We start from the raw sequence: 72,089 nt of genomic DNA on the forward strand, positions 1-72,089 counted from the left end.
CCTAACAACTCGGCTCTCGCCCAATCTCTTCCCGCTCGAGTTCCGTGATGCTTGGGTAACTCTATTTCTCAGGCAGAACACGCCGCTCCCGAGCTCTGCCTCGGTCGAGCGCGTGTTCAGCTACGGGTCGGACATCCTCAGGCCTAAGAGGTCGGCCCTGGCTGCACCGAACTTCGAGGCCCTCGTCTTCATGAAGGGCAACCTCCAAATCCTCAAGAAGGCCCACGAGGTGGAGGAGGAAGACGAGGACTAGTCAACAGACTGCTAGTCTGTTGACTAGTAGACTCTCTTGTCAAAGAAAGGACGGGTAAATTGATTTTTCTTTAATGTAACTTGCATATATTAAAATTATATTTAAATTAACTGTAGCGTAGAGTAGAGTCGAGTGGAAAACTTTATTTCAATAAATTTTGAATAAATTTTATTTAAATAAAAATGTATATTTTTGATCTTAAAAGCTTTGTTTGTCTTTGTAGTAGTTAGAAATGGCTATTTAGGCTTAAAAAGCATTAAATTCCCTTTAGAAACGTCAAAAATCGCTTTTAAAACGTCGAAGCGCTTTTAAAAAATCGAATCGAAGCGGATAAGCGGATAAGCGGTAAGCGGACTAAGATTTTCGGCCGCTGAAGCGGATAAGCGAATCGGACTACACGGGCTGGCGGAGCGGATAAGCGGTAAGCGGACTTAAAATTTTCCGAATCGTGCCCACCTTTATACATACATACATCCACACATACATACATACATACATACATACATACATACACACACACGTACATACATACACACATACATGGGACATTCAAAATGCTCTCGAATTTGAGATGTAATATTCCAAGAAACACAAACGTTTATCACATTTTAATGTGTGGATACATAATTATTATCAAGGAAATAATTTCGTCCAAGTCCTGATTTGTCCTAATATTGATACATATTTAAAATTGCCGTTTCTTGGACAATTGTATCTTTTACCGTGATGTTTTTGCCCACACTGTGATTTATTCTTTGCAAAATGCTAATCAGCATATAATCAATGATGAATTCTGCACAATCCTTGCTGAAAACATTAATGTGATTTGAATTTTTTTTTGCGAAAGTTTCATCATAACTTTTATCAGCTTCTTCGAATAAAGTTGTACTGGTTGCATCATTTTTGTGTTTGAAGTCTTACTCCAAGAGATGAAAAGGAATTTGAGGTCACCTAAAAAATCTAATAAATCCATAAACTACAACAAATAAAGTGAATTTCAACGCACTGAAAAGTAAATAAAAACAAGGAGCTGATACAATCGGTCCCCCACCTTTTGGATGGTATGAGGCGTCGATCTGTGTGATATGAAAGCTAAATCTTGAACGGTTTTTAAAAATATTGCGTACACAACACAAGTTACTGAGATGGTTGACGTGGCAACATAATTCAGCCAATCACAGCTGTAATCCAATTAGGTTGAGGTAACGTCGGGAGGAATCGATATCTACAACATGAAAGGTAAAGGTTCAACGGTTTTTGAAATATTTTGTACACAAAAATATATATGGACAAATCATTGGTCAGTCGGTCGGAGCTCATTTTAATGTTCCCTGTCTCCGACCATGTCGGAGGCGTGACGGAAAATAATGTGTCTGAGAGATTAGGACATTATTACCTTCGCAAAAGCGGAAGGTTATGTTTTGATCGCTGTGTATTTATTTGTATGTCTGTGTGTGTGTGTGTGTATGTTATTCGCATAACTCAAAAAGTATTCAACCGAATTGCATTTGGTGGGATGATTGGTTATTATACGGGACACATTTGATTAGATTTTGGGAGCAATCGGGTCAAAGGTCAAGGTCAAGGTCACGAAAAGGTCAAAATCGTATTTTTACCATAGCGCGGTCAATTTTTATCCAATTGGCATGCAACTAATGCCAAAATGTTCAGAATTCAATGCCCGATCTTGTGATATACGACATGACCCAGTGAAGACATTACCCTTGTTAGCGGTTGGGGGTCAAAGGTCAGGGGGGTCACGACCTTGCAAAATGTGCGTTTTTTGTCATAACTCGGTCAATTCTTATCCGATTTGCATGAAATCAGCACCAAACTGTTCACTGTTCTGTTCCCTACACTCCCATGCCAAGTACAGAACAGTAGCTGCGGCGAAGGTATGCGCTCTACCGAGTGCCCGTTCTAGTTGAACATTAATCCCTGTCTGTTCTCGGTCTCTTATAAATAAATGGCTCTGATCTTACAGAGGGGGTAAACAATATAGTCCTCTAAATATTCGATCCAACAATGAGAATTTCTGTATGTTGGTGTGATTTTTCGTTGTGATTGATCAGAATCGTCAATGATGACCATATTGTTCCTGAGGGCCTTTGAATTTAGGGAAAGGATTGAAAAGTTGGCGGAGACGGAAGGTCAAATGAATGAAAAGCACTCATTGATCCCGATGAAAATCGCTCACAAGTGTTTACGGAATAAATCACGGTCTTCTCTCGGTTTCACCAATGTAGTTCTTCCTGCAGGAGAGGGGAAGGGAGGAAGAGGAACAGGAGAGAATGCAGGATGTAGGGAGGACAGGATGAGAAGCAGGAAAGAGAATATTAACCTTCACCATTGAGAGATTAACCTTCACCATGGCGGATTTAACCCTTCTTCACCAGTTTGGTCAGCCGATCAGAGATAACTTCATCTGAAATAAGTTTGGTCAGCCAATCAGAGATAACTTCACTTTAAATAAGTTTGTTCGACCGATAAGAGATAACTTAATAAATAAATAAGTTTGGTAAGCCGATCACAGATAACTTATCAAGAAATAAATAAGTTTGGTCAGCCGATCAGAGATAACTTCACTTTAAATAAGTTTGTTCAGCCGATCAGAGATAACTTATCAAGAAATAAATAAGTTTGGCAAGCTGATCAGAGATAACTTATCAAGAAATAAATAAGTTTGGTCAGCCGAACAGAGATAACTTAACAAGAAAGAAATAAGTTTGGTCAGCCGATCAGAGACAACTTATCAAGAAATAAATAAGTTTGGTCAGCCGATCAGAGATAACTTAACAAGAAATAAATAAGTTTGGTCAGCCAATCTGAGATAACTTAACAACAAAGAAATGTTTGGTCAGCCGAGCTGGATAACCTGACATGAAATGAAGACTATAGAATTATAACCAGGCGAAGTCACATTTTTGTCATTTCGAGAAAAACGCGAAAAATATTTTGAAAAACGTGAAAAACGTGAAAAACGGGGAAAAAAAAAAAAAGTGACAGCCTGGTTATAATTCTATGGTCTTCAAATGCTTTGCAAAATGTAAAGGGAACTGCATAACTATATCAAGTATCAGCATATTGGAGCGGTTGCGGTATGCGGTTGCAAAAGTGGTGACCAAGTAGTGACATGCTGTAATCGTGATATTTTGACACTTTCCTTTGCAAATCTGTGTCTAGATTGATAAAATGCCACAAATTCTCTGCATTCATAATGAACATGATCCAAGATTACACTTGTAAGAAGTTACTCAACAATTGAATTTCCCCATAAGTCTCAAGTATAAATAACACTGTCGGAGGACATCACACACTTTCTGAAAATGACAAGGATGATTGCTCTGCTATTCGGGCTGGTGCTGCTGGTGACGATGGGAGGTGAGTGATTCTTCAGGTAAAAATTAAACATCCTTGTTTATCTTCATATCACATTTCTTATTTCTCATTTCCATTTCCCTTAAACCTCTTTAGCATCTGTTCGCATCAATGATTGGGATGGAGTGATGAACTATGATTGTCCACCTTATCAAACGATCAGTCGCCTCCAGAGGTAACTTTAAATCATGAATAATAACACAAGTTGTTATTACAGAGTTCCTTCTACATAGATGTCGACCCTTGCGATATTTTATGACAATTAATCATTCTTCAAAGTCGTTATCAACATTTTCTTATCAATGGCCTTTGATGCTCATAAATAATCTTCAGAGGTTGATTTTGCTATTAGATTTTGAAAGACACTTTTTGCTCAATACCTGTTTTGATAAACTTTAATATATTTGGACTGTTGTTGTTGTTGTTGTTGTTTCGTATGCAGCCTGTGGCTGCTGGTTGCATTATTTTTCTTGAAGCGCGTTTGTGCCGCTGATGCAGTGCCCCAATTACCAGTGAGCTGGTACTCAATTTTCCGACCTCGGATGGATGACAGTATGAGTCAACCCTCCGGGCATTAATTCAACAATCGACCGGGATTCAAACTCAGGATCCGAGGATCCCAAGCCGGCACCCTAACCGTTAAACACCAGGCTTGTCTGGGGCTATACAACAACAACAACAACAACAACAACAACAACAATTGTCGGATTGGTGCTTTACTTGTAGATGGGATGCATGTTGTATTACAAAGTTCCCTGGATGGACATTCAGCTGGGTGTCTTGTCTACCTCAGCATTCACTGGTCGATATGAAAGATCCCACAGTGTCTTTTTACGATGATTAGGAGAGTTATCACTGGCACCCTGGGTAAATTATAAACGACTGCCCAAATAACCTTCAGTCAATAATCAGGCCTATACGGCCGGTTCTTGAAAGTCTTGGGCCAAATACCTCCCCCGGCCGACCCCACAATAATGGGGGGATAATTAGTACCGTAAAAGGAGAATCTACCGTATAAAACACAATGTCAGTTTGTGTGTTTGTGCAGATGCCTGTCCCTCCATCTGCCCCCCTTCATTGACCTTTAACACCCGTTAAAGGTCAATCTTTTAACACGAATCTGCATTCACTATGGTCTATTTTTGAGGATAAAACAAACTCGAAAATTTTTTTCCATAAAAGAGTAATTACATCTCTTCTATTGGAATTGTAGACGGTGGCTTGCAAACCGAGCCTCAAGGGCGGTGTACAGAAAGGTTTTTTGAAATACCTATAAATACAGGGTGCAGGGAGGTGAAATTCGCTGCACATGATGTGCAACATGCGCAGAGTAAACCGAGTGTTCATTAACGTCCGTATGATGTGGAACAAACAAAAGAGACATAAGCACACGTTACACAAGGCCGAGGCTTCGGACTTTGGCACGCTCACGAGGCTGCACCGTCGAAAAATTATTTCAACCCGTTATATTTGACGGACTTTGTATGAGTAAGTAATATAGTTCAGCCAATTGTAATCCCAAAGTAAGTGTTTTGTTGAGGGTTTATGAAAATGCTATAAATGGTTATTTCCATCATCTATTTCACACAAACCTGCCTCACCATAATTACCTTTCTTGTATGTTTTCTATTCCAGTTATCATCGCAACGCCAAAGAGGACCGTGTGTGGGATGTAAATTGCAGAACCACCTTCGGAATAGAATCCCAGCCATTATGCCATATGACAAATTATGTGAATTGGTTTGATGAAGCAATTGTGTTTAAATGTCCCCAAAACTCCGCTATTTCTGGCCTGCATAGTTACCATGACAACCGCCGTGAAGACAGAAGGTAAATCGATTTTGGAAGTTGTTCATAAGGATACTAGCGAATGTGCACGGTGAAATGGAAATTTTAAACAGTGAATTATGTGATCATTTGTTGCTACATTCCAGGTGTTTGATACGGACATATTGTTTCCTCCGCCACCAAAGGTGGATGGAGGTTATATTTTCACCCCTGTCTGTCTGTCTGTTTGTCTGTAAACACGATATGTCAAAAAGTTGTGGATGGATTCGGACTAAATTTTGCTGAGAGGTCGTGTATGTGGCAAGGACGAAATAATTAGATTTTGGTGAAGATCCGGATCCGGCTACAATAATTTTTTAAGTGATTCTTCACCATTGAGAGATAGGGCCAAAAACGATTCTTAGCAGGATATCTCAAAAAGTTATGGACAAGTTATGACTAAACATGGGGAACGAGTTGGTTTGGTGACAAGAACAAGCTGATTCGATTTTGGTTCAGGTCCGAATCCAGATCCGGCCTATCAGTGGGACATGAAAAGGACGAATTGAATAGATTTTGTGAAGAATTTTTTTCGAGTATTTTTCAAGTGATTCTTCACCATTGAGAGACAGGGTCAAAACGAATATATATATAATCATGATATTTCAAAAAGTTATGGACGACTTGTGACAAAACTTGTTGGATGAGTTGGTTCGGCGAAAAGAACAAGCCGATTAGATTTTGGTTCAAGTCCGGATCCAGATCCGACCTTTCTGTGGGATACAAAACGTAAACGGATCAGCCTGGTGGAGGTATGCTCTCTACCGAGTGTCGGTCTAGTTGATGTTATGACGAGATCAATGTTGATGTGGACATGGCCTTACGATTGAATTGTTGATATCGAGTGTACACCTCGAAGCTGAGTTTTTTTGTACACAAGGTCGAGGCTCATGGAAGAGATAGAGCAGAATGGAAGGAACCAAATGGAAAACGGGAAACACCAACAGCAGAGCAGAAGTAAGAGTGAAAGGGAGATCACGGGAAGAGGGAAGCATAATTGGGGTGAAATAGCTGCACAAAAGCTATGTTTGGTTAATGAAGAAATAATATACAATGATGTAAGAATGCCCTCTTGCTGTGAAGAATGGGAAGAAAGGGGAACGGGAGGACACAGAGTTGCGTTCGAGAAGGAGGGGGTGGGGAAGCGGGTTGAGGACTTGGGGTGGCGAGGAGGTTCAAAGATCTGAAGTGGAGAGGGGATTGACACCCTGGGTTTAGGGTTGGGAGGGGGTTGAGGACTTGTGGTGGAGGAGTGAGAGTTGAGGACTTGTGGTGGAGGGGGAGGGGGGGAGAGTTGAGGAACAGTGGTGGGGGAGTGAGAGTTGAGGACTTGTAGTGGGGGAGGAAGAGTTGAGGACTTGTGGTGGAGGAGGGAGAGTTGAGGACTTGTGGTGGAGGAGGGAGAGGGGAGGACTTGTAGTGGTGGAGAGAGAGTTTAGGACTTGTAGTGGTGGAGAGAGAGAGTTGAGGACTTGTAGTGGTGGAGAGAGAGAGAGAGTTGAGGACTTGTCGTGGTGGAGAGAGAGTTTAGGACTTGTAGTGGTGAAAAGAGAGAGTTGAGGACTTGTGGTGGAGGATGGAGAGTTGAGGACTGGGGGGAGGAGGTTGAATTAATCAAGGAAAATATTTTGGGAACATGTCCGGTAACTAAACTAGAAAGCCCAATGATCGGTTGGACCTAAATCCAGACATGAACCAAAATGGAAATGGCTTGTTCTTGTCACCTAACCAACTCATCCACCTACATTGCCTTCAGAAAGTATTCATACACCTTGGCTTTTTCACATTTTGTTTTTTACAGACTGAATTTAAAATGGCTTGAATTGAGATTTTTTTGTTACTGATCTACACATAATACCTCATGATGAATGTGAAAGTGGCTTTTTTTTTGAAAATTTCACAAAATAATTAAAAATGAAAAACTAAAATGTCTTCAGTCAATAAGTATTCAACCTCTTTGCAATGACACTCCAAATTGAGCTCAGGTGCATGCAATCTCCTTTGATCATCCTCAAGATGTGTCTTTAATGTGATTGGATCCATGTGTGGCCAATTCAATTGATTGGACATGATTTAGAAAGAAACACACCTTTCTATATAAGGTCCCATAGCTTACAGTGCACGTCAGAGCAGAAACTCTTCCATGAAGTCCAAGGATATGTCCGTATAACTCAGATAGAATTGTGAGGAGGGATAGATCTGGGGAAAGGTATAAAACAATTTCTCGAGTGCTGAAAGTTCCCAAGAGCACAGTGAGCCCCATCATTAGGAAAAGGAAAGAATATGGAACTACCCAGACTCTTCCTAGAGCTGGCTGTCTAACCAAACGGAGCAATCGGGCAATCAGGACTTTGGTCAGAGAGGTGACCAAGAACCCAATGACCACTCTGACAGAACTACAGAATTCCTTGACTGAGATGGGAGAATCTGCTCGAAAGACAAGTCTCTGCAGCACTTAGCAAATCTAGGCTTTGTGGGAGAGTAGCCAGACGGTTTCCACTCCTGAGAAAAAGGCACCTGACAGCACACCTGGAGTTTGGTAAAAAAAAAAGTCACATGAAAGACTCTGAGAGCATAAGACAAGAGATTATGTGGTCTGATGAGACGAAAATTGAACTCTTTGGCCTGAATGCAAAGCGCTACGTCTGGCGGAAACCGAGCACAGCTCATCGCCCGTCTAACACCATCCTTGCTGTGAAACATCGTGGTGGTAGCCTCATGCTATGGGGATGCTTTTCAGCGGCAGGGACTGCGAGACTTGTAAGGATAGAGGAAACAATGAATGGAGCCAAATACAGGCAAATATTTGAGGAGAACCTGCTTCAGACTGCAAAAGACCTTAGACTGTGGCGAAGATTTATGTTCCAATGGGACAATGATCCCAAGCATACAGCCAAAGCAACACTGGAATGGCTTCAGAACAAGAACATGAAAGTCCTTGAGTGGCCCAAACAAAGCTCAGACTTGAATCCCATTGAGAATGTGTGGAAAGACTTGAATATTGCTGTTTACTGACACTCCCCATCCAACTTTACAGAGCTTGAGCAAATCTGCAAGGAAGAATGGGAGAAACTCCCCAGATCCAGATGCGCAAAGCTGATACAGACATACCCAAGAAGACTCAAAGCTGTAATCGCTGCCAAAGGAGCTTATACGAAGTATTGATTCAGGGTTGAATACTTATGTAAATTCTATATTCCATATTTCATTTTTAATTGCTTTGTAAAAATTTCAAATAAAAAATCCACCTTGGCATTACGGGGTATTTATGCGTATATCAGTTTTAAAAAAATCTCAATTTAATCCATTTTAAATTCAGGCTGTAACAAGCGAAAATGTGTAAAAATCAAGTGGTGTGAATACTGTCTGAAGGCACTGTATCAAATTCATCCACGAAGTTTTGTTGTCATAATCTGTCCACAACCTTTTGAGATATCTTGCTATACATTGTTTTTGCCCTATGACTTAATGGTGAACTAGAACGGCACTCAGTAGAGAGCATACCTCCGCCGAGTTGGCCATATCACTTAATGGTGAAGAATCACTGAAAAAATTAAATAAGTCTAATATCCGAATCCATATTCAGATCTTCACCAAAATCGAATCCATTTTTCCTTGTCACACACACAACCCGTCCAATAAGTTTCGTCCAAATCCGTCCACAACTTTTTAAAATATCCTGCTATGTATAGTTTTTGGCACGATCTCCCAATGGTGAAGAATCACTTAAAAATTTCTCGGAGCCGGATCCGAATCCGGATCTTTACCAAAATCTAATCTTTTCTTCCTTGTGACATACGATACATCGCTGCCAAATTTCGTCCGAATCCGTCCACAACTTTTTGAGATATTCTGTTCACAAACAAACAAACAGACAAACGGACAAACAGACAGGGGTGAAAACATAACCACCATCGACCTTTGGTGGCAGAGGTCATGAAGAATCACAAAACAAATTCTCTGATCTGGATCTTCATATTTACCAAAGTTGAATCAAACCGTCCTTGTGACACACCCAACCTGTCCACCAAGTTTCGTGTGAATCCATCCATAATTTTGAGATATCCTGCTCATCGAGAAACAAACAAACAAGGAATATGTCATGCATAACACGACACAGTACTTGCGAAATCCCTAAAATAAGTTGTTGACCTTTGGTCTATGTTGACCTTTTGGCCTAGGTTGACCTTAAAAACACCAGTCTTGTATATTATAACACCAGTCTTGTATATTATAACAACAGTCTTGTTTATTTATGATCAGTATTCATCAAAATTAAATAATTAATTGTTTGTTTACCTTGCTCCTTATATTGTGATTTGCGTTTGTAAATACATGGCAACAATTTGATACTGCAGTGGCAGATTATCAGGAATGGAATATTTATTCCCGTTCTTGAGGTATTCCATGATGTTTTGATAAATCATACAGATGGCGCTTCAAGTGCTGCTCACAGAAAGGTGTGACTTTCACTTCCTGCAAATGGACGGGGTTCTTGAACGATTGGGACAGGCCGCTTCAGTGGACGACCCCATGGAATGAATTCCTGGTCGGAGTGAACAGCATTCACGATAACAAGAGAGAGTGAGTTTGGAGGGTATTATTGAATTTTATTATATATAATTCAATGTGTATAAGCATAAGTTATGGTGCATTCTACCTTCCCCTCCTTCTTCCCCACATCACTGTATTTCTCTGAGTCGACCTCTATTTTGTCCCTCTCCCTGGTGTCCCCTTCCTTTCCCCTCTCTTTCTACTCTTCTTTTCGTTCTGTTACGTCCTGATCCGTTCTGTGTTTAGCTCTTCCATGAGCCTCGACAATGTATAGGAAAAAAAATACCGAGTTTTTATTTCATTTCCAGGTGAAAAGTTTAATTTGAAAATAAATGATGATTTTTCGTTGAATCGAACTGACCTTTTTCATTCTGTTGTCGTTTTTGTATCCACAGAGATCGTCGCTGGAAATTCCAGTCATGCAAGATGCAAAAAGAAGAATAATGAAAAACAATTAAAAGTGCTTGATAAGTTGTAATACCTTTGCAAGCTTTAATACAGGGTGGGCCGTAAAAAGGTAAATGACACAAAAAATCGTAAGTCAATGACCAGTGACAGATATACAATATGAATTAATGTGAAATTTGTAAAGAAAAACCCCAAAGTGAATCCGCCCAGCTTTGTGTGTAATCACACAAGTGCAGCACCAGCGTTTCTATAATTCACATAAAAGTGCTTTCAAACACCTCACCCCATGAAGCTGCACACTGAAAACAACAAGCAACAAAACAACTAAACAGGTTGGTACAAAATTACTTTGGAATCAACATCCAGTACCAAGCATGAAGCATTTAGAGTTTAAAGCTTTCAAACTTTCACTGTCACTCACGGAGCAGTAGTAAACATCCGCAAAGTAAATTGCAGCACAAGTGTTTTTTAAGTCCTCAAGTTTGAAATATGTGATGATAATTATAAATAACAAAAAAAAAAAACCTTTGGAAGGTTTAATGTTCAAAACTAACATTACAATAGCACTTTAACATTCATCGCACTTACGTGCTGCCATTTTTAGGTCCACCCTGTATAACCAATACTGCTGTACTTTCTTCAATAATGAATTTACCAAATGTATTCTTTTTTCAATCAATTTCTTCCACCAACCTAAGCCAACACTTCCCATACATCCACACAACACACACACATACATACATACATACATACATACATACATACATCCACACAATACACACACACGTACATACACACATACATACATGGGACATTCAAAATGCTCTCGAATTTGAGATGTAATATTCCAAGAAACACAAACGTTTATCACATTTTAATGTGTGGATACATAATTATTATCAAGGAAATAATTTCGTCCAAGTCCTGATTTGTCCTAATATTGATACATCTTTAAAGTTGCCGTTTCTTGGACAATTGTATCTTTTACCGTGATGTTTTTGCCCACACTGTGATTTATTCTTTGCAAATGCTAAACAGCATACAATCAATGATGAATTCTGCACAATCCTTGCTGAAAAAATTAATGTGATTTGAATTTTTTTTTGCGAAAGGTTCATCATAACTTTTATCAGCTTCTTCTAATAAAGTTGTACTGGTTGCATCATTTTTGTGTTTGAAGTCTTACTCCAAGAGATGAAAAGGCATTTGAGGTCATCTAAAAAATCTAGTAAATCCACAAACTACAACAAATAAAGTGAATTTCAACGCACTGAAAAGTAAATAAAAACAAGGAGCTGATACAATCGGTCCCCCACCTTTTGGATGGTATGAGGCGTCGATCTGTGTGATATGAAAGCTAAATCTTGAACGGTTTTTTTAAATATTGCGTACACAACCCAAGTTACTGAGATGGTTGACGTGGCAACATAATTCAGCCAATCACAGCTGTAATCCAATTAGGGTGAGGTAACGTCGGGAGGAATCGATATCTACAACATGAAAGGTAACGGTTCAACGGTTTTTGAAATATTTTGTACACAAAAATATATATGGACAAATGATTGGTCAGTCGGTCGGAGCTCATTTTAATGTTCCCTGTCTCCGACCCTGTCAGAGGCGTGACGGAAAATAATGTCTGAGAGATTAGGACATTATTGAACATTAATCCCTGTCTGTTCTCGGTCTCTTATAAATAAATGGCTCTGATCTTACAGAGGGGGTAAACAATATAGTCCTCTAAATATTCGATCCAACAATGAGAATTTCTGTATGTTGGTGTGATTTTTCGTTGCGATTGATCAGAATCGTCAATGATGACCATATTGTTGCTGAGGGCCTTTGAATTTAGGGAAAGGATTGAAAAGTTGGCGGAGACGGAAGGTCAAATGAGTGAAAAGCACTCATTGATCCCGATGAAAATCGCTCACAAGTGTTTACGGAATAAATCACGGTCTTCTCTCGGTTTCACCAATGTTGTAGTTCTTGCAGGAGAGGGGAAGGGAGGAAGAGGAACAGGAGAGAATGCAGGATGTAGGGAGGACAGGATGAGAAGCAGGAAAGGGAATATTAACCTTCACCATTGAGAGATTAACCTTCACCATGGCGGATTTAACCCTTCTTCACCAGTTTGGTGAGCCGATCAGAGATAACTTCATCTGAAATAAGTTTGGTAAGCCGATCAGATATAACTCAACATTAAGTTTGGTCAGCCAATCAGAGATAACTTCACGTGAAATAAGTTTGGTAAACCAAGCAGAGATAACTTCATGTGAAATAAGTTTGGTCAGCCGATCAGAGATAACTTCATGTGAAATAAGTTTGGTAAGCCAATCAGAGATAACTCAACATTAAATTTGGTCAGCCGATCAGAGATAACTTCACGTGAAATAAGTTTGGTAAGCCAATCAGAGATAACTTCACGTGAAATAAGTTTGGTAAACCAAGCAGAGATAACTTCATGTGAAATAAGTTTGGTCAGCCGATCAGAGATAACTTCATGTGAAATAAGTTTGGTAAGCCAATCAGAGATAACTCAACATTAAATTTGGTCAGCCGATCAGAGATAACTTCACGTGAAATAAGTTGGTCAGCCGATCGGAGATAACTTCATGTGAAATAAGTTTGGTAAGCCAATCAGAGATAACTTAACATCAAGTTTCGTCAGCCCATCAGAGATAAATAACTTCATGTGAAATAAGTTTGGTCAGCCGATCAGAGATAACTTCACTTTAAATAAGTTTGTTCGACCGATAAGAGATAACTTAATAAATAAATAAGTTTGGGAAACCGATCAGAGATAACTTATCAAGAAATAAATAAGTTTGGTCAGCCGATCAGAGATAACTTAAAAAGAAATAAATAAGTTTGGTCAGCCGATCAGAGATAACTTAACAATAAATAAATAAGTTTGGTCAGCCGATCAGAGATAACTTCACTTTAAATAAGTTTGTTCGACCGATAAGAGATAACTTAATAAATAAATAAGTTTGGTAAACCGATCAGAGATAACTTAACAAGAAATAAATAAGTTTGGTCAGCCGATCTGAGATAACTTAACAACAAAGAAATGTTTGGTCAGCCGATCTGGATAACCTGACATGAAATGAAGATAATAGAATTATAACCAGGCTAAGTCACATTTTAGTCATTTCGAGAAAATAGCGAAAAATATTTTGAAAAACGTGAAAAACGGGGGGAAAAAAAAGTGACAGCCTGGTTATAATTCAATGGTCTTCAAATGCTTTGCAAAATGTAAAGGGAACTGCATAACTATATCAAGTATCAGCATATTGGAGCGGTTGCGGTATGCGGTTGCAAAAGTGGTGACCAAGTAGTGACATGCTGTAATCGTGATATTTTGACACTTTCCTTTGCAAATCTGTGTCTAGATTGATAAAATGCCACAATTTCTCTGCATTCATAATGAACATGATCCAAGATTACACTTGCAAGAAGTTACTCAACAATTAAACTTCCCCATAAGTCTCAAGTATAAATAACACTGTCGGAGGACATCACACACTTTCTGAAAATGACAAGGATGATTGCTCTGCTATTCGGGCTGGTGCTGCTGGTGACGATGGGAGGTGAGTGATTCTTCAGGTAAAAATTAAACATCCTTTTTTATCTTCATATCACATTTCTTATTTCTCATTTCCATTTCCCTTAAACCTCTTTAGCATCTGTTCGCATCAATGATTGGGATGGAGTGATGAACTATAATTGTCCACCTTCTCAATCGATCAGTCGCCTCCAGAGGTAACTTTAAATCATGAATAATAACATAAGTTGTTATTACAGAGTTCCTTCTGTAGATGTCGACCCTTGCGATATTTTATGACAATTAATCATTCTTCAAAGTCGTTATCAACATTTTCTTATCAATGGCCTTTGATGCTCATAAATAATCTTCAGAGGTTGATTTTGCTATTCGGTTTTGAAAGACACTTTTTGCTCAATACCTGTTTTGATAAACATTTATAGATTTGGACAGTTGTTGTTGTTGTTGTTTCGTATGCAGCCTGTGGCTGCTGGTTGCATCATTTTTCTTGAAGCGCGTTTGTGCCGCTGATGCAGTGCCCCAATTACCAGTGAGCTGGTACTCAATTTTCCGACCTCGGATGGATGACAGTATGAGTCAACCCTCCCGGCATTAATTCAACAATCGACCGGGATTCAAACTCAGCATCCGAGGATCCCAAGCCGGCACCCTAACCGTTAAACACCAGGCTTGTCTGGGGCTATACAACAACAACAACAACAACAATTGTCGGATTGGTGCTTTACTTGTAGATGGGATGCATGTTGTATTACAAAGTTCCCTGGATGGACATTCAACTGGGTGTCTTGTCTACCTCAGCATTCACTGGTCGATATGAAAGATCCCACAGTGTCTTTTTACGATGATTAGGAGAGTTATCACTGGCACCCCGGGTAAAATATAAACGACTGCCCAAATAACCTTCAGTCAATAATCAGGCCTATACGGCCGGTTCTTGAAAGACTTGGGCCAAATACCTCCCCCGGCCGACCCCACAATAATGGGGGGATAATTAGTACCGTAAAAGGAGAATCTACCGTATAAAACACAATGTCAGTTTGTGTGTTTGCACAGATGCCTGTCCCTCCATCTGTCCCCCTTCATTGACCTTTAACACCCGTTAAAGGTCAATCTTTTAACACGAATCTGCATTCGCTATGGTCTATTTTTGATGATAAAACAAACTTGAAAAACATTTTCCATAAAAGAGTAATTACATCTCTTCTATTGGAATTGTCGACGGTGGCTTGCAAACCGAGCCTCAAGGGCGGTGGACAGAAAGGTTTTTTGAAATACCTATAAATACAGGGTGCAGGGAGGTGAAATTCGCTGCACATGATGTGCAACATGCGCAGAGTAAACCGGTGTTCATTAACGTCCGTATGATGTGGAACAAATAAAAGAGATACGAGCACACGTTACACAAGGCCGAGGCTTCGGACTTTGGCACGCTCACGAGGCTGCACCGTCGAATAAACTGTTTCAACCCGTTATATTTGACGGACTTTGTACGAGTAAGTAATATATTTCAGCCAATTGTAATCCTAAAATAAATGTTTTATTGAGGGTTTATGAAAATGCTATAAATGGTTATTTCCATCATCTATTTCACACAAACCTGCCTCACCATAATTACCTTTCTTGTATGTTTTCTATTCCAGTTATCATCGCAACGACAAAGAGGACCGAGTGTGGGATGTAAATTGCAAAACCACCTTCGGAAGAGAATCCCAGCCATTATGCTATGAGACAAATTATGTGAATTGTTTTGATGAAGCAATTGTGTTTAAATGTCCCCCAAACTTCGTTATTTCTGGCCTGCATAGTTACCATGACAACTACACGGAAGACAGAAGGTAAATCGATTTTGGAAGTTGTTTCATCAGGATACTAGCGAATGTGCACGGTGAAATGGAAATTTCTAAACAGTGAATTATGTGATCATTTGTTGCTACATTCCAGGTGTTTGATACGGACATATTGTTTCCTCCGCCACCAAAGGTGGATGGAGGTTATGTTTTCACCCCTGTCTGTCTGTCTGTCTGTTTGTCTGTAAACACGATATGTCAAAATGTTGTGGATGGATTCGGACTAAATTTTGCTGAGAGGTCGTGTATGTGGCAAGGACGAAATAATTAGATTTTGGTGAAGATCCGGATCCGGCTGCAATAATTTTTTAAGCGATTCTTCAACATTGAGAGACAGGGCCAAAAACGATACTTAGCAGGATATCTCAAAAAGCTATGGACAAGTTACGACTAAACATGGTGAACGAGTTGGTTTGGTGACAAGAACAAGCCGATTCGATTTTGGTTCAGGTCCGAATCCAGATCCGGCCTATCAGTGGGACATGAAAAGGACGAATTGAATAGATTTTGTGAAGAATTTTTTTTCGAGTATTTTTCAAGTGATTCTTCACCATTGAGAGACAGGGTCAAAACGAATATATATATAATCATGATATTTCAAAAAGTTATGCACGACTTGTGACAAAACTTGTTGGATGAGTTGGTTCGGCGAAAAGAACAAGCCGATTAGATTTTGGTTCAAGTCCGGATCCAGATCGAACCTTTCTGTGGGATACAAAACGTAAACGGATCAGCCTGGTGGAGGTATGCTCTCTACCGAGTGTCGGTCTAGTTGATGTTATGATGAGATCAATGTTGATGTGGACATGGCCTTAAGATTGAATTGTTGATGTCGAGTGTACACCTCGAAGCTGATCTTTTTTGTACACAAGGTCGAGGCTCATGGAAGAGATAGAGCAGAATGGAAGGAACCAAATGGAAAACGGAAATCACCAACAGCAGAGTAGAAGTAAGAGTGAAAGGGAGATCACGGGAAGAGGGAAGCATAATTGGGGTGAAATAGCTGCACAAAAGCTATGTTTGGTTAATGAAGAAATAATATACAATGATGTAAGAATGCCCTCTTGCTGTGAAGAATGGGAAGAAAGGGGAACGGGAGGACACAGAGTTGCGTTCGAGAAGGAGGGGGTGGGGAAGGGGATTGAGGACTTGGGGTGGCGAGGAGGTTCAAAGATCTGAAGTGGAGAGGGGATTGACACCCTGGGTTTAGGGTTGGGAGGGGGTTGAGGACTTGTGGTGGGAGAGTGAGAGTTGAGGACTTGTGGTGGACGGAGAGGGGGGGGGGGGAGAGTTGAGGAACAGTGGTGGGGGAGTGAGAGTTGAGGACTTGTGGTGGAGGAGGGAGAGGTGAGGACTTGCAGTGGTGGAGAGAGAGAGTTGAGGACTTGTAGTGGTGGAGAGAGAGAGAGAGTTGAGGACTTGTAGTGGTGGAGAGAGAGTTTAGGACTTGTAGTGGTGGAAAGAGAGAGTTGAGGACTTGTGGTGGAGGATGGAGAGTTGAGGACTGGGGTGAGGAGGTTGAATTAATCAAGGAAAATATTTTGGGAACATGTCCGGTAACTAAACTAGAAAGCCCACTGATCGGTTGGACCTAAATCCAGACATGAACCAAAATGGAAATGGCTTGTTCTTGTCACCTAACCAACTCATCCACCTACATTGCCTTCAGAAAGTATTCATACACCTTGGCTTTTTCACATTTTGTTTTTTACAGCCTGAATATAAAATGGCTTGAATTGAGATTTTTTGTCACTGATCTACACGTAATACCTCATGATGAATGTCAAAGTGGATTTTTTAAAGAAAATTTCACAAAATAATTAAAAATGAAAAACTAAAATGTCTTGAGTCAATAGGGATTCAACCTCTTTGCAATGACACTCCAAATTGAGCTCAGGTGCATGCAATCTTCTTTGGTCATCCTCAAGATGTGTCTTTAATGTGATTGGATCCATGTGTGGCCAATTCAATTGATTGGACATTATTTAGAAAGAAACACACCTTTCTATATAAGGTCCTTCAGAGCTCACAGTGCTTCAGAGCTTCAGAGCTTCAGAGCTTCAGAGCTCACAGTGCACTTCAGAGCAGAAACTCTTCCATGAAGTCCAAGGATATGTCTGTACAACTCAGATAGAATTGTGAGGAGGCATAGATCTGGGGAAAGGTATAAAACAATTTCTCGAGTGCTGAAAGTTCCCAAGAGCACAGTGAGCCCCATCATTAGGAAAAGGAAAGAATATGGAACTACCCAGACTCTTCCTAGAGCTGGCTGTCTAACCAAACTGAGCAATCGGGCAAGAAGGACTTTGGTCAGAAAGGTGACCAAGAACATAATGACCACTCTGACAGAACTACAGAATTCCTTGGCTGAGATGGGAGAATCTGCTCGAAAGACAAGTCTCTGCAGCACTTAGCAAATCTAGGCTTTGTGGGAGAGTCGCCAGACGGTTTCCACTCCTCAGAAAAAGGCACATGACAGCACACCTGGAGTTTGTAAAAAAAAAAAAAAAAAGTCACATGAAAGGCTGAGAGCATGAGGCAAGAGATTATGTGGTCTGCTGAGACGAAAATTGAACTCTTTGGCGTGAATGCAAAGCACTACGTCTGGCGGAAACCGAGCACAGCTCATCGCCCATTTAACACCATCCTTCCTGTGAAACATGGTGGTGGTAGCCTCATGCTATGGGGATGCTTTTCAGCGGTAGGGATAGGGAGACTTGTAAGGACAGAGGAAACAATGAATGGAGACAAATACAGGCAAATATTTGAGGAGAACCTGCTTCAGACTGCAAAAGACCTCAGACTGTGGCGAAGACCTATGTTCCAATGGGACAATGATCCCAAGCATACAGCCAAAGCAACACTGGAATGGCTTCAGAACAAGAACATGAAAGTCCTTGAGTGGCCCAAACAAAGCTCAGACTTGAATCCCATTGAGAATGTGTGGAAAGACTTGAATATTGCTGTTTACTGACACTCCCCATCCAACTTTACAGAGCTTGAGCAAATCTGCAAGGAAGAATGGGAGAAATTCACCAAATCGAGATGCGCAAACCTGATACAGACCTACCCAAGAAGACTCGAAGCTGTAATCGCTGCCAAAGGAGCTTATACTAAGTATTGATTCGGGGGTTGAATACTTATGTAAATTATATATTCCATATTTCATTTTAAATTAACTTGTAAAAATTTCAAATAAAAAATCCATCTTGGCATTACGGGGTATTTATGTGTAGATCAGTTACAAAAAATCTCAATTTAGTCCATTTTAAATTCAGGCTGTAACAAACGAAAATGTGTAAAAATCAAGTGGTGTGAATACTGTCTGAAGGCACTGTATCAAATTCATCCACGACATTTTGTTGTCATAATCCGTCCACAACCTGTTGAGATATCTTGCTCTACATTGTTTTTTGCCCTATGACTTAATGGTGAACTAGAACGGCACTCAGTAGAGAGCATACCTCCGCCTAGGTGGCCATATCACTTAATGGTGAAGAATCACTGGAAAAATTAAATAAGTCTCATATCCGAATCCATATTCAGGTCTTCACCAAAATCGAACCCATTTTTCCTTGTCACACACACAACCTGTCCAACAAGTTTCGTCCAAATCCATCCATAATTTTTTGAGATATCCTGCTATGTATCGGTTTTGGCCCAAATCTCCCAATGGTGAAGATTCACGTAAAAATTTTTCATAATTCTCATATCCGAATCCATATTCAGATCTTCACCAAAATCGAATCTATTTGTCCTTGTCAGACACCCAACCAGTCCACCAAGTTTCGTCCAAATCCGTCAACAACTTTTTTAAATATCCTGCTGTGTATAGTTTTTGGCACGATCTCCCAATGGTGAAGAATCACTTAAAAATTTCTCGGAGCCGGATCCGAATCCGGATCTTTACCAAAATCTAATCTTTTCTTCCTTGTGACATACGATACATCGTTGCTAAATTTCGTCCGAATCCGTCCACAACTTTTTGAGATATTTTGTTCACAAACAAACAAACAGACAAACGGACAAACAGACAGGGGTGAAAACATAACCACCATCCACCTTTGGTGGCAGAGGTAATGAAGAATCACAAAACAAATTCTCTGATCTGGATCTTCATATTTACCAAAGTTGAATCAAACCGTCCTTGTGACACACCCAACCTGTCCACCAAGTTTCGTGTGAATCCATCCATAATTTTGAGATATCCTGCTCATCGAGAAACAAACAAACAAGGATGTTGTCATGCATAACACGACACAGTACTTGCGAAATCCCTAAAATAAGTTGTTGACCTTTGGTCTATGTTGACCTTTTGGCCTGGGTTGTCCTTATAAACACCAGTCTTGTTTATTTATGATCAGTATTCATCACAATTAAATAATTATTCGTTTGTTTACCTTGCTCCTTATATTGTGATTTGCGTTTGTAAATACATGGCAACAATTTGATACTGCAGTGGCAGATTATCAGGAATGGAATATTTATTCCCGTTCTTGAGGTATTCCATGATGTTTTGATAAATCATACAGATGGCGCTTCAAGTGCTGCTCACAGAAAGGTGCGACTTTCACTTCCTGCAAATGGACGGGGTTCTTGAACGAATGGGACGGCCCGCTAAAGTGGACGACCCCATCGAATGAATTCCTGGTCGGAGTGAACAGCATTCACGATAACCATAAAGAGTGAGTTTGGAGGGTATTATTGAATTTTATTATATATAATTCAATGTGTGAGCATAAGTTATGGTGCATTCTACCTTCCCCTCCTTCTTCCCCACATCACTGTATTTCTCTGAGTCGACCTCTATTTTGTCCCTCTCCCTGGTGTCCCCTTCATTTCCCTCTCTTTCTACTCTTCTTTTCGTTCTGTTACGTCCTGATCCGTTCTGTGTTTAGCTCTTCCATGAGTCTCGACAATGTATACGAAAAAAAATTCCGAGTTTTTATTTCATTTCCAGGTGAAAAGTTTAATTTGAAAATAAATGATGATTTTTCGTTGAGTCGAACTGACCTTTTTCATTCTGTTGTCGTTTTTGTATCCACAGAGATCGTCGCTGGAAATTCCAGTCATGCAAGATGCAAAAAGAAGAATAATGAAAAACAATTAAAAGTGCTTGATAAGTTGTAATACCTTTGCAAGCTTTAATACAGGGTGGGCCGTAAAAAGGTAAATGACACAAAAAATCGTAAGTCAATGACCAGTGACAGATATACAATATGAATTAATGTGAAATTTGTAAAGAAAAACCCCAAAGTGAATCCGCCCAGCTTTGTGTGTAATCACACAAGTGCAGCACCAGCGTTTCTATAATTCACATAAAAGTGCTTTCAAACACCTCACCCCATGAAGCTGCACACTGAAAACAACAAGCAACAAAACAAGCCAGCAACAAACTAAACAGGTTGGTACAAAATTACTTTGGAATCAACATCCAGTACCAAGCATGAAGCATTTAGAGTTTAAAGCTTTCAAACTTTCACTGTTACTCACGGAGCAGTAGTAAACATCCGCAAAGTAAATTGCAGCACAAGTGTTTTTTAAGTCCTCAAGTTTGAAATATGTGATGATAATTATAAATAACAAAAAAAAAAAAACCTTTGGAAGGTTTAATGTTCAAAACTAACATTACAATAGCACTTTAACATTCATCGCACTTACGTGCTGCCATTTTTAGGTCCACCCTGTATAACCAATACTGCTGTACTTTCTTCAATAATGATTTTATCAAATGCATTCTTTTTTCAATCAATTTCTTCCGCCAACCTAAGCCAACACTTCCCACACATACATACATCCACACATACATACATACATACATACATACATAATACACACACACGTACATACATACACACATACATGGGACATTCAAAATGCTCTCGAATTCGAGATGTAATATTCCAAGAAACACAAACGTTTATCACATTTTAATATGAGGACACATAATTATTATCAAGGAAATAATTTCTTCCAAGTCCTGATTTGTCCTAATATTGATACATATTTAACGCATTATAAAATTGTAAAACATTGCTTTAAAAAGGGAACCGAAAAACAACAACAACCACAGTTCCCGAAAAAGGCCAACCCCCGCTTGCGGGGAAAAATGGCCTCTAAAGGTGGTTTTTATTTTTATTTTTATTGATACATATTTAAAGTTGCTGTTTCTTGGACAATTGTATCTTTTACCGTGATGTTTTTGCCCACACTGTGATTTATTCTTTGCAAAATGCTAAACAGCATACAATCAATGATGAATTCTGAACAATCCTTGCTGAAAAAATTAATGATTTGAATTTTTTTTTTGCGAAAGGTTCATCATAACTTTTATCAGCTTCTTCTAATAAAGTTGTACTGGTTGCATCATTTTTGTGTTTGAAGTCTTACTCCAAGAGAAGAAAAGGCATTTGAGGTCACCTAAAAAATCTAGTAAATCCATAAACTACAACAAATGAAGTGAATTTCAACGCACTGAAAAGTAAATAAAAACAAGGAGCTGATACAATAGGTCCCCCACCTTTTGGATGATATGAGGCATATATCTGTGTGATATGAAAGCTAAATCTTGAACGGTTTTTAAAAATATTGCGTACACAACCCAAGTTACTGAGATGGTTGACGTGGCAACATAATTCAGCCAATCACAGCTGTAATCCAATTAGGTTGAGGTAATGTCGGGAGGAATCGATATCTACAACATGAAAGGTAAAGGGTCAACCGTTTTTGAAATATTTTGTACACAAAAATATATATGGACAAATGATTGGTCAGTCGGTCGGAGCTCATTTTAATGTTCCCCGTCTCCGACCATGTCGGAGGGGTGACGGAAAATAATGTGTCTGAGAGATTACGACATTATTGAACATTAATCCCTGTCTGTTCTCGGTCTCTTATAAATAAATGGCTCTGATCTTACAGAGGGGGTAAACAATATAGTCCTCTAAATATTCGATCCAACAATGAGAATTTCTGTATATTGGTGTGATTTTTCGTTGTGATTGATCAGAATCGTCAATGATGACCATATTGTTGCTGAGGGACTTTGAATTTATGGAAAGGATTGAAAAGTTGGCGGAGACGGAAGGTCAAATGAATGAAAAGCACTCATTGATCCCGATGAAAATCGCTCACAAGTGTTTACGGAATAAATCACGGTCTTCTCTCGGTTTCACCAATGTAGTTCTTCTTGCAGGAGAGGGGAAGGGAGGAAGAGGAACAGGAGAGAATGCAGGATGTAGGGAGGACAGGATGAGAAGCAGGAAAGGGAATAATGCAGGGAAGTGTAAGGTGAGGGTTCTTCAATAGCAGACAATACCGTCCTTGACAACATAAAGGAGAGCTTTCTTGAATATTTTCTGTGAGGTGGAATTAACATGGACGACCATGTTTACACTTGACAAAACACGATGTAACCGATTCAATAATACATGTGCTGCCTCCACACATATATATCCATACATAACATTTATCTGTTGGCTTCGTGTTTTTATCCAACGTAGTGCTATTCCCATAATCAATATCGTGTTTCATACACACTTCATCAACCCTATTTAGAGGTTTAGACCAATGTTTGGGATTGTCAGCCTCATCTAATCTTTTATCCAAGTTTGTCCCTGGACCACAGAAAGAATACCCCAGAAGGTGTAATTCCCCGGGAATTCCAGTTGTTGTAAATTTACTAACCGACAAAAACTTTTGAATATCTCCCCCGTTTTTATGCTTTGAAATGAATTGACACTTTTTCGAGCCACACACTAAACATATTCCCTTTTCATAAACTCTATTATTTTTACTTTTAACATACGAGATAATTTTAGTATAAGTTTTAGTTTTACACTTAATACAATAACCCATTGGATTTAAGAGAAAAATTCATACAGAGTGCGAAAACCTTTTTGGTTTCCAACATATACATTTCTATTTTGATTTTTAAAACATAAAGAATCCTTAGGAATGCCTTCACTCTCTCCTCCATTTATTTTGGGGAAAAAATGCATGTAAAACTTTAACTATGGTCAATAACATCAACATCAACTCCATAATCTTTTCCTTCTTCCTTATCCCCACTTTCTCGTTTAAATGTCCTCCCTGAAATTGAAGGTATTGATGAAGTTATGCTTGAAAATAATATTTCCATTTGACTTTTAATTTCATTATTTTCCTCAGTGCGTTGAGTTTGATTTATTTTCCGTAATACCTCCAATCTTTTATTAATCTCACTGGTTTCGATATTTTTATATTTTTCCTCCCTCTCTCCTTTCTCCCTTGCCTCCTTCTCCTTTTTCTCACTCTCTTCCTTCCCTATTTTATCCCTTGCCTCCTTCTCCATTTTCTCACTCACCTCCTTCTCTCTTTTCTCCCTCTCCTCCTCCTCCTCCTCCTCCTTTTTCTCATTCTCTTCCTTCGCCCTTGCCTCATTTTCTTCTTCAACTCCTTCCTCATCCCTTACTACCCTTGAACCATCTCCCCATAGAATATCATACATATATATTCATCTGGATTTCTTGATATTCCTGTATCCAAAATAAATTTTGTTTACAACAGGAAGCCAATAAAATTTCTTCTGGATTTCTAAAAGTGCTATATATTTTATCAACTTGAAAACATTTTCATTACTTAACATTTTAATTAAACCTACACTTGTAGGTTTATTAACATCAGTATAAAGCCAATCTTTTGTTGAAAAACTCCCATTATTATGTTGTAGAACATATTTATTAAAATACCGAATACCCTTTTCTTGAAGGTATGCTTGGAAACAGAAATGATAATTTTCTTGAAGTCTTCTTGTTGACATTTATGTATCAGAAATATATGAGAGATTAATATGATAACAAGTAATACCTCCCCATCTTCATGTTGTGAAATCAGTTTGTTTTCCCTGGCTTACTATATAAAATCCTGTTCTTTGTGTTTTCATTAAATAAACTATGGCGAAACTGTTGTTGATTTTAGCTTTATTAAATTCCCTTATTTGCTCTTTGCTAATAGTGCTTCCACATATCTCATTATCCTCACCAAGTGGATAATATTCTTCTTTATGTGATTGATTTAATTCCTGTAGGTCTTGTAGGTTTATTGAAAAGGACCAGTTATACCCTAAATCAGACATTTCATACTCCTAATGTTCTATTCTCATAAAAACTATACATCCTTCTTTATGAAAGATAATTTTAATTGGAACTGTGAATTGTGTATGACATGGGGATGTATTCAACATTTCTACATCTTTTGAATATATAGCCATTTTATTTAAAGATATATATTGTGATAAATCATTTAATCTAACTAAGTCATTGGCATCTGTGGGGCTTGGACAATTGATTAATTTATAAGTATTTTTCATATTAATTTTTTTTGTTATATTTTATTTTTGTCATTCAGCCTGTGCCTTTGTATAATAATTTGATAAATCAATATCCAACTCTTGGGATACTCCAAAGATAAAACCATCTTTACCAACATAAGTCATGTATATTAGATTAAAAATGACATTATAAAAATTTTCATTATTGTTGGAGTTGAAATAATACATATAAACAAAATTGACCACAACATTTGGAATAAACTTTTGGACTTGAAATGTTTGATAAATACCATTCTGTAAGAAGTTAATTACTTCAACAGGCGATGGAAGACCATAACTCTCAAAATAAAATTCAACATGACTATTATAAATACAAACCCAATGAGAACCATTCCCATTATTATCATCTAAATTCATAATAATATTCTTTGTATTTTCAGACAACTTTGTTAATTCATCTCTCATACAAATAACCACATTATCAATTTTTAGTTTTTTTTACAATATTTAGCAAGTTCTATATTTGATGTTGTATTCTTTCCAAATTATTTAAACCATTTATCCATTTATTTATGAGAAAGATAAAATCCATTACCCCTTTGAGTTCATTTAACACCTGCCTGTGCGATAGAAAAAAGCATATCTCCAACTAACAATCTCGCTTCATCAGGTAGGCTTTCAAATTTTTCAGGGAAATCTACAATAACACCACTTCCACTAATTTGTTTCTCCAACTCCTTATGTCTTTCCAACTCTTTTGAGCCTGTATTTGAGCCTTCCTTTCATTAGCAGTTTTTACCACTGCTGAAATACCACCCGTCAATGCTCCCGCCGCACTTAAACCAGCAAGTAAAGGAATTAGATAGAAATGGAAGAAATCCTCCACTCATTTCCCTTGTTGAATATTTCTTTAACATAGGTTTTGTCATTTTAATTTTAAGTGAGCCAGTATCATTTAGTGTTTTCACCTGCTCTCTTGTGAGCAAAACATCAATTCTTACTGCTCCTTTTCTTTGAATAGTATTATAACATTAATAATACAAGGCGTTTGATTTTGAATACAAGATAACAGTTTATTAAGATTGATTTGATTAATATACTCAAAGGCAAAAGTTATTGTGACACACAAACAACAAACAGAATCAGTGTTAAATTTTTACTGCCGCGGATGAAATGTTATTACATGGAAAGACAAATGTTTCAAGGTATGGTAACGATCAACAGTCCATAAGAACAGTGCACCTGGCATATGCAAATGAGCCACAACACAAGAGGGGGTTCACAAGCAAGTTCACACAGTCAGTAGCGAGTGTGTCCACCTTGTGCATTGATGCAGGCCTGGCACCTCCGCCTCATTGAGGCCACTAAACGTCGATGAAAGTCCTTGGGAAGATCATTCCATATCCGAGGAAGGATTTGGCGGAGTTCCTGCAGCGTTTTTGGAGGATTCGGATGACGTCGTAAACGTCGCTCCATTTCATCCCAGACGTGTTCAATGGGTGACAAATCAGGGGATCTTGCAGGCCAGGGTAACACATTAACATTGTTCTGATTAAGATACTGCTGTACAACTCGAGCAACGTGTGGTCTGGCGTTATCGTGTTGAAACGTCACTCTAGGGCCGTTCTGTTGCAAAAACGGTAAAGCGGCCATTTGCAAAATCTCGTCTCGGTACCTCACAGCATTCAAGTTCCCCTCAATCACAATCATTGGCGTTCTTGCTGCAGCTGTTATCCCACCCCAGATCATAACGCCCCCACCTCCAAAACGATCCCCTTCCAGAACACATGGCCTGATGTAACTTTCATCTGTGCACCTGTAGACACGTGTCCTACCGTCAGCTCGGTGAAGCTGTGCCAAATGGTGTTTCTATGGACGTTGAATCGACGAGCAACATCACGCTGCGAGGTACCAGACTGAAGCATACCTTTAGCTCTCCATCTGTCATTTTCCCCAAGGCGTGGCATGTCGAACTTGTTCCAGAACGATGAATAGAGGTGTTTTTCTGACTTCTGCACTTCTTAAGACTGCATTGAGTGGAAATGATAAGCGTCTGGTTGTCTGGCCTTTTAAAGTGAACATTGCTGGCCATTTTTCTCGAATATGTCATGCTTCTTGCAAATTTCGTGCAATTCGAACAACAACTGCTTGGTTGCGTTTCTTCGACCATTTTAACACACTCTTTCTCTGGTTCAAATCCAAAAATTCATTCACAAGATTACCAATGAAAAAATTCCATGTCACAATAACTTTTGCCTCTGAGTATATATACCCCAGTTGATTATTGTATTCCAGTCTGTTCCTGTTATAGCATTTACCTTAAAATAGTCTTCCTTTTTAGTAGAGTTTGAGATGATAATTGTATCATCCAAATCATAGATACTATCAATTCCTTCCATATTGTATTTATTTAATAAAAAAGTTGTTAAAACTTTTGAAACCCTGACCCAAGTATTTCAATTATTTTTTGCTGTGCTTGTGGAGATAGTTGAGTTTTGCCTTTCTTAATTTCTTTGATTGCTTGTAATTTATGAGACTCCTTTTGAGCATCTTTTATACACTTTATAGCCGGCGAAGCCGGTGTTGTGAATGAACGTGTACGTATTATGTTGAAAAGCCAGATTCTGCTGGATCCTTTGAGAATTTCGAAGCTTTGACGCACCAAATCGCTCCACTCCATCTGCCATCTTGCGGATGCGGAGGTATGCATAAAAAATTGCGAAAAAGTTCAATAGGAGTTTGTTTCACCCATCTTTTTTTGATTCACAATCTTATGCACCTCTAATTTGTAATTAAAATACTTTGAGACATGACAGAGTGACTTTGTTGAGTGAATTTGTCAAAATTGATTCACACTCTTATGCACCTCTAATTTGTAATTAAAATACTTTGAGACATGATGGAGTGACTTTGTTGAGTGAATTTGTAAAATATTTTGGAGGAATTAAGTGCAAAACCAACCTCGTTCCCCAGGCCCGCACAGGCCCTGGTTATCTTCAACGAAAATCTTCACCAAACACCGGAACCAATGAGATTCGAGCATTTGAAAAAATATTTCAAAAAAGCTTATTACCGCGTTTCGGAAGCTGAAAACGGCGTCAAATATTCTAAAATTGACGAAGAATTATTTTTTTGAAATCTCGCGGCTGTAGGGGATAGTTTTTCACGGCCGGAAATATCCGAAGTTGAGACGGAATTCACCAAATTAATCAAGAAGTAAATTTTATAAATCTTAATCTCATCCAGAATGCAAATGGTGTCATTTTGAACTAGGTACGGTACCTACTACACCTACCTACTACCAACTACCTAACCTACTGATGCCATAGTGATGGGTAAAATAGTGGCAAGAGGCTTTGGCTTCGCCGGCTCATTGCGGCTTTGCAGTAGGTTCATATTAGCACCCGCTACATTTCCCACGGTAGAAGTGGTTGAACCAATTAGGTCTTTATGTTTAAGACTAGTTGAACCAATACGCAATAGAGTATCAATTATCCCATCTCCTTTATTTCTAAATTGATGTCCTTCACCCCTGTTGTCTCCTAGGTTTATAGTATCCTCCACCAAGAAACATACCATCACCCTTATAGTATGGTGAAAGGAACATCCTATCCCCTGTAATGATTATATATTTTACCAACTCGTGTTTCCTCACAATAACCATCGTATTTATTTATTAGAAAACTTCACGGAAGTGAATTCTGATGGATATAATTTCTCCATTGAAGGAAATCATATGATTATCTTGGTTGGTTATCCTAAAATTCACTCTATATATACAGTGGGGAGAACAAGTATGTGATACACTGCCGATTTTGCAGGTTTTCCCACTTACAAAGCACGTAAAGGTCTGTAATTTTTATCATAGGTACACTTCAACTGTGGAAGACGGAATCTAAAACAAAAATCCTGAAAATCACATTGTATGATTTTTAAGTAATTAATTTGCATTTTATTGCATGAAATAAGTATTTGATCACCTACCAACCAGTAAGAATTCCGGCTCTCACAGACCTGTTAGTTTTTTCTTTAAGAAGCCCTCCCATTCTCCACTCATTACTTGTATTAACTGCACCTGTTTGAACTCGTTATCTGCATAAAAGACGTCTCCAGACCGTCTCCGACCACAAAGACCGCAAAGCCGTCTCCAGACCTGTCCACACTCAATCAGACTCCAACCTCTCCACAATGGGCAAGACCGGAGAGCTGTCTAAGGACATCAGGGACAAATTTGTAGACTTGCACAAGGCTGGGATGGGCTACAGGACAATAGGCAAGCAGCTTGGTGGGAAGGCAACAACTGTTGGCGCAATTATTAGAAAATGGAAGAAGTTCAAGATGACAGTCAGACTCCCTCGGTCTGGGGCTCCATGCAAGATCTCACCTCGTGGAGCCTCAATGATCATGCGAAAGGTGAGGGATCAGCCCAGAACTACACGGCAGGACCTGGTCAATGACCTGAAGAGAGCTGGGACCACAGTATCAAAGAAAACCATAAGTAACACACTACGCCGTCATGGATTAAAATCCTGCAGCGCACGCAAGGTCCCTCTGCTCAAGCCAGCGCATGTCCAGGCCCGTCTGAAGTTTGCCAATGACCATCTGGATGATCCAGAGGAGGAATGGGAGAAGGTCATGTGGTCTGATGAGACCAAAATAGAGCTTTTTGGTTTAAACTCCACTCGCCGTGTTTGGAGGAAGAAGAAGGATGAGTACAACCCCAAGAACACCATCCCAACCGTGAAGCATGGAGGTGGAAACATCATTCTTTGGGGATGCTTTTCTGCAAAGGGGACAGGACGACTGCACCGTATTGAGGGGAGGATGGATGGGGCCATGTATCGCGAGATCTTGGCCAACAATCTCCTTCCCTCAATAAGAGCATTGAAGATGGGGCGTGGCTGGGTCTTCCAGCATGACAACGACCCGAAACACACAGCCAGGGCAACTAAGGAGTGGCTCCGTAGGAAGCATCTCAAGGTCCTGGAGTGGCCTAGCCAGTCTCCAGACCTGAACCCAATAGAAAATCTTTGGAGGGAGCTGAAAGTCTGTGTTGCGCAGCGACAGCCCCGAAACCTGAAGGATCTGGTGAAGATCTGTATGGAGGAGTGGGCCAAAATCCCTGCTGCAGTGTGTGCAAACCTGGTTAAGAACTACAGGAAACGTCTGATCTCTGTAATTGCAAACAAAGGTTTCTGTACCAAATATTAAGTTCTGTTTTTCTGATGTATCAAATACTTATTTCATGCAATAAAATGCAAATTAATTACTTAAAAATCATACAATGTGATTTTCAGGATTTTTGTTTTAGATTCCGTCTTCCACAGTTGAAGTGTACCTATGATAAAAATTACAGACCTTGACGTGCTTTGTAAGTGGGAAAACCTGCAAAATCGGCAGTGTATCAAATACTTGTTCTCCCCACTGTATATATGAGGTTACCCGCCAATATTTTAATAACATTATCACTGTAAGACGTCCCATTAGTTTCAATCTTTTTTGAGGAGAATCCCAATAACTATCTAAATGAATTATCAATCGTGAACTCAACTTTATAATTATTTTTTAAGTCTAATAGTTGATTTTGACGTATATTTTTGAATATATATAACAATATTATTTGGTTCATCACCTTGTTCTCTCACAAGGCGAGAAATTTCGGAAGATATTTGGGAAATCTCATATGCTCCGGGTGAAGCTGTTATAGTTTTGTATCCGCTTCCTGAATTATAACTAAACTTGGTATTTTTCTCCGAAATATAAAAAAGAGAAAAAGAGATCAGATTGGCGTTTCCGGTCCCTCGAGCAAGGAAGCGACTTCGACCTCTGCACGGCAGTAAAGTTAAAGTATTTTTTCCATTCGTGTCTTCGTCAATTTCTACTCGTTTTTTATTGTGCATGTGTTGCAGTGTGTTTTCCAGTTGGTGTTGATTTGCAATTCATGGAAACTTTTGTATAATTTAATCGTTTTCTGTTCCCACAGCGTGCGCGGCCTGGTTTCTCTCGGCTTCCCTCCCCCCATCGGTGTTTTGTGATTTTAAGTTCTTTCCTTCGCTGTATTGCTTATTTCTTAGATTTTCTCTTCTCCCCCTAACTTCCCCGAACATCGACCACTTGTCTCACGTTTTAAATACCGTCTGGCAAATACCGTAAATAATCGTGTTCTGCTCCTCGTGTGCGGCCTTGTACCTCCGTCGGTGTTTGTTAAATTAAGTCCCCGACTTCGTGTTTTGCTTGGCTCTTAGATTTTTCCCTTCTACCCCGAACATAATACTCTTTGTCTGACGTTTTAAATCCCCACACCCCAAAAAAATAAAAAATAAAAATAAAGAAATAACCAAAAACATTTATTTTCCTTTCTCCACGTGTGCTGTTGTCTCATCCTGTACTTCTGTCCAGGTGTGCTGTTCGCCCCGCCCCCATTATCTCCTTGCCATCCACCTTTTGCCCTGTTCACGTGACTCGTGGTGGTCCCTCTCGGCCCTCCCCCCGTTGGATTTTTGTGCATTTAAGATTGTTCACGGTTCTGTTTAAATATTATTTAAATATGTTTAAACTTTCCCCTTCAGTGTTTTAATCAGTGGTATATTACAACATGCTGTTTTTCTTCATATTTAAAAGGCTTCTTTAAATTTCCTCTCCAACTCATTCCACTTCAAAAAAAATAAATTCAATCCCTTATCTATCTATAATTCCAGTAATCTCTGTGTGTCTGTGTGTGTGTATGCGACCGCTGTTTCTCGACAACCACGGGTCCGATATACTTGAAACTTGCCAGGTATATTGCTGGGGACCCGAGGATGTGCCTTTTCAAGGTTTCATATTAATCGGAGAAGTAGTTACCGAGCTATGTCCAAAAAACGATTCAACCAATCAGAGAGCAGCGAGCTATCACGTGTGCCGAACGTGGCGAACAGACTCTGCCTCGGACGGCACATTTGAGAGCGTATTCATTTATTTCCCGTTGGCAAACTATGTTGGCGCTATGTTGGCGTTAAACTATGTTTTAAAACTAATTAAAACTAATTTGCGATTCTTTCGCTTTCCTGCGCGTTTGTGCACGCTATGGCGATTTCTTTACCAAACTCCGCAAGCCGTTCGCTTTGGACCAAACCATTTCATGTAAATAGAGGGGGGGGATTGTCACCGTACTCGCAAGCCGTTCGCTTTGGACCAAACCATTTCATGTAAATAGAGGGGGGGGATTGTCACCGTACTCACAAGCCGTTCGCTTTGGACCAAACCATTTCATGTAAATAGAGGGGGGGGATTGTCACCGTACTCGCAAGCCGTTCGCTTTGGCTTTGCGAATGGACCAAACCATTTCATGTAAATAGAGGGGGGGGGGATATAATTTTAGATATATATATAGTACGGGCATGCCCTAGTAACTCTAAATCACTGCATGCTCTAAATTCACATTCATTCCATCCCTCCTCCATCGTTCTTAATCGGATTGCTGACTTGAAAATCACAATAAACCCAATTTGTTATCAATGTTCGTCTTTCATTAATCATCCACTTTCTAAACTCCCCTCATGCCCTTCCCATCCAAATCCCCCCCCTTGCCCCTACACTCCTAAACTCCCCCCTTGCCCATCCACTCCTAAACTCCCCCCTTGCCCCTCCACTCCTAAACTCCACCCTTGCCCTTCCCCTCCTGAACTACCCCCTTGCCCCTCCCCTCCTGAACTCCCCCCTTGCCCCTCCCCTCCTGAACTCCCCCCTTGCCCCTCCCCTCCAAATCCCCCCCTTGCCCCTCCACTCCTAAACTCCCCCCTTGCCCCTCCACTCCTAAACTCCCCCCTTTCCCCTCCCCTCCTAAACTCCCCCCTTGCCCCTCCCCTCCTAAACACCCCCCTCACTCCTCCCCTTCAAAACTCCCCCCCCAACACCTCCCATTCAAATCTCCTCCCATACCATTCCTCTCCAATTCTCCCTCCACCCACCTCCTCCTCAAAGCTGCCTCCTCCCCTTCTACTTTCCTCTGCCCCCCCCTCAAACAACCCCTCACTGTGCCTCATCCCTTCACCATCAAACCTTTCGTTCTCCTCATCCTTCCCTTTCTTGTAACTCTTCTGTAATCTCTGACACACTATCAACTGCTCTCCCTACCTCCCCCTCTCATCCTTCATCTTACCCTACCTCTCCCCTCCCCTGTCCTGTACCTGATGCTCCCCCTCTCTCTTCATTAACGGTATGGACCTCAAACATCCGGGGCCTTCGCTCAAACCTGACTGATCTCTCCATACAGGTTGCTTCTGACAATCCAGACTTGATCTGCTTAACAGAAACTTTCCTCCTCCAAGATGTCTCTGATTCCTTAATATCTCTTCCTGGTTACTCCCTCCTCCGGTATGATAGACCTGAGCCTCGTCCTGGTGGTGGGGTGGCTATCTTTATCAAAAACTCTCTTCCTCACTCTCCTTGCACTGCCCTCTCTCCACCTCACCCCCAGGAGTACCTCTGGCTACGGCTTCCTCTCCGCTCCCACCTTTTGTTCATATGTGTTCTGTACCGTCCTCCAAACAGTGATGACTCCATTTACATTTCACTGTCTGACAACATGGACCAACTTCTATCCACTCATCCCAACTCTCTCTTCCTCATATGTCGTGACTTCAACTGTCATCATGCCAGCTGGCTGGGTGTGGGTTCATCTCTCACCAGCCATGGCACCTCAGCAAAGGACTTCTGTGACTCACTGGGATTGACACAATCTGTCAATTTCCTGACCCGGATCTCAGCCAATGGTGTATCTTCTCTTCTAGACTTGGTCATGACAAACTTCCCTGCTAATGTCTGCTGCTCTTCTTCTGCCCCAATCGGTTCTTCTGATCATGTGCTTGTTAAAGTGGACATCTCTCTGGCCATTCCCAGAGAGCCTCCTCAGCGTCACCGAGTCTGGCATTTCACTCAGGCCGACTGGCACAGTCTTCAAGCAGCCATCAATCATCTGGACTGGTCTCCCATCTCCACTGCCTCTGACATTAACTCATCCTGGGAATTCTTCCAAAGCAAACTACTCTCTCTCATGCACAGATTTATCCCATCTCGTCTTCAGTTGTCTTACCCTTCCTCCCATCCATGGTACACTGAATCTTGTGGTGAGGCAGTTGCCCTGAAACAACATGCCTTTGCCTCTTGGAAGGCTAATCCAACTGAAGGCAATCTCAGTTCCTTCCACCAAGCTCGGAACAAGTGTGTGTCTACCCTCAGGAGAGCCAGGAAACAACATCTCTCTACTCTCAAGAGTGAACTCTCAAACCTGTCTCATTCCTCCAAATCCTGGTGGCGTCTGGTCAAATCCGTTTCTGGTGTTTGTTCCCCCTCCATCCCCTCCCTTACCTCAAATGGCTACACAGTTGACACCGCACGTGACAAAGCCGAATGCCTCAACTCTGTGTTTGCCTCAAAATCTTGTGTCCCAAACCCAGCTCTCTCTGTTCCCACCTTACCCAGTCGAACCCAACTGCTCCTGGACTCTGTGTCCTTCTCTCCTGACAAGGTGGAGGAGTTTTTGTCAAACCTCGTCTCTGATTCTGCAACTGGACCAGACAGCATCAGCCCATCAGCCCACGGGTCCTAAAATCCTGCTCTGCCGCTCTATCTCACCCTCTCTCTGTTCTTTTCACCCTCTCTTTTGCTCAAGGTCATCTGCCAGCATCCTGGAAATCAGCAAACATTACCGCTTTACACAAAAAGGTGCAAAAACAGATCCTTGCAACTACAGACCAATCAGCCTGCTCCCAATTATCAGCAAAGTCATGGAATCCATCATTACTTCGGATATCAAATCCTTCCTCTTCTCCAATGGCTTGATCTCCGATAATCAATTTGGATTCAGACCAGGTCATTCTACTCTGGACATGCTGCTTCTGCTGTCTCAACAATGGATGGAGGTCCTCAATGCCAAACAGGAAATCAGAGCCGTCTCCCTTGACATATCACGTGCCTTCGATACGGTCTGGCACCCAGCTCTGATCACCAAACTCTCCTCCTATGGTATCCATGGAAATCTCCATGCATGGCTTGCGGACTTCCTCTCTGGTCATAGACAATGTGTGGCCCTGAATGGATTTCTCTCATCTCCCCCTTCCTGTTCAGGCTGGAGTTCCCCAAGGCAGTGTTCTGGGCCCTGTGCTTTTACTGGTCTATATCAATGATCTCTCCGACTCTCTGGAAAATCCTCTCTATCTCTTTGCTGATGACTCCACTCTCTGCCGCTCCATTCCTCTTCCCTCAGATCGGCAGTCTGCAGCCTCCTCACTCTCTGAAGACCTGGACAAAATCACAGACTGGTCAAACAAGTGGAACATGTCTTTCAAGCCTGACAAATCTCACACTCTTACTCTGTCTCTCTGAAAAGATCGACTGGACAACCCTCCCATCTACTTTCTCAACAATCCTCTCCAAGAAGTTCTGTCGCTCAAGCTTTTGGGTCTCACTATCTGCCATGATCTTTCTTGGGAATTCCACATTTCCAAGCTGGCCTCCAAAGCCAGTCGCCGACTGGGCATCCTCCGTCGTGCGAAGTCCTTCCTCGGCACACCTGAGCTCCTCACCACATACAAGGCTTTCATCCGCAGCTCAATGGGTTACTGTTCTCCCGTATGGGCCGGTGCTCCTGCCTCACACCTAGCTCAGCTTCACGCTGTTGAAACCAAAGCTTTCAGAATCATTGGAATCTCCCGTGATGAAGCTATCTCCGAGGGCCTTTCACTCACTCACCGCAGACAGGTAGGTGGTCTTTCTTTCTTCTACCGACTCCTCTCCGGCCTTGCTCCCCCAGCTCTCTCTGTGCTTTGTCCCCCAAATATACCTACAGGTCGCACAAGATCTGCCAGCAACCCTCTGATGGTTAAACTGCCAAAATCTCGGCTCTCTGCTCACCTTCACTCTTTCATTCCTCTTTTCTCCCACCTCTGGAACAAACTCCCACACTCCCTTCAATCCCACTCCTCTCTCCAGGTCTTTAAAACAGCTGTTCACCACCATCTCTTATCTTTCCCCATCCAAAACCTTGATCTTTTCTACCCCCACTAATTCACCCCAGATCCACCTTGTTTGAAATTCCAACTTCTTTCCTGGAAGTCCTGGCAGTGTCCATATGTTTTATACCTCTCCCCCCCCCCCCCCATAGCATAGCCATGCCTCCCCCCCCAAAGCCCTCTCCCTCCCACAGATCTCTCGATGTCCCTGCTCTCAGATGTTGTGTTTGTGTTCCTGCCCCTCTCGCCCCATCTTGTCTACAGCTCCCCATGTTATTTGTTTTATGTGTCGGTTTGTCTTTCTGTGTGATTAATGTTAGCTCTTTCACGAGCCTCGATCTTGTTTAAAAAAAAAAATATATATATATATATATTGTACATTTCCATAGATAGAACGATGCCTCATATTAGGCCATAGGTCATGCAGTATATATGCGCTTAATTTTAAATTTTCGTGCAACAACGATGGGGGCAACTTAAAACTTTAATGGGTTTGTAGGAAATGTGTCACTGATTAAGAATATCCATGTCCCCACGCACAAGGGGTGCTCAGAAATATATAACGAGCAGTTGATGAAAATGCATATTAACAAATGGTACATGAAGTTTATGATGGCTTCCTGGCTTTTTAATCAGATTGTTCAGTGAACATGTTATTATTGGGCTTCATAAATTAATAACGTGCATTTATAATAATAATTTATAATAATAATAAAATAGCCTGGTGTTGGGCTAGCGGCTAGGGTGCTAGCTTGGGATCATAGGATCCTGGGTTTGAATCCCGGTCGATCGCTGAATTAACGCCAGGGGGGTTGACTCAGCCTGTCATCCTTCCGAGGTCAGCTAATTGAGTACCAGTTCACTGGTAATTCCCTGTTTGTCGTAAAAGGCGACAAAAAGGGTTGGCGGCAGGAAGGGCTCCTGGCCGTAAAACATTGCTTCAAAAAGGGGACCAACAACAACAACAACAACCACGGTGCCCGAAAAAGGCCAACCCCCGCTTTGCGGGGAAAAATGGCCTCTAAAGGTGTTTTTTATTTTTTATATTTTATTTATTTATAATAATAATACTAAGAGTATTAATGATAAGAATATATTATTGTTATTATTATTATTATTATTATTATTATTATTATTATTAACATTTATGCGCTTAATCTCGTTTGAGCCATAAGCACCCACACAAACTGAAACATAAACCACAAACTAAACCACACACAACACCAACACTGAGAGAAAAAGAGGCAGGGAAATTGGGAAATACAATTGGGAAATACAATTGGGAAATACAATATTAGATAATAGATATTGTGTTGTAAAATTTTATCTCCAAACACCTCTTTTGTAGCCAGAATATAGTATAAATGCCTTTTATTAGACAGGCATTTAGAAAGTCAACATTTTCCATGACTTTCTGGAAAACTAGATGAAATTAGATGAACTGGACTTTGTGTTGTGTAATATCTCCCAACAAATCTTTTCATTCTCTCATTTGCTTACAATACAAGCCAGCATGCTATAGGAGGGGCGGACATAAGTATTTTTTGCGCATTTGTGAGAGAGGGACCAGCGATGCCGGTTAAAACAACAGTATTTCCATGTTTGTTTACGTAGGATTTCTTTGTAACCAAGCGAATATTTCCTCACTTTTTTTTCCGTGAAATTTATACTTACAATATCATAAAAGTATACATAGCCTCACTATAGAGGCTACAAAGAGATATGAGGTGAATTTGAAGGAAACACACATTAGTCAGGGCCCTTAGGGATATTTTGGGGCCGTTTGGTTCAAATTCTTCCAAAAGCACCAAATTTGGCCCAGATGTTGCCCATGCCATACTCTTTCGATTTTTGACGGGCGCCAAGACGGGCGCCCCCCCCCCCCCCGGGGGCCCCATATTGGCGAAATACTAAATGGCCGCCACCCGGATTAGAGGAAAATCAGTTAAATAACCAAAAGGGTTGGAATCATGTATGATACAACTTTTCAGGGGTTTTCGAGGTCCAGGAATCCAATTATGATGTTATTTTGATGATTCGAGGTCAAGGTCAACCCTCAAGGTCATCTTAAAGGTCATTTTTGAGTCAAACATGTCGGTTTTTGAGTTTTTTGTCAAGATTTACGTGAGGTTCACCATTTTATGTTTCTGGGTTGGGTAATCGAACTCTGACCTTATTTTTGACAATTAGAGGAAATATTTACATGTCTATTTCCTAATTTTCAGGCATATGCAGTTCGTCTAATTACAAAGGTACGGATGTTGATGTTTTATGAACTGTATGCCATATCCTTGTGTTTAATTTTTGTGCGATCATGATCCGGGTTCATGTATACATGATTGTATACATGTCATAAATATGACGTCATAGGTCATGTGACCTGGCGGCCATATTGGATTTTATGAAAACCTTAAAAATGGATCCCTGCCTTCATTTTTCGATCGATTCATTTTGAACTTTGACCACTTATAGTACGCCATGTGATTGGATGCATATCCTAATTATGACGTCATAGGTCAGGTGACATGGCGGGATGGACCGGTATGGTCCCCGGATCATACCGCCCTTGGCGCCCGTCAAAAATCGAAAGAGTATGGCATGGGCAACATCTGCGCCAAATTTGATGCTTTTGGAAGAATTTGAACCAAAATATCCCTAAGGGCCCTGACTACATGAAAGGCTGTTGTATGCACCTGCTTCGCTGATCCCCAGTTAACAGATTTGCAAAAGTTCCTGTAGTCTTTGTCCGCGCCCTCCAATAATGGCTTTAAGTTTAATATCAAATCATTGACATTTATAATTCCCTGAATAACCATGATTCCAAAATTACAGTAAAATTGTACGACCACAGCAAGTTGAACATGATACAAAGTCACTAACTTAGTCTTCCACCAAATCATCATCATCAATCACATGTGCAATCTAACGTTACTTACATAAGCTAATTTTAAAGTCATTCTCAACATACCTTGTCCTTGAGAAGTAGATTCCTTTGCAAATGACTTCTCTTTTCTTCTGATTTTACTGATGTCACAGAAGCGCTTGTAGCAATTGTAGTGGTAGCCGATGTTACTCGACGGCGAGGGCTGAGCCGCAATGCATGTAGCAGTATCGTGAAAATCAATACCAAGCTTTGTTGCAATCTCGGTAACTATATCACTCTCTTTGCAGTCGTAATTCACCCATTTGCTAGCGAAATCGACAAATCGTTTCCACGATTCATTATTGAACACGATGAAGTTACTTTTTGTTGTAGAATCTACGTGCATAACGCAAAATTTTGAAGAAAATGTACGATCCGCCGTAGAACTGCATTCCGTGGGCGCCGCCATCTTCGGTTCGCAGTGCAATGGCACAGAGGCCGTGATTGGATTATTCTGGGATACTACGTCATCGATTTCACTGAGCGTCAAATACGGTAACGCTGATTGGCCTATTTTATCACGTGCATAGACTGGTCAGCAAAATTTAATGTGACATTATTTACCGAAATTATTCGATTTTTACGCTTTTATGAGCAATGTTGAGGATTGGAGACACACATTTTCTGAATGCTTATAATATTTTTGGAATTATTGATCAAGAATAAAGTTGCCCCCAGTAATGTTGCACGAAACAGAGAGTTAGATACGGACGTATTGTGATCTATATTTGTTTGTGGCGTTAAGTTGTAGTGGGTATGGGAATGAAGCCGTTTGATCACTTGTTGTGAAATTAAAACGAAGGATTGTGCTTTTCATCTTATTTAATCTATATATATATAACACAGTTTGTGTGTGTGTAATGTTACCGATAGACTCCTAAACGGAGAGGCTCACGTGCTTGATATTTGGCATAGACATGGCCATTGAGCCTGGGAAGAACATGGCCGACCTAAAAAAACAAATTTCATAATATATTTTTTAACCATATTTTTACCTCAGCGCATTTCAGCGAGGAATATTATGCACGGAATCTGACCGGTGGCAGAGCAGCGCGCTGATTCGCTCAGAGCGATCACGTGATGTTCCTTGCCGCCATTAACTCAGTTACGCGTTCGCACGTATTTCAGAGCGAAAAGCGATTGCGTTTTTTCACATTTCAGCGAGGAACATTGCCATTCACACCACATAGGTTTTTTTTTCTTTCATCTTTACGAGATCCATATTTTTTATTCATATTTACCTCAGTGCATTTCAGCGAGGAATATTATACACGGAATCTGATCAGGTGGCAGAGCAGCGCGCTGATTCGCTCAGAGCGATCACGTGATGCTCCTTGCCGCCATAAACTCAGAGTTATGCGTTCGCACGTAATTCACACGTTCAAAACAAACGAGATCCGCGAAGCGAGTTGGTCGAGTCGTGCTAACCAAGATGGCGACACGGCGGCTTCACTTTTCACGGAGTATGAGCGTTCTATATATTTTCAATTCAGTGCGCCCGACTCGCTCACGTACTTGATTTGTGGCATAGACATGGCTATTGGGCCTTCACGGTGTAATTTGTGCGAGGCTTTTGTCCGAGTGAGCTTGAGTCAAGAGGGCGAATGTACGGGTTGGGAATGTATGGGTCTCCCTTCCCCCACCCGGCAACGCCGGTACTGGAGGGCGTCACAGGATCAGTGAGTCTCCAAAATCCGCTTCGTGCTGTTGCGAAGATGCAGGACGATGTCGCGATTGTTGTGCTGCTCTCCGACCATGAGAACTGCAACGTCATTGTTGACTGGCCCTCCCCTTCCCCCTCCCCCCTCCCTTCCCCCTCCACCCTACCCCCTCCCCTTCTCCCCTCCCCTTTTCCCCCTCCCCCTCCCTTTTCCCCCTCCCCCTCCATTTTCCCCCTCCCCCTTCCCCTCCCCCCTACCCTTCCCCCCTTCCCCCTCCCCCTTTGGAATAAATTTCGAATAGTCGATCGGTGCGCGGGACGCGAACAGCGCGTCAGTTAAAATTTAAATTTTATTCCGGTTGTGAAATCCACGCGGGAAAGCGACCTCCTCTTAACGGATGGAGGAGGTGAGCGGTATGGAAGAAAGGAGAATGGAAGGTGCGTTGAGCCTTCGAAGTGAGTCAGAATTAGATGGGGTAGAGAGCAGGAGTGGAGCTTCCCCCACCGTAGGGACAGCCCCCATTGACAACCAGGTCATAATGCAATTTATTGCACGATTGGAAAATAAAATGGATGCCCAAAGGAATGAAATGAATGCTCAGAGTAATAAAATTGATGGCTTAAAGGGAGAGATGGGAGAAATGAACAATAAAATAGAGGCTCAGAGTGAGCAAATGGAGGGAATGAAAAATGAATTGAAGAGAGACATGAGGCGAATGATTAACAAAATTGATGCTCAGAGTGAGCGAGTGGAAAACAAAATTGAAGGATGGATGAAGGAATTGAAGGAGGAACGAAAGAATGGTACCGATGGGGCCTAGGAGGAGCCAGGGGTGGCAGAAATTCGATCTGAATGGGGGGAGTTAAATGGGACAATAGAAGAGAGTACGACCCATGCAGATGTACACGGGGCTCAGGAGCCGGGAATGGCAATTGAAATAAATGGGGAAGGTAGGGAAGGAAATTTGGAAGGAAATGGGGAATGTGAAAATTGTAATGGCGAATGTTTGTTACATGCTGGCCTGGAGGTTTATCAGGGCCGGGTGGATGCCCCAAAACACCAACCGGGGGAGCAATTTGAATCCTTGTTGCACAGGTGCAATGGTGCAGAGCAAGAGGAGATAACAATAGTGGGGATCCGTGTGGTGGAGCCAGACCAGGTATTTATTGATCAAGGGCTGATGGGGCCAGAAATGATTGGTAATGATGATGGAAATGATTTGATCCAGTGCCTGGAGACATGTGACAGTCCCATGGAGGTCAAGTTTGATCAGGCCCAAAGGAGTTTGGGTGATGAGGTGAGTCGGTCCGAGGAGGAGGTTGAGGTGACCGAGGGGACCCTCACCGTGCATAACAGTTTGGTAACGGAGGCTCCGAAATTGGACAACCAGTTGGGGGAGTGTTTTGGCTCTGGGCTGGATTTGAACATTGGAGGATCGGGAGAAAGAGCCTCGGGAGATTTGGTCCTCATAGGGAATTTGGAACAGCTGCAGGGAGGGGCAGAACAACCTGTGGTAGGGGTTGTTATCTGCAGCTGCGGTGATTGGACACCTGGGGCCAACATTTTAAAAAGGAAATTGAAAATAAAATTTAAATAGGAATGTGATTTGGAGCAGCCTTGGTTGGAGTTGGTCCCAGGGCTGTGGAATGTGGACCAGGAGAGGTCAGTGGAGATGGCCTCGGGCAAAATTTGCCCCTTTCAAAATTTGGGAATCCCAGCCAGCTGGGGGGCTGGGCTGGCGAGATTTGGACGTGGGGTCCAGCCATGGGTGTCGAGGCACGACCTGGGCCCCACACGGGGTCTGGTGGAGTGTGGCATCCCTTGTCTGTCTGGGCGCCGCCCGAGCGGGTGGCTCAGGCCGACAGGGTCACCGGACCCTGGTGGGGGTGAAGACCTCCAGGGGCTCCGAGGTGGTGCCTCACAGGCCTGGGATGGCGTATATTGAGGACCACTAGGGGGAGGTGTTGTGGGTCGTGCTTTGGTGGTGGCATCACGGACGGCCAACTTGGGCCGGATGTGGTGACCACCCGGGCATGCGGCCTGACACCCTCTCCCTGAGACTCTGGGACAGCCAGCATGTGGTGACCTGCCATGCTGTCTTGGTCTGTGGACGTGGGTCAAACCGCATGGACAGGAATGAGATAGCCCACCGGACAACCATTGGGGCATCTGTGGAACGTGATGGTGTGAGAGTGACCTTCCACAGATGGTCCGTTATGATTTATGGACTCTCAGTTTGGGAAGAGAGCCATGGGAATGTGATCGGGAATTGGTAACGAGCCGAGCATATGGGCCATGCTCGGCTGGCATGTGTATGGCAAAGCATCTTTCTTTGGTGAGTTTTGTAAAATGTGAAAAATGTTTGGCATGGGTAATCTAAGGTTAGATGCAAATTTAAGGGTGAATTTTGAAATGTTATGGTGGGCACTGCATAGTCACCCCCATTATTGATCCAGGTGTGTTTAGACCAAAATGTTGTTGGCTGTGATTAAAATTGACAGGTTAGCAGGACACAGCTTTCAACTGGTTGCGGGGGCGATTGCGCCAATATTTTGGACGCGGGGTTATGGGGATGAAGTTGTGTAGTTGCCGGTCAACGTGGTGCTATGGGTGTCCGAGGTGTGTGGACCATGTCTTCTGGGTGAGTCTCCTGGTGGAGCATGGCTGTTGACTGGACCTTGGTGTGGTCAAGTGTGGGTGGGCACTGGGGGCTGCATGTGGTCGGACTGGGGGATGATGTGGAGGTGCAGGGGACGTGGCTGCTGGGATGCCACGCACTGCGACTGTGCCCCCCAGGTCCGAGGCCTTGGGAATGGTGGTGTAGGCAGCAGGTGCTCACCACATTGGCCAGCTGGGGCTGGTGCAGCTGTGTTCCTCGCAGGGGGGCGAAGGATGGATGGTGGGTCGCACCCTCGTGGACACTCATGGGCCATGTTGGTGTTTTGACTGCTCACCTTGTCCCGATGACCCTTGCACGGTAGAGGTGCGGAGCTGTTGTAGCCACAGGTAGTTGTTTAGAACAGTTCACCATTGGATGCGGATCCACATACCTGCCAGTATAGTCGGGACAAAAGTGAAATTTGGTGGAATTTTGAAGGCTCAATGAGAAATTTTGGGATTTGATGGGTGGATGGCACCTTTGGACCTGACCAACCAGAAAATACATGCACATCAAGGTAGAGGTAAGGCCTTGATGGTTACTGTCCCAGGCTTCAGGACTTGCTTATGTAAATTGGGGGACATGTAATTTGGAGTTGGGGGCGGTGACATGGCCGGTGAGGGGGATGGAATGTGTGCCACAGAGTCTTGTGGGTGGCTTTTGTTTATGTGTGGTGGTTATGTGTTTTTATGTGGTCGTGGAGAATGGAAATATGAGTGAGTGGTAATTATTGAGAGTTTTGGAAATGAAAATGTGATTAAATGTGAAACGGGATTTCACAATGGCAGGCCATGGCAACTCTTTTGTACCATCTATGGAATTGTGTTTGAGAATTGAATGGCAGCGGGGGAGGAAATGTGTTTTGGGATCTTGTGTTTGGGGAAGGTGTGTGTGTCCGCAGGTACAGATCAAGCTCTGAGCAGCGATGCATGCGTTCCCCCCTCTGCGGCAATTACCCCTGGCAGCCAGTGGTATCTGGAAATTGGAGCTTCTCGGTGGAGGGTCTGTTTGGGTGCCGTGGGGTAAAGGAGACTCCCGGTGACCCGTGTAGCTGTGCTGAAGCAGGGGGCAACGGAGCCTGGTGTGTGGAGACCCTCACCGGCGGGGTAATGGTGGAAAGGGCTGTTCAGCTGTCACGGGGCCAAGAGGTAAAGGAGGGGGGGGGGGGGGGGATGAACTTGTAAGCCAGTTGACTTGTTTTTTGGGACTGCGGGAACCATAGCCTGAAGCGCCCCCACAATCTTACTGGTGCGGTACCTCCCCGCTGCCTAGTTGAGAGAAATGATGCACACACATGAATATGACATCTATGCCATGGTCCTGCAGGGGGGTGTAATAAGTACGTGTTGGTAATGACTTTGTGTTGTAATGATTTATGGAATGTGTATGAGTGGTTAAGGGGTTGTGTTGTATGAATGTGGGCGAAATTCACCGAGCCATGTCACTCACCTGTAACACCAGAACAGGGCCCGCGGAAATTTAGGGGTGCATTGGGATGGCCCCACAGGTAAGGTTGCACTTGTGGCATCCACCGGGGGACGCGGTCTGTAGACTGGGGTTGTATAAATGTTCGTAGAGTTTCTGAATTTTTGTAAGTTTGACTAAGTTTTGTGGTTAAAGTAGATTTTGCGTGTTGTTTGTTTCCTCCCTCCGCAGGAACGACCAATTAAGATCATTGTACATATTTGCATGATTGTTAAGGGGATTAGCTTGTTAAGGAGAACAGGTAGGAAGTCCGGCTCACTTCCCATAGCCCTACTGATTTATTTCATAGGTTCATTAAGTGTGAGACGGTAAGTGTTAAGACTGGAATGGCAATGCCTGCAGTGAACCGAGCAGGAGCTTTGGTTCCGGGGGGAGGGGGGGGTGGGTGGGGGGGGGCCTGTGTTATGTCGGGGGTAAAGGAATATCTAGAGCCAGGTAGATCTGTATAGGTAACATGCTTCGAGTGTCGCGATAGGGAATCTACCCTGTAATAAGTTCTGTGTTTTAGGCGGTTTGTCGGGGAAGTGTATACCTGTGAACATACAAGGATGTTCGGGTGTTAAATAATTGTAGGGACTAAGATAAACCCCTGTGTGTCAGACCTGGTAATCATTCCTTTGTCTCTTATGGCAACGCACACATATAAACACTTAGATAGGTCCTTAGTGCACACATTAATTAGTTCCCTTCCCTTACAATGACCTTGGAAGAAGACTGGCAGGAAGCCAGATCAGGGCACCGCCGAAAGGCCGCCACCAGCCGCACCACCAGCTGGCCTAGCAACATCATGTGAGACGAGTTGTAACCACGCCCAGGAGGACTGTGATTGGTTGGCGCGGAAGGCGCGAACCTGGAACCAATCAGCGTGGAAGGCGGGAGGAGGTTCGGCAAATAGCGGGAAGCTACGAGGGTCTGGTTGGTAGCGCGCCAGAGCTGAGGTCACACGCAAGGTGATAAAAGGGCTCGCTGGCCGACATTTTGTCCCTCTCTTTGCTCTCTTCGCGTTGGACCCCTTCGTATTGGAGATCTCTCTGTGCTTGAAGCCCTTCCCCTTCTTCGCTTGTCTCTGGTCTTCATTGGCTCTTCCTTCTCGCGTGCTGGACCTTCGTGCTTCGTGCTGGGTGATGTTGGTTTGTCGTGGTGCTTGGAGCGGGATCCGCTGCTGTTGGTACTGGAGCGAGGGACCTCGTGGCGTGCCGCGGAGCGAGTCACATCGAGGCCTGGCGAATCGTGTGAGCGAGCGGATGAAGGGTTTCTTCACGCCGGAGCTTGGAGCCGCGTTGGACGGCAGACACGACTACAGACAAAGATAAGACGCACCACATTTCACAAGTACACGATGAGACATTTCTTTTATTAATTCAGTCCTTTGTTCGTTTCTAAAGTGAGGTGTGCGGGATCCCGATTTAGGATCATTATTCGATTTATCATCGCGTTTCCCTGTCCCGACCTTTATTTAAAATAAACCCTTGCATTACTTTCCATTCCTTGTTAAACCCATGTTCGTTTGAGTTCATTCGCTCTACAGGTACACGCTTTTGCCGTTTCCTCCTCTTCCCTTCTTTCTCCCGTGCTGTGATAGCAAAATCCGTGTTTGGTCGTCGCCTCCATTAAAGCCGTTCGGTCTTCCCTGGTCCCTGGTGTTTACCTTGAGGGATTCACACGACAATACAATACGAATCATAGGGTGTTTTAAAAAAAAACTTACAATCTTTTCATTTTTACTATTCAAGAGCCAAGATTTATGAAAGTTTTTTTTCCTGAAGCAAATTTACCCACAAGATTAATAATAATAGTTGTCATTTATGTATTTAATTATTTATAAAATAAAAAATATATCATTTCGTATCTCATCTTGTTTCACAACAATATATTTATATTTTTCAGTCGTGCGTTTCATGTAATCCTCAAATTCCTTTTTACTACATAATGTGGAACAATTGTCTCTCCAAAAATGATTTACATCTATTGAATTTAAGTTGAATAAAATAAAAGTATTGGCATTGTTTGTTATTGAGCGACAAGGGAATTGAAAGTATGATTGACTGAGATAAATACAATGACAAGAAGAATGTCTCCCTCTTGTGTCGTAGTTATCCAGAACCGTTTGGTTTCTCTCATTAACACAATCATCAAAGATAACAAGATTCTTTTTTGATGTATCTAAATTTTGAGGTGAAGGTATATCATCCGTATTATCGCTGAGAATACAAGTTATGGGATTTGATTTATTTTTACATTTCTGTGTATCACAAAATAGTTGTATTATATCTTCAATGTTGTAATCATTTAGTTTGTTTTTAAGATTAAATAAACCGATAAGGTCTTCTTTTTGAAGATCCGCATTAAAACCTTGTGATAGTAGTTGATACTCGGGTTGAAAACTTGACTTTGTGAAAATTATTAAATTATCATAATCGAAAAAGTTGGGAGTAAGGAGCATCTTTAAAAGCAAAAAGGTTTTCCACATCCACTTAAACCAACTATTAGACATCTTCATGTATTTGGAAGATTTTTGTGGTTGTTAAATTTTATCTTATTTTCCCAAACAGGTAAAAAATCATTCATTCAGAAATTTGGAAAACAAGTCATCCAATTTTTTACAGGATTTTAAAATAAGCTCTATGTTTTATCCTGAGTTCAGGTTTAATTTCAAGATAATCTATTATTTTATTTATACAAAATATATTGTGTTGATATTTCCATGAAAATGACAATCTTGAATAGCAAATAACATCAATCCTTGAAACTTTACCATAATTTTTATCAATCTCTTCCGTTGTAAGGAAAGGTGTATTATCACCCTTATACTTAACATTCATTTATCTTATTAATCTTGGAAAGTAATTCATTTTTGGTGTAATTTTTAAATAGTTATGTTTCTTTTTATATCTTTATCATCATTAGTTAAAAAATAATCACAGAATAAACATGGTTAATGGACTTTTGACTCTGTATTTAATCCCACTCTATTACAAGCTGGACAATTCTCTAATTTATCATATGGAGTATCAGGGAATTCAAGAGGCTCAACATCTGGTATACAGTGCATTCAGAAAGTATTCAGACCCCTTCACTTTCTTCACATTTTGTTATGTTGCAGCCTTATGCTGAAATCGTTTAAATTCATTTTTTCCCTCATCAATCTGCACTCAATATCCCATAATGACAAAGAGAAAACATGATTTTAGAAAGTTTTGCAAATTTATTAAAAAGAAATAACTGAAACATCACATTGACATAAGTATTCATACCCTTTGCTATGACACTTGAAATTTGGCTCAGGTGCCTCCCATTTCTCTTAATCATCTTTGAGATGTTTGTACACCTTGATTGGAGTCCATCTGTGGTAAATTCAATTGATTGGACATGATTTGGAAAGGCACACACCTGTCTACATAAGGTCTCACAGCTCACAATGCATGTCAGAGCAAAAACCAAGCCATGAGGTCGAAGGAACTCCCTGCAGAGCTCAGAGACAGGATTGTGTCAAGGCACAGATCTGGGGAAGCGTACAAAAATTTTTTTTGCTGCATTGAAGGTTCCCAAGAGCACAGTGGCCTCCATAATTCTTAAATGGAAGAAGTTTGGAACAACCAGGACTCTCCCTAGAGCTGGCCGCCCGGCCAAACTGAGCAATCGGGGGAGAAGGGCCTTGGTAAGAGAGGTGACCAATAACCCGATGGTCACTCTGGCTGAGCTCCAGAGATCCTGTGTGGAGATGGGAGAAACTTCCAGAAGGACAACAATCACTGCAACACCCCACCAATTTGGGATTTATGGCAGAGTGGCCAGACGGAAGCCAAACAGTTCAATTTTGGTTTCATCAGACCACAGAATCTTGTTTCTCACAGTCTGAGAGTCCTTTAGGTGCTTTTTTGCAAACTCCAAGCAGGCTTTCATGTGTCTTTCACTGAGGAGAGGCTTCCGTCTGGCCACTCTGCCATAAAGCCCAGATCGGTGGAGTGTTGCAGTGATGGTTGTCCTTCTGGAAGTTTCTCCCATCTCCACACAGGATCTCTGGAGTTCAGCCAGAGTGACCATCGGGTTATTGGTCACCTCTCTTACCAATGCCCTTCTCCCTCGATTACTCAGTTTGGCCGGGCGGCCAGCTCTAGGAAGAGTCCTGGTTGTTCCAAACTTCTTCCATTTAAGAATTATGGAGGCCACTGTGCTCTTGGGAACCTTCAATGCAGCAGAATTTTTTTTGTAGGCTTCCCCAGATCTGTGCCTCGACACAATCCTGTCTCTGAGCTCTGCAGGCAGTTCCTTCGACCTCATGGCTTGGTTTTTGCTCTGATATGCATTGTCAGCTGTGAGACCTTATATAGACAAGGGTGTGTCTTTCCAAATCATGTCCAATCAATTGAATTTACCACAGGTGGACTCCAATAAAGGTGTAGAAACATCTCAAAGATGATCAAGAGAAATGGGAGGCACCTGAGCTAAATTTCAAGTGTCATAGCAAAGGGTATGAATACTTATGTCAATGTGATATTTCAGTTTTTTCTTTTTAATAAATTTGCAAAACTTTCTAAAATCCTGTTTTCTCTTTGTCATTGTGGGGTATTGAGTGTAGATTGATGAGGGAAAAAATGAATTTAAACGATTTCAGCATAAGGCTGCAACATAACAAAATGTGAAAAAAGTGAAGGGGTCTGAATACTTTCTTAATTCACAAGTATGTGAAATATGTGAATTCTTCATCCATAATGCCAATGTCTCATTTAGATTCATCATATCTATATAGTAAAACTTTACTTTCAATAAATTTCATCTGCACTATAATCAGTGCTTTCATAATCATCATCATCTATAAAAACTACTTTCATAACTATCGTTTGAACACAAACTCTCAGTATCATAACTGTCTTCTGTTCCAATAGAGATACTATCATCACTATCATACTCCCCAAAGTCTTCACTTGAATAATGACTCATATTTAATTTGTAGAAAAAACATTACCATCTATATCCATATACTTTTTTTCATTAACAGATTCAACTGCAACATTTTTTATATTAAAGATAATTTTAAAATGGTTCTTAACCACTACTGAATGAAATGTCATTTCACCTGATATATTAACATCCTTCATGTCATCAAGATTTACATCTTTAGGGTTGTTAAAAAATATATATAAATTTCTCCATGCTTATTATTAATGGTTTATCTTCTCTTTCTAAAGCTTCATCCATAATGGTTTTCTTTTCTGATACTTTTACTTTTTTCATTACTTTTTCCAGCTTGAAATAGATTGCTAAAAGTAGAGGTGAAACTTTTGTTAGAGCTACTTTAATTGATGTTCTTCCAGATATATTAAAAGCCCTTCCACTGAAGGAAATTGAAGAACTCATATTATCACTCATAATTGGTTTTATCCAGTAGTTGTTATAATTATCTTTATTCCATTTTACATCCTCGACATATTTTTCAGTATATTTTACAAATGTAGAGATTGAGCGAAACTTGTCTTTTGTGTCTTGATACAATGTATTTATTAAGTAAAAAGGTTGGTGGGTAAAATGGTCTTAAACCTTAAAGTCAGCAAAGAGACTGACTAAAAAATTGAAAAATAAGGTATTTCACTCTAAACAGCCTCCTTCAAACAGACTAACTAAAATAAGTGGTTTTTAATGAGATTTTTCAACAAGAAAATTTTATTTTAAACGAAAAAGTATCCATAAATTAGCATGAGATTTTCATCAAATTTTTTTAATTTAAGTAAAGTTTTACTATATAAATATGGTGAATACAACGTATTGCGACGTTTGTAATCGTGAATATAAATATTACAATAAACATCTTAAAACAAAAAAGCATAGACGAAATGCTGGAGAACTGCCTCCAGAGTCTAATGTTATACACTGTGATGTCTGTAATAAGGACATTAAAAAGGGGGCTTTAAGCCTCACCTTCAAACACAAAAACACAAGAAGAATGAAGAGGGGATACTTGGATACTCTATTGAAAACAAGCATTCTGAGTATTGCGCTGCAATACATGTCCCCTACCAAAGCTCAAAGTGCCATAACTTTGTCAAAAATGATCGAAACGTCGTGAAGTTCGAACTTGATCTGTAACTTATCATGAGGAAACCATGTACCAAGTTTGAAATTATTAGCATTAAGCGTTTAGAAAAAAAGTCCGGAAAGCTGTTCTTTGCGTGACGGACTGACAGACTGACGGACTGACGGACGGAGGGACGGCGTGCAAACCTATAGTCCCCTCCGGTGTACACCGGCAGAGGACTAATAAAGACGGGGCATTTAAGAAACATATAAAAATAAGATCGTTTCGATTTGAGGACCCCTGACAAAAATCAATAGATGAGTGTTGAGATGGTTAAACTTGCTTTTGGAACACTTGAAAAAGATACACTAACTGAGATAAAAAAAACACTAAAGTTCTATGTGGGATTAAAATTATCATTGACAAGAGATGATGAGAAAACAAAAGCACATATGAGAACAGAACCACATTTTATAACATCATTTCAAGATTTCTTGTCATATGTTTATAATGAACTTGAAAACCAGGATCAGGATGTTGATAATACAGTTGTAGGTAGTGGATACAATATTGAAGAGGTTGTTTATTTGGATATACACATTCTAAAGTCATCTCCTCTTAAACATCTTCTTACATTGATTTACTGAAAGAGATAAAACTTTAAAAAGGCAATTGTTAATATTCAGAGTAATGTTAAATGTTTTCTATGGTCTGTTCTTGCTCACTTACATCCTCAAAAATGGAATCCTGAAAGAGTATCACATTATGAGAGATATGAGGATACGCTGAATGTTAAAGATTTAAAGTTTCCTATGTCATTGATCTATATTCCTAAATTGGAGAAAATGAATATTCTATCTGTTAATGTTTATGGACAAACAGAACCAAACAAAGTTCAAATTTTTAAAATTAGAGATGAATATAGAAATGATGAAACACATATTGACCTCCCATATTTTAGTTCTGGAGAGACACAACATTTTGCATGCATTAAAAGTTTATTAAGATTAATAACAACACAGGTATTCAAAAGAAAGTGTAAAACATATCCATGTAAGCGGTGTTTGAATGTCTTTCATATGGAAGAGCGATTAAACGAACATTCAAAATATTGCAACAATAATTCAACCGTAATCAATTTACCAAAGGTAGGAACAAACATATCGTTTAAAGATTACAATAAATCCATAAAACATCCACTTGTTATATATGCCGATTTTGAAAGTATTCTTTAAAATATAGGTACTGCTTCTCCAGATCCAGATCAATCGTACACAAATAAATATAAAAAACATACTCCTTGTGATTTCTGCTATTATATTAAATCATCTGTTGGTGATAAATACAATAAGTTAGAACTTTATGGAGGAGAAGATGCCTCGGAGGAGTTTGTAAAACGACAAGAAAAAGACTGTTCGATTAAGTAAGATAATTGGAAAACACTATGACAAAACATATTTGTGATTGAGTAATTAAGTAAGATAATGGGATATGTGTTTAACAAAAGGAGAGAAAAGGAAATTTAAGCAGAACAATATCTGTCATATTTGTGAGGAGGAAATTAGTGAAGAATCAAAGGTTAGGCTGCTGGGCCATAGAAGTTCACGGTTCACGTTTCACGTTTCACGTTTCACGTTCACGTGAACAATCGGACCCTGGGCCATAGGATTTCACGCTTGGCTGTTCACCTGTTCACACGTAGGCCTACAAAATGTACTTGTAAATGAGATCAATTAATACAGACTGAAATGTCAACTAATATTGTATTTTGTAGTGCAGTCAGAACAAAATTAAATATCAATCTTTACATGTTCTATGGCCCCCAGGGAAGAATGATCACTAGCAACAGGAACACATTATTCCAAAATGTCATTGCAAATGACATCAATTAAAACACAATGAAAAGACAAGTAGTACAGGTTTTTGTGTTGCTAATAGCGAATTTGGATTATAAATCTTTACACGTTTCCAACTTCTCACTCTGTCTCTGTCTTTATCACTGTCTCATTCACTCTGTATGACTGTCTGTCTCTCTCTCTCTCTCTCTCTCTCTCTTTCTCTCTCTCACACACACACACACACACTGACACACACACAAACACACACACACACATTGACACACACACACACACACACACAATTAAACAACCACACACACACACACTGACACACACACACACACATACACACACACATTGACACACACACACACGCGCACACACCCGAAAACAATAGGCCTTAACCTGTCGGTGAATTCAGACGCCCATTCAAGTTCTCCCAAACTTGTGCCTTCTGGTCCTTGTCTTTGTAATCCGCCACACGCGGATCCCACAGCAGGGGCCTTGCTCTCACTAACTCGATCAACTGTTCTCGGTAGTCGTCCATTTTGTTTCGGAAGTTTTGCCCGGATGTCAGTCTAAAAATAATCAGGTCGACCGAGATCTCCGTGTTCACGCATAGAAAAAGTGTGCATGTTCATTCCGCCTTTCACGCGTGAAACGTGACACGTGAAACGTGAAACATGAAAGGCGTTCTATGGCCCAGAGCAAGTCATACTACGTTTGTCCACTTTTCTTTACACGCGTGAACCGTGAAACGTGAAACGTGAACCGTGAACTTCTATGGCCCAGCAGCCTTAGAGACCATTGTCATCTTCCTGGTAAATATAGAGGACCTGCTCATCAAAGTTGTAATCTCAATTATATACTTCCTTCTTTCATTCCTGTCTTTCTTCGCAACAACACACACTATGACACACATCTATTTATAAAATAATTGAGTAAAACACCTGGAGACATTTCAGCCATTCCTAACACAAACCAGAAATACATTTCATTCACAAAAACAATTCATACATTTCACATAACTCATATCAGATTTCTTGACACATTCAAATTTATGCCAAGTCCATTATCTGACTTGGTATCAAATATCAAAAACTTTCCAAACATTAAATCACATTTTTCAGATACAAATTTGCTAACACAAAAGGGAATATACCCTTATGATTATATGAACTCATTTGAGAGGTTCATTGAAAGACAACATCCCCAAAAATAAAGTTTCTATAAGGCATTTAATAAAAGCCATATAACTGATGAAGATTATACTCAAGCACAAAATGTTTGGAAGAAGTTTAATATAAAGAATCTTGGTGAATATCATGATTTACGTAGTGTATTCAAAAAGTATCCGACCTTTATTTTTCGTGCGTAAAAAAAATAGAAGCTAGGGAGGCGTTGATTGGTGCACGTATGTAGGCGATCCTAATGCGCACGCGTGAATTTTTTCCCACCTGCAGAAACTGTCATTCGACGGCAGACCGCCGATGAGTGAGGACATGTAAGTGAGCGCCGTCGGATTTTCGTTTTTGACAAAATGCCGGAAAAACTTGAACAACGCTACTGCATCAAATTTTGTGTTTCATCAAACTTGCATCAAAACTGCAACTTGGTTTCTGGGTCGTACCCATAAACCCAGGACTCATCGCCAGTGATCACTGTGTTGAGGAAGCTGGGATCGCTGTTCACAGTCTCCAGCATGTCCTGTGCGATCTCCAAACGGAGTTGCTTCTGCTCAATCGTTAGCAGCTTTGGTATGAACTTCGCTGAGATTCTCCTGAAGCCCAAATCCTCCTTCATAATGGAATGAACGGTGTTGAATCTTGCGGATCGTTTCCACTTGGGAATCGCAAAGCTATACACAAAATTTGATGCAGTAGCGTTGTTCAAGTTTTTCCGTCATTTTGTCAAAAACGAAAATCCGACGGCGCTCACTTACATGTCCTCACTCATCGGCGGTCTGCCGTCGAATGACAGCTTCTGCAGGTGGGAAAAAAATCACGCGTGCGCATTAGGATCGCCTACATACGGGCACCAATCAACGCCTCCCTAGCTTCTTTTTTTTTACGCACGAAAAATAAAGGTCGGATACTTTTTGAACACAGTAGTATATTGTCACGTGACTACCCTTGGTGAACACCTTAGGGTAGCACAGATAACCAAACGAGCTGTTACTCCGAGGCGTTCAGTTCAAATGACAGATAATACGCATGGGGGAGCAAGAGGGAGAGGGGAAACCGGAGCCTTACCTGAACGGCTTCCACCCGATGTCTTCAACCCTGCAATAAATCAACTCAAACAACCCAGGTTTAAAATGTACAAAAATAACAGGTTTAATGAAAATAAATGCCAGCAAACAAAGAAAATGCACGATGAACTAAATTCCTAATTTGGAGCGCCGACTGGGCATCCTCCGTTGTGCAAAGTCCTTCCTTGGCACACCTGAGACCCTATCCACCTACAAGGTTTTCATCCACAGCTAGATGGAGTACTGCTCTCCCCCCTGAGCTGTCTTCCCTGCCTCATATTTTGCTCAGTTTGACGCCGTGGAAAAACAAGGCTTTAAGGATCATTAGAATCTCTCGTGATGAAGCGGAGTCTATCACCTCGCCATCAGAAACAGGACGGTGGTCTCAATGTCTTCTTTCGCCTCATTTCGGGTCTTGCACCTTCTGCCATCTCCATGCACTGTCCTCCCCAAGTATCTGCAGAACACATACGATCTACTAGCAACCCCCTCCAAGTGAAACTGCCTAAATCCAGAATCACTGCTCACCTCCACTCATATATTCTTCTCTCTTCCCACCTGTGGAACCACCTTCCACACTCTCTTCAATCTCATTATTCCCTCTCGGTTTTCAAGACAGCTGTTTACACCATCTGAAGTCATGATCTTTTCTCCACCAGCTAAACCACCCCCATCGCTCTCAAAATTTTACTTATGTCTCCATATTGTCCACCCCTTGCATTCTTCGCTACCTTTCATCGTTACCTGCATCCCTTGTTTGTCCATCTGTCTACCTTCTCCCTCACCCTGCTTTTGGCACTTCCTCTTTCTCCTGCAGTTCCCTTTATTATGTTGTATCCTGATCTGTTCTGTGGCCCAGCTCTTCCACGAGCCGAGACCATGTATAAAAAAATTCACGTTTTCTGTATATTCTAATCAGTTTATTGCATTTTTATTTTGTGATGCTCACGTTTGAGAACACGATCTGGCATTCTCACATCAGCGTTGACTGCATAAGCACTTAGGAACACCATTAACCCAATAACGTTTCATTTTGCTGAAATCCCCATGCGGAATGGCATTTTATCTTCCTTTTTACCTTTTGGAAGTTTCCACTGACTTTTTGGAATACTCCTTTTGGAATCGTCCCAGAATCTTATCTTGAACAATTTCTTGCGTGGCTATTTGCTCAGTCAGAGTGGGTGTGGAATAAAGCATGTTAGGTATAATATTGAATGATCCTCCATTCCAATACCCATGAAGATAACCCTGATATAAATGAACGTGTTGTCGTGTAAATATGTAGACAATATTAAATTGGTTGGTCTGTTTAGCCTTCACAACTGAATCCCTGCTTCATTAGGGTTTATACAATGTCTACTTATGTCCATGAATTAATCTAAGGCATAATGATGCATTCTCCTGCTTGCATGTTTGTCCTGCATTTGATTTGTATAAAACTCCTCTATGAGCCTTAAATTAAAGTATTTTATAGATATTATAATAAAAACAAGTTAATGTGCACTGCCTTCCGCTGACGGTGTGGTTGTGCCAGTAGAAGGCGATATAGGAGCGGCGGTGCTGTGATGGAGAATCGGTCCTCGCTGAGTCCGATTCAAAAAGTTTCGGAGCCCTTGATATCTCGATCTACTTGGGAAAGCTTCCTGATTTTTTGGCTTTGATGTTTATTTCAATGTAATATTAGCTTGAAATTGGTGGCTGAAGACAAATTAAATATTGAGCTTTCTTTGAGTATATACTACAAGGAATCGATAAATTGTAAGGTGGCATCTAATTATTAGTAACAATGGACCAGTGAGTTTATAAGGCTTAGTTTACTGACAGTCATACTCTTATCAACCTTGATTTGACAGCAGTGGTTGACACCAGTGAGACGTTTTTTGAAGGATGAATTATATTATCTCCAACTGGTGATTATATAAGTGGTAGGAAAAAGAAATCACAACCATAATCTTTTTATACACCCATTAATCGTCCCCAAGCCCACCTCTTCCAAGTTTACAGTTTTTCCTTTTGCTTCTATGATTGGTAGATTGCTGTTGTATCCATCTTATTTACCTCCGTGTCCTCCCCATACCCTCATTCTTCCCCATCCGTTATTTCTCCAAATCTTCTACTATTTTGTCCCTAAAACTGCCGTTCCTGTTTCTAATGTCTCTAAAACCCCTCCCCTGCTAATGTTCTTTACATGTGTCACCAAAGGTGGACGGTGGTTATGTTTTCACCCTTGTCTGTCTGTTTGCCTCTGACAGGATGTCTCAAAAAGTTGTGGATGGATTCAGACAAAATTTTGTGGGAAGGTTGGGTGTGTTACAAGGACAAAGGAATTAGATGTTGGTGAAGATCCGAATCCGAATTCGGATCATATACAGACTTGACATTTAATATGGAATATATTTTTTTTCTTGACTTGGGTTTACTTTCTGAACTCGGTATATCAATCTGGTGAGTTTCTTTTACGCTTCGGTGATTTCTTTGTTAAAAGAACCATGTCATTGATTGTCTGTCGCAGCAAGGAGTCAATAACAGGATTATATCACAGGTGGCGTGACAAAATGTACGGACAGGTAAGGTACATTTGACGATTGGCTTCACAATCAGGTATATAAGGGTTGTTGCGTTCTGTATTAGTGGAAAACAACTGCTGCACGTCTACAAAAGTTATTGCCGCTTCCCTTGGGGATGGTCTGTCAACTCGACAATGCTGTTTGTCATTTAATGGTGGCTTTACGAAATTCCAGCATGAAACAGCGTGCTATTGCTTGGCAGTATGGCATCACTCAAGGTCAGGTGTCAAATATCCTGAAACGAAATGCTCAGAGGGGTGTCCCTACTCCAATACCGAGGCCAGGACGTCCCCGCAGAACCACAAGGAGGGATGATCGCCAGCTGCACCGGTTAGTCCGCAATGGCCATACCAAGTCAGCTAATCGGCTTAGGGCTGAGTGGCAGCAACTGACAAATGTGCCTGTATCCAGAAGGCTAGTCAACCAACGACTGGTTCAAGCAGGCTATCGTGCCAGGCGTCCCCTGAGAAAGCCACGTCTGACCAGGCAACACCGCCAGCGCCGATTGCAGTGGACCAGAGAGCACTGTCAATGGCAGCCAGGACACTGGAATCAGGTGATCTTCAGTGACGAGTCTAGATTTCTGGTCTATCGTCAAGATGGCCGCGTCCGAGTGCGCAGACAAGTGCATGAAGCCTACAACGAAGATTGTATAGTGCCAAGAGTCCAAGCTGGAGGTGGTGGGGTGACCGTTTGGGCTGCTTTTCATGCAGGGGGCAAAACTGACCTGGTTGTTCTGAATGGAAACCTGAACCAGTTCAAGCACAGGGCCATTCTGGAAGAAACATTGCTTCCATTTGTTCGTGCAGCCTTTCGAGGAAACTTTGTCTTCCAAGATGACAATGCACGGCCTCATCGTGCTCGCATGATCCAACACTTTCTTGCTGACCGTGGTGTCGAGCATAAGGAGTGGCCTGCCATGTCCCCGGATATGAATCCGATAGAGAACTTGTGGGCAGAATTAACGCATCAAATCGACAACTTGGACCAGCAGCCTGCCTCTGTGTGTGAATTGCAGCAGGCTATTGTAACTGCATGGCAAGTGATTCCTGTCCAAACCTTGGCAAATCTCGTGAACAGCATGCCTCAACATGTACGTGCTCTCCTGAATGCTCGTGGGGGTTACACGAAGTACTGAACTGTAATTTTACTGTCCGTAATCCCAGTCGTAATTTAACTTTTGTTTTTGTTAAAAAATTTTTTGGCTAATGTGCAAAATAAAGAGATACTTCTGGAAAACGCACAGAAGTTTAACACAGTACTGTCCGTGAATGGAGTTCGATATCAGTTTACATCACTTTCAAGGATCAATTTATTTGCTTCGAAATGTCAAATGTGGTTTTTGTTTCTTTTAAAGGTCACATTAACAAAATCTAGAATAATTTCAACATAATTCCAATGAACTTTTGGTTCTAAGACATCTTGAAAAGTAAGTTCACCCCCACCAAAAAAATATTCCATATTAAATGCCAAGTCTGTAATTTTATAAGTAGTGGGGTGGCTTAGCCCAAATATTCAAAAGAATTGTGCATTTTGTGATACAAGCACCAAATTTGGCACACTAGTAGACTATCATATTATGAAAAGATCTGGATATTGGGCCATCTCAGATTCAGAGATTTGATTTTTGCAAGATTTGCAGATTTTGCAAGCTGAGATTGCAACGCCAGGGACGGCCGACTCCTTCCTACGAGCTGCCCACGTCACCCGCACAAGAAGAGCTCATCAAATCACTGCAGCGGCACTGCACATCCTGCAACACCGTGCGTATGAACGCCACTGTATGACATATGCTGATGATGCAGAAGACCTGCCTGAGTTCGAAGACTGGTGTCACCAGAGAGGAGAAGACATTCCCAACTTTCAGTACTGGGCAACTGTGCTGGAACTAGAGATGTTGGTACTGGTCTACGTGCGTTCTCTGCGGCAGGCTTCATTCACGACGTACCTTGATGCCCTGACGGAACTGGTCCCATGGTTCCATGCCTTAGACCACACACACTATGCCAGGTGGGTCCCTGTTCACCTGAGGGACACGGTTGCACTCCCAATGAAGCACCCAGATGTAGCCAGAGAATTCAGGGCTGGCAACTTCACTGTACAGAAGACGAAGAAGGTGTTCTCTTCGATCCCAATCGAATCGAAATCTTGCAAAAATCAAATCTCTGAATCTGAGATGGCCCAATATCCAGATCTTTTCATAATATGATAGTCTACTAGTGTACCAAATTTGGTGCTTGTATCACAAAATGCACAACAGGTTTGCTATGCTGCTACACTAAAGTGATTCTTCACCATTGAGAGATGGGACCAAAAACGATACATATCATGATATCTCAAAACGTTGTGGATGGATTCAGACTAAATTTGGTGGGCTGGTTGATTGTGAGAGAAGGACGAATTGATACCATTTTGGAGAAGATCCACATCCAGATAAGAGAATTTTTAAAAAGATTCTTCACCATTGAGAGATGTCACCAAAAAGAGATGGATATATAGCACAATATCTCAAAAAGTTGTGGATGGGCAGAGCCAGATCCGGCCTATCAGTGGGATACAAAACGTAAACTGTTCAGCTTGCTGGGGGTATCCACTCTATTGAGTGCCGTTCTAGTTTTATTGTTATGTCCTGATCTGTTCTTTGTTCTGGATCCTCCACGAGCTTCGACGTCGTACACCAAAAAAATGGATGCCATTAATATTTAAATAGATATTATGATGTTTTTACTTGTGCACTTGAATACTCTGGGATGATACTTGTAAGTGTTGGAGAGGCTCACACTGATCAGTGGCAAAAGCGTTTTCTTGCCTTCCCTTCTCTCCTGTTTGTCAGTTGTTTTTTTGAATCCATATCCCCCCTCCACAACAATCACTTGTGCACCAAATAAGGTAAATGACCTTCTGCAGACATTAAATTTGCTTTCTGGAGGAATTGCATCTCTTCTGCTCCGATAGAGGGTTAACACCCAAAACATCAGCTTCACCTTGCTTCCTATGGCAGTTAGCATACTAATATCAATGTTCTGTAAATTCCATCCGATACCTGTCTGTCGACGCAGATGGTCACTCACCTTCATTATTAAGACAATTTTCTGATCTACATGGGTTAGGGAAGAAATGGTAAGGTACACGTTTAGGGGAGAAAAGTCAGGTAAATTGGATGGGAGAGAAAAGGCAATGTAGAAAGGTTAGGGGGAAAAGGCAAGGTACACATTTGTAGATGAGGGGATGTAGAAAAGGGAAACAAGTTTGAAAGAAGGTATAAGTAAGCGGTGTACTTGGGGAAGATAAAGGCAGAGGAATTGAAGGCAGGGTAGTAAAAAAAAAATGGTGAGTGTGAGCACCAGGTGAGCACCAAAAATGGTGAGCACCAGGTGAGTTGTCGTGTTTCCTTCTCCTCTCTCGCTCTCTTCTTTTCTTCATCGTTAATTCTCTTGCTTTTTGTGTCCAAGAGTTGCCCCGCTGCCCTATTGTCAGTTCATACCCTCCGTCACCTCGTTCTTACACATGCATCGATCTTCGAAAAAAAAAAAAAAATCAGTGAAAAAGAGAAAACCATGGTTAGAAATGTATGAGACGAGGGTCAAAAAATACGAATCTGATATCTTTGTGTATGAGATATGTAAATGGCCTCAAAGGAGCTCATCACAAGTTGATGTATGTGGAAAATGGCACAATAAAAGTGATTACTTTTCTAAAATTGAATTGAAGGGTTGGTTCTGCTCGACTGATGAGTTGGATGAGGTTGTGTTCCACAATTAACTTTAAAAGATGATTTGGAACATTCTTGTGTCACCATGACAGTTGGTGTTGAAACAAGGAGGGTAATGTAACATGAGACGGACGGAGGTTTTATTGATTCATTAGCTGCAAACACCTGGGTCAGATATTGGAGAAACTGAAAAAGGAGAATATAATTAAATAAATCATCACTCTTTTTAATGAAGCAATTTACTGACAGATTGTACGTAAGGCTTCATTAACATCAAATACTAGGTCTGTGTCAGCGGACAAATGACACAATGTTGTTAAAAAATTAAACGAAGAGTATGGTTACCGCATTTGGAAACAAGGTGCGGATGACGTTATGAGTTTTCGACCTACCGCCAAACATCATCCACGCCTCATTTCTCATGACGATAGATATGTTCATCAACTTTTAGTTTATAAATTCCATTCTTTATAACAATGGGATCTTTCATGGCCATAAGATTACAATTAAGAAGGCAAGCTGAAATGCTCTGCAAAAGGATGGCATCCCAAATGATGCAGCAACGATCATTGCGACAGCTGTGAGCAAATCAACCTCGAACTGTACACTCAAGCTCGGTTCACTGCACAAGCCGAGACATCCAAATCAGCTAATGGTGTTGAGCAAACAGACTCCATTCCACCTGGACAGTGTTATTACTTATTAAGACATTTTAGTGCAACTGCCATGACATGAAAGTGACAGTTCAAAAGAAAACCATTATGAACTAGATGGTATTCATAGAATACTTATCCTGCACAGTCAACTTGTTGCGAGCCAACTCTTCTGTTTTTGAACATTTTTTTCTTTGATCCAATATGGCTGCCAGACCACGTGAGTGATGACATCATAAATTTATATTCTCTAATATAATTTTTTTTTTTTGTATACAACAACGAGGCTCGTGAAATAGCTAAAAAGTGAAAGAGCCCAATTGTTGCATAGATCACGCTCAATACATTTCAAACTGATCAGACTAAGCATTGTCCCTGTCGAATTATGACGTCATAATTATGACACCAATGACGTAATCGTTAACAACACCTACTCCACATATGGAGTTCTTTACAGTGAGCCATATTTCAATTTTTTCCATGAAGCGGTTTTGGAGATATAGAGGTGCAACATTTTTCGGTGTTTCCAAGATGGCGCTTGTACCACATAACCTATGACATCATGATTATCAATAAAATATTCTACAGGAGGAGGCGCTCCTATGGTGAAAATTTCGTGCCCATCAGACCAACAGTTGCTGAGAAAAAAAATTCACAATGATCGGATCAGTGTTGTACTTGTCGAATTATGACCTCATAACGAAGGCACCGATGACATCGTCATGAACATATCTTATTCCCAAAGGGGAGTACTTGACAATCAGGCATGTTAAAAAAATTTCCATGGAGCGGGTTCGAAGATATAGATGTGCAACTTTTTCGATTTTTTCCAAGATGGCGTCTGTACCAAGTGACCTATGACGTTATAATTAGCGTTAAAAAATTATACAAGAGGAACCGCTCATATTCTGAAAATTTCGTGTCCATCCGAATAACAGTTGCAGAGGAATTTTTGTTTTATTCATACTGATCAGATCAAGTGTTGTACTTGTCGAATTATGACGTCATAATTAAGGCACATCACCATCAACATATATTTTTCCCCATGGGGAGTACTTGGCAATGAGCCATGTTTAAATTTTTTCCATGGAGCGGTTTGGGAGATATAGAGGTGTAACGTTTTTCCAAGATGGCGTCCATACCACGTGACCTATGACGTCATAATTATGAATAAAAAAATTATACAGGCAGAGGCGCATCTATGGTAAAATTTCGTTTCAATCCGACCAACGTTTGCTGAGAAAATTAATTTTTACAATGCAGACGGCATACGGCACACGTACGGCACACGTACGTAACCGAATGCTTAACTCCGCTTTTCGTTCCGCGAGCGCAGGGCAACTGGAAAGCATCCCAAAAAGCAAAACCCATCACGTCCACTTTATACTCAAACTAAACCAGGCTGAACAGGTACGTTTTCTAGACCACTGATAGACCGGATCTGGATCCAGACCTGAACCAAAATCTAATCGGCTTATTCCTGTCTCCTACCCAATACATCCAACCAAGTTCTGTTTTTATTAGTGAAATTGTACAAACATTTCAAATGAATGTCTCGATAAATGTGCCAAGTGCACATTCGTGCAGGGTAAAAAAAAACTAAAACGGACAACATAAAAATTGACCCAGACACAACAACACATGAACTTGAAAATGAACCACCATACAAATACCAGAGTAGAAGAAAATGAACCAGAGTAGAAGAGGGCTACCAAATTTATATGTCACAAAAAGGCGGATCCTGAAAACATACTTCTCCCAAGATCAAAAGCCCGTTCAATCTGCACAGTAACGCGGCTCTGGACGTGGGATCCGACCGGAAGTCCGACGCGGGATCCGACTGAGGCAGGTGAGTTTCATGGTTGTTTGACATGACTCACCAGATTCGAACCGGCCAACAGGGTTGGTCTGGTGACATTACAAACTCGCCACAAGCGGGATTCAATAAACTAGATATCGAAACAAGGAAACTCCACACCATCCATAAAAATATTGTACAAAAACCAATGCATCCCAAGAATGTATTTGCAAAGACGAGAAAGAGGCTGGTGCCTGATGGAGCTCAACGAAGTGGACATAATGACAACTGTAATATATATCCAGTCGTGGCCAAAAATATTGGCACCTTTGCACTTTTTTCAAATAACCCACAATTTTCCCGAAAAATAAGCTGAAATTGACAAAAGTATTTGGTCTCCACAATTCTTTGTTTAACTGTTAATATTACAGAACCTTTGTTTTTGATTCAGAACTTAATATATCCTTTTAAATCAGAAAATAAAAAGGAAATGGCATTAACAAAATGATTGACACCCTCGACTTAATATTTGGTAGCACAGCCTTTGTACAAAATAACTGTAGTGAAGCGCTTCCTGTAGCCATGAATGAGCTTCCTCCACCTCCCTACTGGCAGTTTGGCCCACTCTTCTTGTGCAAACTGGTCCAGTTCTTCCAGATTTGAAGGGTGCCTTCTCCCAACTGCTGTTTTCAGATCTCCCCACAGGTGTTCAGTGAGATTTATTATCTGGACTTGTTGCTGCCCACTTCAGAACAGTCCAGAGCTTTGTCTTCAACCATTTCTGGGTGCTTTTTGAAGTGTGTTTGGAGTCATTGTCCTGCTGCAAGACCCATGACCTTTGACGGAGACCCAGCTTTCTAATACTGGGTATCAGTATCAGATATCATATATACTAGGTATCAGATATGATATCTGATCAACATTGCGCTCCAAAATCCCTTGGTAATCTCCTGATTTCATGATGCCATGCACGCATTCAAGGAACCCAGAGCCAGAGGCAGCTCAGCAACCCCAAAACATCACTGAACCCACTCCATGTTTGACTGAAGGGAGGGTGTTCTTTTCTTTGAAGGCTTCATTTTGTTTTCTGTAAACATGGAGATGATGTGCTTTACCAAAAAGCCCTAATTTGGTCTCATCTGTCCACAGGACATTCTCACAGAAGTATTTTGGCTTGTTCAGGTGTGTTTTGGCTACTCCAGTCAGGCTTTCTTATGTCTCTCTCCTTCTATGACCTATGGTATCCAAAGAAACCTCCACGCATGGCTTGCCAACTTCCTCTCTGGTCGGTCAACGTGTGGCCCTGAATGGAATTCTCTCTTCTTCCCTTCCTGTCCAGGCTGGAGTTCCTCAAGGCAGTGTTCTGGGCCCTGTGCTTTTTTGGTCTTCATTAATGACCTCTCCATTATCAATGATATGGTCTTCAATGATATTTGAATGATTATGATATATATTTTTTGAATGATAATGATATTTATGGTCTTCAATTATTATGGTCTTCATTATCATTATATTGATATTGATATTATATGATATGATATGGTCTGGTCTATGGATATTGAATGGTCTTCATTATCTCCATGATCATTAATGATCTGAATAATGATTCATGAATAATGATCTCTCATCTTCACTTCCTGTCCAGGCTGGAGTTCCCCAAGGCAGTGTTCTGGGCCCTGTGCTTTTTTTGATCTTCATCAATGATCTCTCCGACTCTCTTGAAAATCCTCTCTATATCTTTGCTGATGACTCCACTCTCTGCCGCTCCATATCTCTTCCCTCAGATCGGCAGTCTGCAGCCTCCTCACTCTCTGCAGACCTGGATAACATTACAAACTGGTCAAACAAGTGGAATACGTCTTTCAATCCTGACATATCTCACACTCTCACTCTGTCTCTCCGAAAAGACCATCTGGACAATCCTCCCATATACTTTCTCAACAATCCTCTCAAAGAAGTTCTGTCACTCAAGCTTTTGGGTCTCACTATCTGCAAATGATCTTTCCTGGGAAAGCCACATTTCCAAGCTGGCCTCCAAAGCCATCCTCCATCGTGCGAAGTCCTTTCTGGGCACTTCTGAGCTCCTCAGCACATACAAAGCTTTCATCCGCAGCTCAATGGAATACTGCTCTCCCCTCTGGGCTGTTGCTCCTGCCTCACACCTAGCCCGGCTTCACATGGTTGAAACCAAAAGCTTTCAGAATCATTGGAATCTCCTGTGATTAATCCGATTCTGAGGGCCTCTCACTCACTCACCGCAGGCAGGTTGGTGGTCTTTCCGTCTTCTACCGACTCCTCTCTGGCCTTGCCACCCCCCCCCCCCCCAGCTCTCTCTGGGCTCTCTCCCGCAAATATTCCTACAGGTCACACAAGATCTGCCAGCAACCCTCTTCTGGTGAAACTGCCAAAATCAAGACTCTCTGCTCACCTTCACTCCTTCATTCCTCTTTTCTCCCGCCTCTGGAACAAACTCCCCCACTCTCTTCAATCCCACCCCTCCCTCCAGGTCTTTAAAACAGCTGTTCACCACCATCTCTTATCTACCCCCCATCCAAAACCTTGATCTTTTCTACCCCCGTTAAAACACCCCAAATCCGCATCTTTCAATCCCTAACTTCTTTCCTGAAACTCCTAGTCGTGTTCGTTTGCTTTATACTGAGTACCCCTCCATCCTCCTTCCACAGATCTACCGACGTCCCTGTTCTCTACTGTTGCTGTGATTGTGTGGTTCCCTCTCTCTCCGCCTCTTGTTTCCCGCTCCCTTCATTGTATGTTGAACCTCTGAAAGAGGAGGGGGAAGGAGGGGGGGGGGGGGGGGGGGAGGGGACAATTTTTTTTTTGCCTAAAACACTCCCCGGCACTCACTGATGAACCTACGAAAGTTTGACGAAGATCCGTTCAGCCAACTCTGAGAAAAATGGCGACACAGACAGACACACACACGGACCAACATCTCTCTTATATAGTAGATCATGCTACACATCGCTTTTCACCCGATCTCTCAATGGTGAAGAATCACCTAAATATGAAATAAATTTCGTATCCGATTTCATATTCAGATCATCACCAACATCGAATCGATTAGTCCTCGTCACACACACGTCCACCAAGTTTCGTCCAAATCCGTCCATAACTTTTTGAGATATCCTGCTATATGTCAGTTTTGGCCTGATCACTAAACGGTGAAGAGTCACTTTAAAAAATTGTACGAGCAGGATCCGGATCCAGATATTCACCAAAATCGAATCATTTCGTCCTTGTCACACATGCTACCTCTTTGCCAAATTTCGTTTGAATTCGTTCACAACTTTTTGAGATGTTTTGTTGACAGACAGACAGACAAACAGATGGGTGAAAACATAACCTATGGAGGTTATGTTCGGTGGCGGAGATAATAAATGCACAAGACCAAGGACACGACACGAATGGAGCCCTCAGAACAAAACTGAGAACAAGAAAACTTCACAGCTCAGTCCATGGATTGTGATCCCTTACTGAAACTGAGATGGATACTTCGAAATCTGGCAGGACTCCGTTCCATGTCCTGAAACCCAAATATGGAGATAACAACAAGCGACACCGACACCGACACACACACACACACACACACACACACACACACACACACACACACACACACACACACACACACACACACACACACACACACACACACACACACACACACACCTGCCGCTGTGCGGGTGGACGGGCTAATTACATAAAAAGCATTTCAGAATCAGTCACAACAATTTTTAATTCAATCACCCAGAGAGTACACACTGGACATTGTACATATATTAGTGATTTTATGAGTATTTGCTGGCAGTTTATTTTGTTAGTATGCAATATTTAATTACCCATTAATGTTCAACACACCACATTGTAAAATCATTCGGCATTGGTAAAATTATTCCTGCTCTTTTGGAATCTCAAGACGGATGTGCTTTCTAAGATTCATTATTTAAATAGTTACGATCGAATACAACAGCAAAAGAAACATCATCTATACACGACAATAAATTAGAATGCTGTTTATTTCTTATTGGAGAGTGCTGATCCGCATCAACGTCGTTTCCTTTTCAGACATTTAGCTCTGACTTCATAGCCACTCACCATATTAAAGTACAAAAACTTCATAAAAATACAGCTCAAAGGCATTTGAACGTTAAGAAAGAGCATGGCACATACGGCAAACCCCAAACAAGAGGCGTCGCTTTCGCATTCAAGAACGATGAACGAGCCATGCTAACTATGAGGTCCCTGCAGCTTGCTTGTGGAAGGTCTCTCCTTCAATGGCGGTTTTTGCTTCATTGGAACTCTCCTCTTGAGAGGACCCTGGGATAAGACATCCAATTGTGTTATTTCCTCCGTTTCTCCGGTGCAACCCTCAAGTTCTCGGGCACTGCATCGCGGAGTGGCCACACGGATTGTGTTGCCAAACTTTGAGTAGTCAACGGAGTATCTGCCGTCCTCCTCACAAACAATGGGCACAAACCTATGACCCCAAAGGATCTCATCGGCCAAATAGGAAGTCCTTGCTTGGGTGGTAATGCCAGTTGTTTCAACAACGCCCTCGAGAATGACGATGACCTCCAGATCTTCATGCTGCAGTGAAGCGGGTGAAAGTTCATAAAAGGGACTTTTGTGGTCAATAGTGTGGCATATGATTAATGGAGACACCAAAAATATACTGTTGCTGCCCAAGGGGTTCTCCATCTGGATGTCGATTTGGTCGAGTGGCAGTACCTCGCCCTCAGCAGTTGTTGTTCTTTTCACCAGCTGCATACGGATGCTGGCACTGATGATCATGCTTTTCCGCAGGTCCCCCACGCGGAACATAAAGCACAACTTGCCAGAGCGCACTGTAATGACGGCGTGCTTGCTGAAGATGAGAGTCTCTGCTCGCCGGTGGGCCTGCGCCGTCTTCATGAATATGCAGCCAAGCATTATGGCATTGATAATCAGGCCACAAATGTTCTGCAAGATGAGTACCGCAATCGCGAACGGACACTCATCAGTGATCATTCGCCCCCCAAAGCCAATGGTCACTTGGACCTCAATGGAGAAAAGAAAAGCTGACGTAAACGAGTGCACGGATGTAACACAAGGGAAAGTACCATCTTCTCCATCATTGTCCTTCTTATCTAGGTCCCCGTGTGCAAAAGCGATAAGCCACCAGACGAGCGCAAAAAGAAACCAGCTGCATAGGAAGGACATGGTGAAAATGATGAGTGTATACGGCCACTTAAAGTCGACGAGGGTGGTGAACACATCCTGCAGGAAGCGACCTTGCTCTCGGATGTTGCGGTGCGCCACATTGCAGCCTCCATTCTTGCGGATAAACCGTGCCTTGCGCTCACGATACGATTTGGGCTGCCATCCAATGTCTTCCTCAGCAAGACGTGTGAGCATGTATTCCTCGGTCAGTAGGCCCTTTCTTGCCAACATAGTGATTTGGCTGCACCATCACGTCAGGCCTACTTGGCACTGGCCTTCTGGTACATGACAGTGGGAGAGGTAAAAAAAAAAAAGAAGAGAAAAAGAGATCTGAGAAACATGTGTCAGGAACTTTCACCAAAAGGTGAAACAGTTTGCAAAAGTCAATTCTTTTTCTGGAAGGACACAAAATTACAGATGCAAATTGAACTTTAGTCCTCCAATGCACTTGCTTTTCATTTATCAATGACAAAACCTACTAGTGATCAGAAAATCATGTCTGATGAGCAAATGTACCTGTATGCAATACAGGAGATAGGGATGAGGAAAAGGTATATTAAAGTAAACCTTGTGGTTCATTCTGTTTTCAAAAAGTTTTATTACCCCGTGCACATGAACCGAAGAGCAGGGCTGTGCAATTGGTTCATGTCTGTCCATTCCGTTTGTCTGTCTGTCTTATCAGTTTATGATCGAGGAAGAAGTTACTTTAATTGAATGTTATATTTTGAATGCTAATTGGGAACATAAATAGGAAAGGAAGACAAGTTTGTCGTTCGTTTTACCCTACTTTGGCTCTGAATTCGTCCCGACTGCACATGTGCAGAGAGGAGTGGGATAATATGTTTACTCCTTCGGTCTGTCTGGCAGTCAAACAAAATTGAAAATCATACGAAAACAGGAAACTTACTGTTTTTAAGGACGTTATAAAGGACACAAACAACAGGCACGAATAACTAATGTAATGTGTTAGACAGGGTGGTGTAATAGACGCTGCGTAAACGGCGGTAAAACCCAGAATTTATTTTTTCATATATCTTTAAACCTCTTCGTTACCTTTAAATCTTTAAGTTGAATTTTATACTTCAAGACCGTCGTACACAAATAGCCTTCAGAATACATCAAATAACCCTGCGATATACAGATACAGGGGAGGGGGATTTCATCTGCAGCTCAATGGAATACTGCTCTCCCCTCTGGGCTGGTGCTCCTGCCTCACACCTAGCTCGTCTTCACGCTGTTGAAACCAAAGCGTTCAGAATCATTGGAATCTCCCGCGATGACGCTATCTCCGAGGGCCTTTCACTTACTCACCGCAGGCAGGTTGGTGGTCTTTCCGTCTTCTACCGACTCCTCTCCGGCCTTGCTCCCCCAGCTCTCTCTGGGCTCTGTCCCCCAAATATTCCTGCAGGCCGCACAAGATCTGCCTGCAACCCTCTTATGGTTAAACTGCCAAAATCAAGACTCTCCACTCACCTTCACTCCTTCATTCCTATTTTCTCCCGCCTCTGGAACAAACTCCCTCACTCTCTTCAATCACACTCCTCTCTCCAGGTCTTTAAAACAGCTGTTCACCACCATCTCTTATCTTCCCCCATCCAAAACCTTGATCTTTTCTACCCCCGCTAATTTCACCCCAAATCCACTTTTTTTAGGTGACTTTTGTCTTCTTTCCTGGAAGTCCTTGGTGTCCTTGTGTTTTATACCTATCGTGCCTCCCCCCAGGCCCTCTGCCTCCCACACATCTCCCGATGTCCCTGCCCTCAAATGTTGTGTTTGTGTGCTTCCTCCCCTTCTCTCCCCATCTTGTCGACCGCTCCCATTTTTATATACTTTGTTTACTTGTTTGTTTGATTTGTTTGTTTGATAAATGTTAGCTCTTTCACGAGCCTCGACTCTGTATACAAAAAAAAAAAAAAAAAAAAAAAAAAATTGATACATAGCATGAGAGAGCACAGCATGTGAGGTCGTAGGGCCATGAGTGAAGAAGAAGCTGCCATACGGCTATGTACATCTCTGATGATCAATAATGCCTCCATCTCCTAAACTGCGACTCAATGTCGTCTTATTAAAGTGTATAGGGTGATGTATAAGATTGCTTCAGCAGCACTAAACATACGGATTTGAAAAAAAGATCTTTATCACATTGACTGCCAACTCTTATAGTAAACACAGGCAAGTGTGCATGTGCATCTACTTTATTTTCAAATCTTACCCTTCTTTCAGCAAATCTAAGTTCATATCTTATCCAATGCTGGGGAGACCCCACGTTATGAGAAAACTCGTTGCAGGCAGTGGGACAAGATTTTCAATTCCATATGCCAGGTAGGAGCGATCTGGTAGGATACTTCTTTAGCACTGAATCGACGTTGATATTACGTCATTGCTGATGGTAGATCGTGTGGCAAGTACCCACGTTTTTTTTCTTTTTTGCTACCTGTACTTGCCATTGCCCCTCAAAATGGCACATGAATGCAGATGGAGTGAAAAAACTTCTCATAGAGACCGACAATGATGATCAGGATTATTACATAGATTTATGTCCACCAAACTGCCAGCAGATCATTTATTGCGTTATCTGGCATGACAGCATATTCTGTTTACTGGTGAGATACCCGTACTACGCACGGGTGGGAGGCCAGAAGCAAACAGGCAATGCAGATACGGCGAATGCTAAAGCATGAAACCAATAAATTCCACATTCCTGTAGCACCCTCAGTCGCACGTCAGACATGGACAGCAAGTTCGTGAAGGACCTCCATGAAAAACGTACCCGTTCGCAAACAAACGGGTACATTCACGTATAGAAACATCGATCATGGGTCCGTGGCGAATCTGCATATGGAGATCCGTGTTCACGTTTAGAAAGTAGAAACCATCACGGCATGTCGTCATTCACTTGAACTCGATATCTGTTTTCGTTCCAAACAACAGAACTCCAATCACAAATTAATCACAAAATAAACTTTTAACAACATTGTCAATGTTTCCTTCATTGTAAAAACTACCAAGTCAACAGTTAAAAGGATTTTGAGCCGATAGGTGTTACGGCCTTGGCAAGATCGATGGAGACAGCGATCTGTTAACTTATACACCACCCAAATAGCTATGTGGAATTCTCTCATGCAGAGATTAAACTCACGTCATTTGAACTTTGGCCGAGGTCATTATTTACTTTTAAT

The 72,089-nt window shown here is 41.5% G+C and overlaps 3 protein-coding genes across 5 annotated transcripts in view; 2 read left to right on the forward strand and 1 right to left on the reverse strand.

Moving 5' to 3' along the window:
• The first annotated feature begins 3,461 nt into the window (after positions 1-3,461).
• On the forward strand, positions 3,462-11,585 carry LOC137411905 (hemagglutinin/amebocyte aggregation factor). The gene is made up of 5 exons (XM_078769765.1): positions 3,462-3,634; positions 3,728-3,806; positions 5,267-5,461; positions 9,890-10,042; positions 10,408-11,585. Exons 1-5 carry the CDS (start codon positions 3,580-3,582, stop codon positions 10,454-10,456), a joined length of 531 nt encoding a protein of 176 aa, XP_078625891.1. The 5' UTR covers positions 3,462-3,579; the 3' UTR covers positions 10,457-11,585.
• Positions 11,586-13,823: 2,238 nt separating this feature from the next.
• LOC137411915 (hemagglutinin/amebocyte aggregation factor-like) lies at positions 13,824-22,198 on the forward strand. The gene is made up of 5 exons (XM_068097195.2): positions 13,824-14,007; positions 14,101-14,179; positions 15,623-15,817; positions 20,362-20,514; positions 20,877-22,198. The coding sequence occupies exons 1-5, from the start codon at positions 13,953-13,955 to the stop codon at positions 20,923-20,925; spliced, it is 531 nt and encodes a 176-aa protein (XP_067953296.2). The 5' UTR covers positions 13,824-13,952; the 3' UTR covers positions 20,926-22,198.
• A 45,230-nt stretch (positions 22,199-67,428) lies between these two features.
• Positions 67,429-72,089, reverse strand: part of KCNJ11 (potassium inwardly rectifying channel subfamily J member 11) — a 24,281-nt gene continuing 19,620 nt past the window's right edge. For 2 of the 3 annotated variants that reach the window (XM_068097213.2, XM_078769759.1), the window contains exon 3: positions 67,429-69,188. In XM_068097213.2, the coding sequence (XP_067953314.2) occupies positions 67,939-69,141 (1,203 nt within the window). In that variant the 5' untranslated portion in view covers positions 69,142-69,188 and the 3' untranslated portion in view covers positions 67,429-67,938. The remainder of the gene's footprint in view (positions 69,189-72,089) is intronic. The other variant, XM_068097221.2, reaches the window with a different exon arrangement.

Source organism: Myxine glutinosa, chromosome 1 (assembly GCF_964187855.1).
Source record: "Myxine glutinosa chromosome 1, kmMyxGlut1.1, whole genome shotgun sequence".
In the NCBI taxonomy this organism is placed as follows: Eukaryota; Metazoa; Chordata; class Myxini; order Myxiniformes; family Myxinidae; genus Myxine; species Myxine glutinosa.

Excerpts from the sequence above, each read along its gene's own strand:
- LOC137411915 (XM_068097195.2), top strand. The coding sequence starts at position 13,953 with ATGACAAGGATGATTGCTCTGCTATTCGGGCTGGTGCTGCTGGTGACG. Across the intron at positions 14,180-15,622 it reads TCGATCAGTCGCCTCCAGAG|TTATCATCGCAACGACAAAG; the intron begins GTAACTTTAAAT and ends TTTCTATTCCAG. Across the intron at positions 15,818-20,361 it reads AACTACACGGAAGACAGAAG|ATGGCGCTTCAAGTGCTGCT; the intron begins GTAAATCGATTT and ends TAAATCATACAG.
- LOC137411905 (XM_078769765.1), top strand. The coding sequence starts at position 3,580 with ATGACAAGGATGATTGCTCTGCTATTCGGGCTGGTGCTGCTGGTGACG. Across the intron at positions 3,635-3,727 it reads GCTGCTGGTGACGATGGGAG|CATCTGTTCGCATCAATGAT; the intron begins GTGAGTGATTCT and ends AAACCTCTTTAG. Across the intron at positions 10,043-10,407 it reads ATTCACGATAACAAGAGAGA|AGATCGTCGCTGGAAATTCC; the intron begins GTGAGTTTGGAG and ends TTGTATCCACAG.